Raw genomic sequence first — 72,089 nt, 5'->3', positions numbered from 1 at the left:
TTATACAATGATTCAAACAAGCAAATGAGGCACTCTTTCCAAGGATGGAGTGTCACATTGCATTGGAACTTCTTTTCCTCTCTTAAGCTTCTAGTTCTTTATTTTTCTATGATGTATTCTTTTACTGCTCTTGAGAAAATTCATACACCAAAAAAATTTAAAAAAATAACAAAAAAGATAAAGGAAAAAGAAAAAAGAAAAAGAAAATCCTAGTCATAAAATAATTGTACTTCAATTGAATCACTCATCCTCTGATTTCTTTGATGTCATACTTTTAGAGAGAATTATATCTCCTTTTGGTGATTCAGATCATTGATATGATGGGATTCATTTTGGATGGGCTTTGATGCAGGACCGTTGGAACATCCATCAACGTCCACCAGTGGACCACACTGTTGGTTTATGGAAGATCAGGCCAAGATCTGTCATCCAATCAAAAGCTATAGTTGTCTTTGTATATAAGCAGTTTGGTCTTTTTTGGGCTATATACAGACCATATTGTTTTTTAAACTGTACGTCCATTGGGAGGGCTCCATGCCAAAGTTACCTAAACTGCAACCCCCTATATTTTATGTTCTGAATCTGGCAATCAGAATTATGAGTCATTGTGATCTGGATCACAAATTCTACCGGTTCGAAATTATGATTCTATACTCCTAGTGTAGATTAACTTGTAATGTCAGGTTGTGAATCTATATTCATAACATTGTGATTAATACTTTGATTTATGCAACACGATACATAACACAAAATATTATGCATGCGGGACGTACAATAGTAATATTCATCGTTTCATATATGAATTACAGCAGCAAAGCATGTATAAAACTATACCGTATATACTTGTATATACTGGAGCGACCCATACCCCTAGCTTACCACACATTATAGGAAGTTGCATATTGAATGCTCATTCCTGTACCAGGCACTGCGGCAACCATGTTCCTCGTATCCTTGCTTCATATGCTTGATATATAAAGATTGCACATTCAATTCCTTGTTTTATTTTCTATTATTGCAGGTTGGAGATATTTTAGGAATGTGTTGTAATGGCCAGTAGGCTTTATTATTGATTTCTTTATCTGAAGTAGGACTTGTAAAAGGCTATATACAAATATAACTATGTGTATGAATAGATAGACAATGATTTTGATAGTTTGTTTAAATAAGTTTTTTTTTTCCTCAGCAAATCAATTTTATTAAAAGAAATTCCCAAAGGCTAATGGTTACAGCCAAAAAGTAACCATCCGTGACATTAATGCCAACCAATCACCGAGAAATATATCATTACTTAGACTTAAAATTCCTTGAAGACCAAAACTAATCAGCTGACAAGATGTCTAACTCGACCAATCACTTGGACCGCTGATTCAATTTTATTATTAAAAAAGATCTATCATTCCTTTCTTTTGAAATGGCTCAAATAATAGCTCATCATCATCATCAACAACAACAACATCTTAGCCTTTCTCCCAATAATTTGGGGTTGGCTCTTAAATAGTAGACTGGCAAAAGGTTTACGATTGGCTGCCCACCAGACATCAACCTTACTCTTGACCTGGCTCTTTGAACTGGCCATGGTAGAGGCTGATATTGACACCATATGCCAATATGGTCTCACCCAATATTGACCCCTAGCCCAACTATTGTATGCATGACCCAAAGGGTGAGCAAACAAAGTAAGGTCATGTCGGGGTGTCGCCCAGCCAACCACTCAGCACAAAGCACGCATACACATGAAAGGTCACGCTCGAGTAGTTGGCTGAGCAAAATAGGAGAACCTGAAGAACCTATATTCAGAAGGCTAATCGCTGATCCTACAGTTACAGTTTTCATTGTCCGTTTTACTATTTTGGCACTGTTGACCAAAAAAATCAATACAGTCAAGTCCTCCTGTCAAGTCCAGTCAAATTGTCTAGTTAATGTTGGTTTTTGATTAGTTAAAGTTGTTAGTAATTAGTCAATAGCTTACAAAAGGAAAGTTTTCATTAGACACTTGTCATAGACTTGTTTAGAAATTAAGTTTTCTACAACTTCAATTGCCAGCCATTCATGCCTTCAAATACCAGCCATGTAGTTCAGTTTCAGAGATAATTTTCAAAAAAGTAAACATGGTCATTTTTATTGTTTTAATGTCTCCAAGACTTGAAAGAAGGTGCAACGTCTTCTTCAAATCCAGGTTGTGTGTAATGTATCCACCTGTAGTTATCCCCTTTCCTTTTTTCTTTATCTTTATTTTCTTTTGGTTCACTTGCATACATCCTCATCCAATCACGGTTCCAATTCCTTTAGTTTTATAAACCTAATTTCTATTTCTTAGTCAAAACCCATTTAGTTCTTTAAACCGATAGTCTGTAACCCTAACTTGTGCTTCAAGTTACTCATATTCCCTATTCCCCTATAACCTTTACTCCCACACCCAGAAATTTGAAACTCCTCCAAACTTGAAGTTTGAGACTCGAAACTGAAATCTTAGCTTTGATTACCCTTTCGGCATCATATGCTAATAGGTGGCCGGGCCAATAGACTTGCGAAGGAGGAATGATCCCTTGCAATTGGCTCTTCTATTTCCCTCGTGGTGTTTTTCCTCTTTCACTCCCTAAATAACTTTTTTTTTTTCCATTATCCCACAAAAATATAAAAATTCCTGTCCTCCTATACATTTTAGAATATTCGATACTCCAAATGATGAGATGAGTTATGAAATCTAGTACTTTTCCAGTCACTAAATAGAACAACTAGCTTCCTTTAGCAAATTAAAGACCACTCATTTGTTGAAAGTGATATTAATATTCCAGTATGGCCCTTGATAGAGTGGAATGGTAGAATAGGGTTCGTGTAGCAGACCCCAATTAGTTGGGATACGGCTTAGATGATGATGATTGCTATTAAGATTTTAGTAAGCAAAAATTAATCCTAATTTTATTTATTCTTTGAAGTTCGAACAAATGGTGTATTTGGATTAGCATGCTATGAATTTGGACTCAGTTACCAATTGTGATATGATATGTTTGTCATTTATATGTAAACACACGTTAAGTGGTATAGGTTTGTAAGATTGATTGGATTCTTCCTAATGCAGATCCGAGGTTTGGGATTGCGTGCTTGGGAAAAGTAAATATGGTTTATGAGAATGACCGGGACTTGATGATTCAGTTTTATGGGTTTGTCGCAAAGTAAGTTCTCCCTCAAATTCCTTGCATTATCTTAGCATTTAGGCTAGACTTTGTTTTGATGTTGTCTGTGCACTCAAATAATCATCGGAGGAACACATTCACTTGATAGAGCTTATGCATTTATTTCAAGTGATAAGAGCTTGCTAAGGCCTACTTGTAAGCTCTTCTTGTCTGTGTGCTCATATAGTGTGTCTTCAATTGGCTCCAATTATACCAAATGAAAGTAAGGGTGGCAATGGGCCGGGCTACTTGACCCAACCTGGGTGACTCGGCCTTGAAGGGCTAGGGCTAGGGCCGCTAAACTTGGCCCGAGGGCTGGGTCAGGGCCAATGATGAATAGCCCGGCATGGCTTGGGCCCATTTCCCTAGTGTATACTACATAGTACACGGGTATTAATAATGTGGACTATTGAGTTCCATATAGTAAAAAGAAGAACTTCGATACTCTAGTAGAGTGTGATGGATGATACACAAGCACTTATAAACTGCCTAATTGTAAACCCCACTTTAAATGGGAACAATGTATTGATGCATTTATTTAAGTCCATGAATATGATGGACAATTGGGTGGGGCATACACTTGGTTGATGAATGATCTTTTTTGACATAGGTGTGCCGTAGAAAAACTTTGATTCTCTTGAAGAACATGACAGTTCATTAACACACACTTACCAATTGTACACAATTGTACACATAGCATACGTGTGATTTATCTTTAACTTATAGGGCCGGCCCTAGCCCAACCCTAGTTTAGCCTAGCTCTCTAGGGTGAGGGCTGGCTTAGGGCCAGGGCCAGGGTGGGCTAGGTCTAGGGCTCTAGGGGCGGGCTAGGGCCAACCTTGGCCTGGCCCTATCCTAGCCCATTGCCAGCCCTAAATGAAACCAATGCAACTTACCAGCATAATTGATATGTGGACTCCAAATATCTGGTAATGAGGAAATTATTGGCTCTAGGGTTGTGCAAAAATCTTTAAATGCGAGAGCACATCTGCAGGTGATTGAGACCAATGAACTAATGGCCCTTATGGATAGGGAATGGCTTGAAGATTTGGTAGATTGAAGATCTTGACCCTCTTTGATCTTTGCCTATTTCTTCTAAAGTGAATGGTCGTTGTTTGTTTTTATTAACCGTCTACTTGTAGGCCAAATCTCTCAGGTTATGATGGGCCGCGACTTCTATCCATGGTGGGGTCCATTAAATCAACGACCTGGATCACGTAATCATGCACCTCACATGTATGGATGGAATCACGCGTCGATATAATTCATTCCTCTACAATAGATGTAAAGTCCTCCACCTTGCTGGAAACATTGTCAGATGTCGCATGTGGTCGACATCACATCCCAGGAAGGTTGAGGTTCAGTGAGGTCATTCTAATGTCATGTTTGCACTTGGCCCATGCATGTTTCATGGTTTGCACATATGATGTAGCCAGTGTTCGAATTATCAGCATCGCACTGTGTGGCACCCATTGTTTTAAATATCGACGATATCGGCCGATATATCCCACGATATATCTTGTATCCCACCAGTGCGATATGAAACGCACAAGTAGTGCGATATATCCCACATGTTTGATCTAGTGAGCATTTTCAAACTTCGATTTCCTTATTTTCTATAATTCATGTTAAATTAGTGTCAAATTGTTACAAATTCATGATTTTTCATGTTCTCCATGAAAAATCATGGATTGGGAACTTCGATTTCGATATTTGGAGGAGATGGGCCGAGTTGTGAAAATTTGAAAAAGAATAAAAAAATTTCAATTTCTCACAAATCGTTTGCAATTTTTGTGTTTAAACATCACATTAAAAATGTTTGTAACCTAATCTAGTGATTCTTCTTTTGCTTTTGAATGTATTGCTTGTGTTTCCACACGTCTTCTTACATTTATAAATTATATGAATAGACATCGAATATACTTGCATCAATTCAGTCAGACAACGCATAAATTAGGACCCTATACAAAGAAAACCTATTATGTGTATTTGTTTTTTGTAATGTTTTGATTTATAAGTGTATATTGATGTATTTTTTAACAATCACCGAAGTTCCATCGAAAAAATTCAACCAATTTCCCAATGTTTCCCCATGTATCCCAAGAATGCGATACGTAACGCGATATCGATATTTCGAACACTAGTGGCACCCTTGGGATACAAAAATATCATGAAAAACATGGGGAAATATCTCATGTTTTGTATAACGTATCACAGCCTGTGGGAAAATTAAGGAAACTTTAGGAAAATGGTTTCATTCAAAATCTCACAAATGTTGACGATATGTTGGCAAAATATCACAAACATTGTGATATTAGTTGAATCATTGAATCATTGTTCGAAGTATCCCCAATATTATCCTTATCTCCAGCTCGGCGATGCCAATAACACTGGTAGCGATACCAATAATACCAGTAGTATCAAAAATTTCAGGTATCGGCAACACATCACCAAGTGTCGCCAATGTATCGATATTGCCAATATTTTTTATTATGTAAATTCTAGGTGTCGCTTGTATCCCCAATGTACCAATATTGCCATTGTATCACCGATATCTTTTATTGTGTAAATTCCAAGTGTTGCTTGTATCGCTAGTGTATCGGCGATATTTCGATAATATCATCAATGTATCGATATCACCAAAAAATTGTATACGGTGTTCAAATTGTCGACGATAATATTGATAATATCGTGATATTATCGTTATCTCAACATGGTCAATATTGAGACCACAGTCTTTTGTTTCATTTCTAGCTGTCGATAATTTCTTGGTGAAATATTGTATGTTGTCAATATTCTATAATTTTGTTCTTTGGGTTTGGCTGCCGCGGGGCAGCTTTCTTTTAGTTTTTGATTCTCTTTTGTTTTTATTTTTGTTTTCTGTGTTTTTTGTTTCTCTCTCTCTCTCTCTCTCTCTCTCTCTCTCTCTCTCTCCCTCTCTCTCTCTCTCTCTCTTTGTCCTTGTGTTGTTTGCTTTTTCAATAAAATTCTCATCTTTCAAAAAAAAAAAAAAAACTGAAATATCGATGGATGTTTGGATGAAGGTTGGATGGTTGGATGGATAGATGGGATGGTTGAACTCATTTCTTATGACAACACATGCTTTTAGGCTCCCATAAATGGAAACCTATTACGTATGCATTCTTTTGTAAATTTTTTTTATTCCTAGATATACAAATATGTGTATTTTAGCATTTCCTGGAGTTTCATTGAAAAACTCCAACAATTTCCCCATGTTTTCCTGCATTTCCACTTATCAGCAATATTATCGGCGATATCGATATTGTTTCCGTATCTCCGACCAGCGAAACTTGCAGTGATACCAATACTTCCAACACTGAATGAAATAATGCAATATATTGGCATGTATCGATGATATTATTGTCGATACATGGGACTTTTGTGAATAGTTTGAGATTTTGCGTTGCATATGCGATACTGATAATATTTGATAACATCGTTATATTGATCACTGGATGTAGTTGGACTGGCCCAAACAGATCGAGCCTGTCCGCACATTTACATTGAATGCAGATCATTGGCAAAATTTTAAACCATTCATTGTTTTGATACATGTGTAGCCCTCCTAATGAGTTGACCAACCTATTTTTCGGGCCAGGTTATCCACACAGCAGGTCCTGCCTGATGCACCACTTGGATGTCCCACACACTTGGAGTTCGGCATGTCTTGTCACATGAGGTCTAACTGGGTTTAGCAAAACACTATGTTAACATTTGTCAATTATCATAATTATCTAAGCCTTTTCCCAATTAATCGAGGATTGATTAACATTCATCAATCATCAAAACAAATTAGTAACAAAGATGTATTAAGATCTGCAAATGGTGGCGCTCAAAGAATATTTGAACATGCAAATACTGTCAGAAACTCTCCAAAGAATGAAAGAGGTGATGGAGAACATGTGAAAAACCACTAGCAGAGATGACTGATGGGATTTTCTCATGCACAGTTTCTCTAGCTGCAATGTATGTATATATGCATGCATGTATGTGTGCGTGTGTGCGCACACGTGCAAAATGAATTAAAACTAGTTTTTTGGGTGGATTCTAATTGGTGATTGATATTGCCAAACAATGACAGGGAAGAGGTCGCCTGTGATGAAGCTGAACTTGAGCCCGATGAATTTGCAGAAAAAATGCATGCTCAGCAGACACTGCAAGAGCAGGTAAGACTTTTACTTGTGCCTGGACTGCGATGTGCATTTGCTGCAACTCATCTGCTGTGCATGTAGCATGTATCATGTCAATCCGAACTGTTTGTGATGGAGAACAGCTGGGGAATTACACTGTTTGGACTATCCTAACCATCCAAATAGTGGCCATCAAGGGGATGGCTGAAAAGAAAATGGTCATTTGTCCAAATTCAGTGGGTGAATTGAGATGGTTGTCTTGTCAATGTGTTTTTTGTAGGAATTCATCCACTATGGGAGTTGCAATTTGGACGGTCTGTGTTGCCGTGCATTCATGCCATGTGTAGTGTCTAGTTTGTACTTATTCAGAGTATGAATGGAATCTATCTGGGTGTTTTGCAGCAACTCGAGATGCTGAAGTATATGCGTAAATTTCACCCCGATGACCAGTCCGCGATCCTCGAATCGGTAAGTGACGAAGCCTGTACACTCTTCAACGCATTCATATTAACATGTCTGATTAGTGATAATATTATTTAGAGGAGAGGAGGCATTATATAATGCTCGGCTTGAACTACCCAAATTTTCATTCAGGCCAAGACTTCCTATATGTGGGACCCATCTTCCAATGATCCAGGTCATATTTCAAAAACCCAAAAACTTGACTCATTCTCCGGCTCGGTGAGGACAACTTGAAGACTCGATCCTGTCTTCACTTGAATCCACTCAGTATGTAAAAATAGTCATTGATTTTTAAAGAATCTAAAGTAGCAAAAGTTGCACAATCAGTGGTATGGTTGTCATACTTATGGGTGTTTGCTACAGTGATGGAGGTGAGTTCAATATCTACCACTCTATGTGACGCAGGACAGCCCTAATTATGATGCATGCTCATGGAGATAATTAAACAGCGGAAATAAAAGGAATAAATGATCTAAAATTCTAACAGTAATCATCATAATTGAGAAAATCATAAAGGAAACATGCAATGGAGCGGGCCATCACTACAACCATGGAGTATGGAATTCAATTACTACTTAGGTTGGATCCGGCGAGGGATGAGACCTCCCGATCTTGCATGGTCACACCCAATCGATAAATGAAGATCACTAGTCCGAAAAACCAAGAAGTTTCTCGGATTAGGGATTTGAGAATTTGGGGATTTAGGGTTTAGATCGGTTCTCAAGATTTTGATCGAAGAGGAATTAGCCAAAACTGAAAAATAGAAGAAAGAAAGTTATTACCTTGAGGAAGTTGGAGGGGCACAAGAAGAAATTAGAAGAAGAAGATCAAGGGGAGAGAAGAAGCACCATTAGAGAGAAGAGAGGAAGGAGGCAACCAAAGGGTTTGCTTTTCATTAATCACTAGTTGAAATTCGTGTTTAGGGCTTTACCCCACTTAAATAAGCAAATAAAGACATAAAATTACTAAAATACCCCTAGGATAAGCAAATAAAGATGTAAGATTACTAAAAGATCCCTAACTAAGTCAAAAAACGTGCAAATAACATAAATATGGGAAAGTTTGGGCGCTCGGTCTTCTTTCTCCAATCTTCCTTCACATGTGTCTTCCCTAAGTGGGGTCTTCTATATGTCCAATCACATGTGAAAGGTCTTCAGCTCCTCAATATTCGCCTATCCACAAGGACGGCACTTGTGGTTGGCGCTTTCTTCGTTGGTACACCTTGAATGCACCTGTGTCCGCATCAATTCCCCTCGGGTGAGAAAAACTCGACCCCGACGAGTTGAAACTTTTGTAGCGCTCAAGTAGATCTGGATCAATACCCTGCAATGCGTCGCCCGACAGCCACGTAGATTCAGACGATGGTTTGTTTTTCCACCTGACAAGATACCTTTGGAAACCCCCATCTCTCGTGGATACTATCTCGTCATCCAAGATTTCCTCAATTGCTTCTTTATGGGTAATGGGTGGAGGAGGGGGTGGAAGGTGTTGGGTAGCAAACTCAGAAAAAGGCCATGAAAGGGACGATGTATCAACAATGGGAGTATAGGCACGGACTAGATCTTCCACATTAAAAGTTGGATTAATGCTCATTTCAGATGGAAGGTCAACCCGATACGCATTGGACCCAACCTTTTGTAATATCTTGAATGGTCCAGCACTACGCGCTTGTAATTTCTTTGCTGATCCTTGAGAGAATCGCTCTGGCCTTATTTGCACCATTACATAGTCTCCTTCTTGAAATTCTTGCACTCTACGATGAGAATCAGTTGAAACTTTATAATCATCATTGCTCTTATTTAACCGCTGTCTAATATGTGTATGCAAATCATGAATATGGCGTGCGAATGCATCGGCTGACTCAGAAGACCTTTAGGTAACAGACATAGGTAAGAGATCTATGAGCATTCTAGGTTTATAACCACTTACAATTTCAAAAGGACTCAACCCTGTAGATCTATTAACTGACTCATTATAAGCAAGTTCAGCAGTTGGTAAAATTAGCAGTTGGTAAAATTAGGTCCCAAGTCTTAACATGTTCACCCACTAGACAACGTAGAAGATTTCCAAGGCTACGGTTTACCACTTCAGTTTGACCATCTGTTTGTGGGTAGTAAGCAGTAGAAAATTGCAAACGAGTTCCCATAATGTGCCACAGTGTCTTCCAAAAATAGCTAGTAAATCGAACATCACGATCAGACACTATGGTTTTAGGTAACCCATGGAGACGCACCACACCATCAAAAAAGATACGAGCAACATGAGACGCATCTGACGTCTTCGAACATGGGAGGAAATGTGCCATTTTAGAAAAACGGTCCACAACGACAAAAACGGAATCGTGCTTTTTTATAGTCTTGGGAAGCCCGAGCACGAAGTCCATACTAATGTCCTGCCACGGAGCATGTGGCACTGGCAATGGCGTGTACAGCCCGGTATTTTGCTTTCTTTGCTTTGCTAGCTGACATTCGACACCGCCCTAAAACTTTGGCTACGTCTCGCGTGAGGCGCCAATATAAACGATCTTCCACGAGGGCAATGGTCTTATCACAACCAAACTGGCCAGCTATCCCTGCTGAATGAAGCTCCCAGATGAGGAATTCACGAAGGGACATACGGGGAATACAAAGTCTGTCTCCCTTGAAAAGAAAGCCATCTTTAAGAACATATTCACCCATAATATGCTGGTCACTAGAGAGCGACGCGTAAGTACCCCCAAAATCAGGACATATGGGGTATTCATCTTTCAGTTGCTCAAATCCGACTACCTCTACACTCAAGGAGTTGAGCAACGCCACTCTCCTACTAAGGGCATCCGCTGGTTTGTTTTCAACCCCGGCCTTGTGTTTCAAAACAAACGAATATTCCTGAAGAAATGCTACCCACTTGGCATGCCTTGGGTTGAGTTTCTTCTGAGAATGCAAATATCTCAAAGCCTCATGGTCAGAAAACAAAACGAATTCTTGCGGTAGGAGGTAGTGTCGCCAATGTCTCAGGGATTGCACTACCGCATAAAATTCTTTGTCGTAAGTGGAGTATTTTTGTTTGGCCTCATTCAGTTTTTCACTGAAATAGGCCACTGGGTGTCCTTCTTGACTCAACACTCCACCTATACCGACACCAGACGCATCGCACGCTACTACAAAGACTTTAGAAAAGTCAGGTAGATGCATGATAGGAGCTTCCACCAACTTGCCCTTAATTTCTTTAAAAGCCTTGACGGCGGCTTTAGACCACATGAACTCTCCCTTTTTCATGCACTCGGTAATGACAGCCATGATCGTGCTAAAACCCCTAATGAACCGACGATAAAAAGTTGCTAGGCCGTGAAAACTTCGCACCTCATGAATGTTCCTTGGTTCTGGCCACTCAACTATGGCCCTGACTTTTTCAGGGTCTGCCCGCATCCCTTCAAATGATACTATAAATCCTAAGAACACAACTTGGTTAGACATGAATGCACATTTCTTAAGATTAGCGTACAACTTTTCCTTCCTAAGGACACTACAGACCTTCTTTAAATGTTCAAGGTGTGATTCCTTAGTGGTACTATAAATAAGAATATCGTCAAAGTACACCACTAGGAATTTTTCCATGAACGGCCTCAAAGTTTGTGTCATCACCCGCATGAAAGTACTGGGTGCGTTAGTCAAGCCGAATGGCATGACCAACCACTCATATAGCCCATCTTTCGTCTTAAACGCCGTCTTCCACTCATCTCCTGGGCGTATACGAATTTGGTGATATCCACTCTTGAGGTCTATCTTAGAGAATATAGTAGACCTGGCCATCATGTCAAGCATATCATCAAGTCTAGGTATAGGGAACCTATACTTGACAGTAATTTTGTTTATAGCACGGCTGTCCACACACATGCGCCACGTGCCGTCTTTCTTTGGCGTCAACAATGCAGGCACGGCACATGGGCTCATACTCTCTTGGATGAAACCCTTTTGCAGAAGCTCATCAATTTGCTTCTTCAACTCTGCATGCGCTGCAGGGTTTATCCTGTAGTGAGGAAGGTTCGGTAGAGTAGACCCTGGGACAAGATCAATGGCATACTGTATGTCCATCATAGGTGGCAACTCATTCGGTAAGTCTTCAGGAATTACATCACTGTATTCCTTCAAGACCGAGGTCACCTTACGGGGCAACTCTGATGGAACCTCAGGTGTAATTTCTCTAGCCACAAGGGCATACACCATAGAATCCTCCTTAGCCTCTTTTTCAAACTCTCTTGCGCTGATTATATGTAAAGACTTAGGTTTGGATTTCCCCATTTCTCTAGGCTCACTTGCCTTCTCATCCTTTTTCTTCCCTAGTGTATTCTCAGGTGGCATGGGATTAAGTTTGATCTTTTTACCATTATACATAAAAGTACACGCATTCGAACGGCCAAAGATCGTGACATCATTATTGAATAGCCACGGTCTACCTAGGATAACATGTCCCACATCCATAGGTAAAACATCACACCACAGGGACTCTTTTTATGACCCAAACTCGATGGGGACTAGACATTGCTGGGTGACAGGTAGGGATGTCTTGTCAACCCAAGAAACTTTATACGGGTCTGGATGAGGTGTGGATTTCAGTTTTAAGCGATCTAAGGTGCTAGTGGAAATCACATTCTGACAACTTCCACTGTCCACTATCACCTTACAATTCTTTTCACCACACTTGGCAATAGTGTAGAAGATAGTGCTTCGACGCCAGTCAGCACTACTTCTAGACTGAGCTAACACACGCCTGACTACTGCAAGCGTTGCTTCTCCATCCACTTCTTCATCAGTAAGTCCTCCTTCAGGGTGATACTCTTCAACTTCATAATCACCCTGGTCATCTCCACCCTCGTGGGACTCGCATATAACTAAGGCTCTCCCACGGCTCTTCGTAGGATACTGATTAGACATGTGGCCAAGGTTGCCACACTCATAGCACCTCACTTGGCTCATGTTACTAGGACCGGCACCAAGAACCCCTTTGCCCTTGTCCTCCCTAGGCCTAGGCGGAATGGTCGCCTCTGCCCTAGGTTGATTACCAATATTAGGTCTAGTTCCTTGGGAACTAGATCTAGCATTGGAGTCTCGGGACTCGAAACGACGAAAGACAGGAGCCTTCAGATACTGCTCTAACTCCTGCACGACTTGATATGCTTCATCTAAGTCCGTTAAGGGCCGAGTAATAAGCTCGCGCTGAAGATCCGCACAAAGGCCCGTCTTAAAACGCGAGAGCGTTACTAGAGGGTCTTCTCGGATATCACATCGCATCACATATTCTTCAAATTTAGCGATGTAGTCAGCGGCAGGCATTGACCCTTGGCGTAAGGATTACCATTGGTCAAGGAGCTTCTGACGGTATGAGAGAGGAAGGTACTTCTCCTTCAACTTTTCTTTCATCTCATACCAATGTGTGATAGGGGCTCTACCAACTCTCTCTATCCTACGCTCGGTGTTGGTCCAGAAGAGCTTGGCTTGACCCACAAGCTTCATCTTAGCAAACCGCATTTGACGGTTTTCTGACATGCCATACCACTCAAAGTAGTGGTCCATGTCAGCAACTCAGTTAAGGAATGCCTTCGGATCCAAGCGTCCATCAAAACTCGGGGCCTCAACTAACACACTCTTCATCGCATGCTCATCTGGATCATAACGGTTTTGATGACCACATGTGGCTCGTGCCTCTCGCACCACACCACGACCGTTACCACGATCTCTATCCTCACTACCACCACGTGTGGCAGCACGTTCTTCAATGATTCCTTCCACTTGGGAGTGCGCATCTTCCCCTATAGCAGGGTTTTCCTTTTGGGACGCCTCTAGTTACTCCACCTTAGTCATGGTAGTGGTAATTTGGTTCTCAAGGCGGGCAAACTCACGCCTTTGACCCGCTTCTAGGGCGGTTATCTTTTGTATTAATTGAGCAAGTTGCTCAGATAACTGCTCGTTATTCATGGTAGGTTGAAGTCTGAAACCTCTACCTCTTCTCGTGGGCATACAATGAAGACTTGAACCAAACTCTACCTAACTAGACTACTAGGTGTTATGACTTTCAAGATGAATGCGATGAATGCAAAACTACTATGAACTGACACAATTACGTTGAAACAGGAAACAACTCAAATCTGAAAATTTTCCAGATTAGGAACTTTCTAAAATTGGAAAGTTTCTAAAATTGAAAACTTTCTAAACTTGAAACTTTCCTAAGTTAAACCTAAAAATCAAAACCCTAATTTGATAACTCGATCTAGACAAAAACCATGCAAGCCTTGGCTCTAATACCAAATTTGACGCAGGACAGCCCTAATTATGATGCATGCTCATGGAGATAATTAAACAGCGGAAATAAAAGGAATAAATGATCTAAAATTCTAACAGTAATCATCATAACTGAGAAAATCATAAAGGAAACATGCAATGGAGCGGGCCATCACTACAACCATGGAGTATGGAATTCAATTACTACTTAGGTTGGATCCGGCGAGGGATGAGACCTCCCGATCTTGCATGGTCACACCCAATCGATCAATGAAGATCACTAGTCCGAAAAACTAAGAAGTTTCTCGGATTAGGGATTTGAGAATTTGGGGATTTAGGGTTTAGATCGGTTCTCAAGATTTTGATCGAAGAGGAATTAGCCAAAACTGAAAAATAGAAGAAAGAAAGTTATTACCTTGAGGAAGTTGGAGGGGCACAAGAAGAAATTAGAAGAAGAAGATCAAGGGGAGAGAAGAAGCACCATTAGAGAGAAGAGAGGAAGGAGGCAACCAAAGGGTTTGCTTTTCATTAATCACTAGTTGAAATTCGTGTTTAGGGCTTTACCTCACTTAAATAAGCAAATAAAGACATAAAATTACTAAAATACCCCTAGGATAAGCAAATAAAGATATAAGATTACTAAAAGACCCCTAACTAAGTCAAAAAACGTGCAAATAACATAAATATGGGAAAGTTTGGGCGCTCGGTCTTCTTTCTCCAATCTTCCTTCACATGTGTCTTCCCTAAGTGGGGTCTTCTATATGTCCAATCACATGTGAAAGGTCTTCAGCTCCTCAATATTCGCCTATCCACAAGGACGGCACTTGTGGTTGGCGCTTTCTTCGTTGGTACACCTTAAATGCACCTGTGTCCGCATCACTATGTTATAATAAAATTAAGATTTTGGACTGAGTGTTGCGCCGGGGCTTGAGTTATCTCGAATCCAATTGAGTCAACTGAGTCAGCATGTCTACTCAACGAGTCTTGTCGCCTGATGATCCAAGACTGAGTCACATGGACGAGAGAGTTTCCTAGTTACTCAGCTTGAAATCTTGTCTGGTTGACTCAGCCAAGCTTTCAGTCGAGTAATTGAGTTCTAAAATTATCTTGGTTGTGGAGCCTGCCGGACGTCACTATGGATGTACAGTTGACCAAAAGTATCCTCCATCTTTCAATCCCAGCCATCCCTTTTTATGGACTTTTCACCATTTCACATTGGCTATATTTCTTTTTAACTATCCACATGGACGCCGGTTATTGGATGGCTAGGGTTGTTCAAAGGGGGAGTTTTGTGCAGCATCACTATAGACCCCGCACTTGACGGTGTTTAGGCTAAACAAACCATCTATCATAAAGGTCTTGCATTGTTTGAGATGAAAGTAGAGAATTTCTCTAAATATTCATCTCCAAACCAAAGCCGAAGCCCGCGCATAACCTAAGCCCGGATTCAACCCAAAACCCACTCAAATCCAAGCAAAAGAACCATGAAGGATTTCAGGAGGTGTGGGACCCAGCCTAGCCTAGGTTTGGGGTCCATACCTTTTTATTTTGTGTGATTTTCTTGGACATGGATTTTTTTTTTTTTTTTAAACTCTTTTTTTCAGCCATTTTCTACTTTCAAACCAAAATTCTTGGTCTTCCAGTGTCCAATTTTTTCAATCCATATGTCCATCTTGTAGCGGATCAAATCACCTTTTCAATGAGCCTAATGTCAGCTCAATCCGATATGCACGCGTGAAGTTATATGATCAAAATACCAGACAACATGCGAGACCAGTTGACAGTTGCTGAACAGGAATTTGACCAACTTGTGGTCCCCACATCTCCTTAACCCCTAGGATTTCCCCTCCAAAACAGAACCATTAGTTAGACCATCAAGTTCCCCTTCCAACAGGCTATAGGTCACCCAAATATGACACCTGAGCGCACTAGTTGTGATAAAAAAAAACTGAGAGGTGCGCATGTTGGACTCTGTGCAGGAAACAATTCTGAAAATGACATTCATGTCCCTGCACGGAAATTCAGAACTCTAGATCCAAATTCCTTTTACTCGTTGACCCCACTTTTGCTAAAATACCCTTAGAAGCTTTAGTTTTCCCTCAGGCTACCGTCTTTTTACATTACTGCTCCCCTAACTAAGTTAAATGCCAAAACTACCCCTTCTCCAAGCCATAAGATGTTTCAAAGTGTTTGAATCCTATCCACTCAATCCCAAAGTCTCTAGAAATCTCCTAGAACCTTCTCTAAATTCAATTACCCCACAAATCTCCATAAATTACCCTCAAACCACCCAATCAACAACCCATAGCTTGCCACTTGTCATTCATGACCCTTTAGAATGCCCCCAACCTCTTCTCAAATTACAACTCTACCACCCATCCTTATAAATACGGGAATCTTGCTACAAGAAAGGAACCTTGCTTTTCAAGCATTACGAGTCCTATAACTTCCTCTAGGATCCAAACTCCCATACTACGAAATTTTTTGCAATATCCAATGGAGAAGGAGAGTTGGAGTCGAGGGCGAGTACCCTTCTCTGCCAAGGCCAAAGAGTACGGCTCTCTCCTTTCAGAGCGTTGAGCTAATGCTCCATAAACCTTTGGTTTGGAGAAGACTTATCTTGTTCTTTTTCCTTCATCATCTCTCCAAAAAGAAGCAAACGAGGCAAGACCGTCTTCATTGCAGGACCTTGAACAACCTTTGAGGAGCACTAAGCCAATTTCGAGCCCAACTTGAAGATGAGACCAATCTATCAAATTCACAAGGAGAAGAAGACCAAGACACAGATCCTTCTCCACATCCCTCCCACTCTCTTCCTCAATTCTCCTTCTAGCCCTCCAACTTTCTATTTCCTTCTTTTTTGTTCATTTTTTGGGAACTAACCAAGCTATTTGTTGAAATTCCAATTGAGGGAATCTCATTCTCCTTGAGTAGAGACTGCTATATTGCGGGTGGTGTAGGGTGCCTAACGCCTTATCTATTCCACAGCCATGGTCCTTACCCAAGCACTTGGTGGATAGGCTATATTGAGTCAAGTCCCCAAAATTCAAGAGAATCGCTTCCTTGGCTGTTGGGCCAAAAACAAAGGTTCCAGCCTACTTGAGCTGTATGTGGAAAAGGCTAGTGGCGACTCCAAAATTGACTTTAAAAGCTCTACAATCCCCATGGGCCTTTGTCGCTGTGTTGACAATCACCCATCCACATTGTCGCCCATTGACTGACCAACATGGATCACCGAAAGGTGGGCCTACCAGTATGGAGTGCTAGCATGAGTGAAGGCATATTAATTGAATGTTTCCTAATTTAAAATTGTAAATTATGGGCATGGTTTTAACACTTGGACACGTCTGAGTCAACTCTGACTTATTGGACCTGATCTGGTTTGGCACCATGAGTCACCCCAACGATTTACTCCCAACTTGAGTTGGGATGATTAATCCCCAACTCAGGTGAATCGCAACTCGAAACCAGACGAATCAGCCCAAGTCACCAGTTCTTAAAACCATGATTAGGGATATTGAAAGTATACTAATGTGCTGTAGTTTTGCAGAGCATTGGTGGCACCCAATAATGCTATAGATTCATCATCATCATCCAAGCCTTATCCCAACTAATTGGGGTCGCTACATGAATCCTATTCCATTATTCCACTCTATCAAGGGCCATAACTTCAGTTAGACCAAGGGAATGCCCTAGCATGAGTTTGGAATGTCATATTGTCTAGATTCATGATGGAAATTATGGCATAAGTTTGACTCCGGCTACCAACCTGCCACAACCCTCCCTTTATCTGGGCTTGGGACCGGCAATGAGAGCAGAAAACTCCCACAGGTGCAACGTATGTTCCTTCCCGTTTCATCGTGTTGGCCGGGGACGAAGCCAATATCGTTCGTTGCTATAGAGATATACAATGGTAGAGGTCATCCGAGAGTGGGTGGCTCTACAACTGGAGGATTCATGAGATATCTTCTGATGCGGTCGAAGGTGGCCTGACAATTGTCGTTTCATTCCTTAGGCGAATTCTTTCGAAGGAATAGACTATTACATAGGTTGATTACAATCAAGCAATATCTAATAGTCTATTACATAGGTTGTTTACAATCAATGAGCTAACCAATAATGCTATAGATTATATATTAAATATGGGAAATGTAGCAGCATTTGCATACTGTCGCATAGACAATCCAATGATGGATCTGAATTGTCCATCTGATCTGTCATCATCATCATCTAAAGCCTTATCCCAACTAATTGGGTTTGGCAACATGAATCATTTTCCGCCATTCCACTCTATCAAGGGCCATAACTACAGGAGTTTCAACTCCCGGTCAAGGGTTTGAGTACCCATAGGTGGTGAAATTCCATTAGCGTGAGTGTGTAAAAAATTTTTTTAAAAAAAGGGGCCATAACTTCAGTAAGACTCCTTTCTTCATGGACCACCATACCGAAATCACATTTATGGACAATTCTAACCATTTGATTGTTGGCCTTGTCCAGTGCAACCATCGGTTTTTCAGGCCACTGATTGGCTGGTTAGGATTGTCTTATTTAAAGTGATTCTGTAGAACCATGGGCAATCCAAGTTGGGACCATTGGATGTACAGTTCAGATTAATGATTTAACCTTCCCGTTTCTTTTTTGATGAATAGCATTATTGTATTGAGGTGCGTTTGGTTGCACCAAATATCATGATATTTTATGATTAATCAGTCTAATTTGCTGCAGAATTTCATGAAATTTGGTGCAGCCAAACACACCCTAAAAGAGAAGGGAAACAATTCTTTTTGTGTCAAAGAACTGATATTTGCAATTTTTACCTTCTCTTGATACAGCTTCACCTGCAGATGGAGAATGCCAATTTTGATAATAATGCTGCAGTCTTCACATCTGAGCAAATCCAGGAGATTGTTAGGAGGAGAATAACCCCACCTTTTCCCAACCCCACAAGCTAATGCTCTACACATGCCAATGTGTCGCTCCTGCAGAACATCTGAGTGGTGTAAAAGGTGGGCCTCACGATGACGATAGCTCGGTGCATAAATCAGGCTACCCCACACCAGGTGGGCCACACATGTATGTCGAATAAGACATTAGCAGTTTTTATTTGAACTGTTCATCTTATTCATACACTTTCATTTGCCTAATGAATGGACCTGCTCGAATTTTCATGGCTGGTGATCGATGTCCTGCAGCTAATGTGCGTGCATTATATTATGTTGGTCTGTATGTTGTTTTGAAGTGTTGATTCTAAGACGATGGAAAATGGAATTAATGTAATTGTGGGAATTGTTTGATACTCTGGCAGAGAATAATGGTTGATAAGCAGGCATTTTGAAATTGCAACCCTTCCATAGATCAATTAAACCGTGTAACATGTATGATAGACAGGTCCACACTGCCCAAAATCTCAATGAGGTATTGTATGATTATGCTACATGAGGTATGTGCACACTAAAGGTTTTCAATTGTTAAGTGGGGCCCATAGTTTGGTAATCCAGACCATTGGTCTGTTGCGTCCTACTGGATGGATCATACCCTAAAAATCATCTGGCCAGAAGATTCGTCCATGGTTGTGTGCAACCGATCAATGGTCCGGTCTGATCATCCTTGTTTTCTAATGGTCATGCGTGAAGAATACTCTTGTAATACTGTAGTTTCTAAAATCGAGTCTATTGGTTCATCTGATGGGCCCCACCATAGATTAACCATTCCCTGGAAATCTTATCAATAGCATGGTCCCTTCGATTAGGGACATGCAAATAGACGATTAAGATAGGATGGTATACATAAAATGGAGAGTGGCCAATGTTGGACGGCTGGGATCTTCAAATCTGTGAGAATTTGAGCGTGGTTGATTCACCATGGGGCCTATCAGATCAACGATCTGGATCACGAAACCGTATGGCCATGGATCCTATATATTTTCTGGAAGCTAGATGGGTCATAAATAAAACTTTTTTTTTTTTTATAACCTTTTGGAAATTATGGCTCGTGTTCAAGAATCAATTACCTCGTCCATCAGAGCTGAGTTGGATAATCGGGTTGATCTATCATCAGGTGGGCCCCATGTATATAGGAATGGGATTGTACAGAGGCATTAACCAAAGGCCTATGTTCATCGCCACTTATGGCCCACCTGTTGATAAGATCAACCTGATTTTGATAAGACAAGGGATCTAGATGATAGGACCTGCCTGATGAGCGGATTGGATCTTTCACACGTGTGCTAAGTTTCCTCATGTGAGAAGCGAGTGCCCAACTCAGCGTGCGGTGGTGGGGGATGGAGGAGGCCGGGTCTATGTAAATATGAAAGCTAATGAATTATATAAGCCCAATAACCACCCCAACATTCTAACCATCCAAGCGCTGGACATGCAATGAAAGTATGGACCCCATATACAGTCGTGAGTCCATCAGTTTGGATGGCTGTGATTTTCCAAGCAAAAGAGTTTTAAGGGGTCCATGTGAACTTTGGACAGCTTAGATGGGCCTACAAGTGGGCCATGAACCATGTCATACCGGAATATCTATGCTATACCTTGAATAAGTTGGAAATTACTCTTATTTCTTTTAGTTCTGAGATCTGGACCGTCCATCCAGATTGGCAACAACACAAAACAACAAGAAGAAAAAAAAAACACGAAAAAATGCACTGATCAGATGGCAGTAGTCCATCAAAGTGGGCCCTAGTTGGCGTTTTCAGTTTGTTCAAGTGGGCCCCACAACCAATGATCCAAACTAATGATAGAAGGGATTTCTGTGGATGGCCCAACAGCAACAGTCAGTCACCCAGATTGGATGATTGGAGGAATTTTGCATTGTAACCGTCTACTTGCTGACCGCTAAGTGAAGGGTTAGGATTCTTCCAATGTGGTTAACTTTCCACATTGTGGCCCATAATATCAACCGTTTGAATCACTGAACCATGGGTCCCACTTTTCCCACTGGAACCGTCCTGTACAACCTCACGAAGCACTGGGCTAACTAAGGTAGAATCCCATATGGCCCGTTTGTCACAGAGTCTTAAAGCAGGACCAGATCTGGCCCATTGATCAACTGGCAATAAATCTAAGAGGCCGGTGCCAGTAACAATACGAAAGGCCTGGACTAGGACTTGGGCTGGGCCCAATAAAAATTTAGAAATGCTCGGTTCCTAGGTCAGCAGTCTGTAGTTAGGGCTGTACATCGAGCCGAGGTGAGCCAAGATTGGCTTGACTCGTCCGTGCTCTCCTCGAGTTTGAGCTCGAGCTTAGCCTCGAGCTTACCACTAGAGCTTGCCTTGTTTGCCAAACCTCTCAAGTTGAGCTCGAGGCGAGCTAGTAGATTGAGTCAAGGTGAGCTTACCTCGAATTGAGTCGAGCCTGCTTCCAACCCAACACCCAACCTGCACCGACTCAACCCGGCAACCTGACCCAACCCACACCTGATTCAACCTAGCCACTCAACCCAATTGACCCAACCTGCACCCGTCCTAACTCCCAAATCAAATATTCAATTAATTAATATATATATATATATATATAAAAGATAAAGCTATAGAAGTACCTTGTTGTTGATGGAGAGAGAGAGAGAGAGAGAGAGAGAGAGAGACTGTGGAGCTCGGGCACGGCAATTTGGGTAAGAAAGAAAAAGGGTAAGAAAGGGACGGACATGTGAAATATATATATATATATATATTCGAGCTCGAGTTGAGCCATGTTCAAGTCGAGCCGAGTCAAAATCCATTATGATCGAACTCGGCTTGTTTTCAAAGCGAGTTAGGTTACATGAAACTTGACTTATCTCGAGTTGTCGTTTAAGCCGAGCTAAATCGAGCTGAGTCGAGCGAGCTTTTCAAGCTAGCTTTGCTCATGTGCAGCCTTATCTGTAGTTGAGGCTCACCTCACGTAAATGCCCAAAATGGGTCAGGCCCATTTATTAATCTGGCCCAACATTCATGCTCAGGTCCAACCCATAAAAGCACGTACGGATTAAGTAGAACATTTCTCCCACCTCAGCCCACATCTAACCGTATACGAATCAGATCAGAAAATGGTGGGCCCAACCCAATATATCTAGGCAAGGCCCATTTCCAGACCCCAACCATGGCAACATATGGCAGATGGCCGTGCCAATTCGTCAGAGTAGCTATCTGACATGTACGGTTGACAATGGGTCAGGTTGGCCCATGGGTCAACTGGCCTGACTCGCTTCTGATGCAGATCCAGGCAAGCCAAACAGGTAGCGGGTCTGGCGTGGGTCAGAAAATGCGGGCCCCTTAAGAAGTGGGTCGAGCTGGGGATGATCCCAAGCCAACTCATCATTAGTAATGGGTTGGGCCCGTGACCCGATCCAACCCTAAACAAAGTAATCAATGTGAGTATTGTCGTCAGATTTTGGCTAACAGATGCAATCAATCGTGGATGTACACCATTGATGGACCTGCAAAGAACTAGGATTGTGGACAATGGGGGTGCCGGTAATATCTGTGGACCCTCCGATGCCTAAGTTAGACCGGTAGAATTGGATCAAAGGCTAGAGTTTGGGTTTTGAGCTTATTTCCCTTCATTTAGGATAGCTGTACTTACATAGTTCTTGGGCAGTTCTGAAGTCGTTGTGTCTTAATGAGATACATTGGAGAGAGTCCCTCTTTAAATGAGAAACTACTTCAAAAAATGTTGTAAAGCCTGCCTCGGTTGGCATAATCTTATGCTGATATTAGGTTATGCCCTCATTTTCCGGATATGAGGTGTAATCCTCTCCAAGTTACTTATTCCACCTTGTCGGTGGTCGATTGGGTCAGCTTGGAATGCCATGGAGCTCAAATCTCGGGCTCCTTACCTTACAGGTTATTTGCATGTGTTGTAGATGTTCCTTGTGAGATGAACATTTCCCCATTGAGTTCTGTCCTCGGACAACTTAGCTTAGGGGTTCATCTCTGTGTTAGGCGAACTGCTCATTCTACTTCCGAATCCCATTCTCTGACAGCTCGGCTCGGAGACCCATCGATGGTCCTTCTACCTAAACCTTGGAATACCCCAGTTCAAAAGCACTTCTCCTATAATTAGTTAGTCATTCTTCCTACGTGAGGGACTGGTTCGGTTTTCCCCACAACAACAAGCATATATACATACACACAATGCATATATGTTTTTTTGTGCCCATTTGACTGGTGAATCAAATTGACTTGTCTCGTACCGAGTTGACTCGCAGCTCGCCCGAGACTTGTCTACTTGTCCGGAGACTCATCGTGTCAACCCAGATTAGGTTACACTGAGTCCAAATCGACTCAAACAACTCAGATGGGACCTTTCCAAGTGTGGTTGTGCTCGGTCAGGCTTGCTCTTAATGAATTTTAAGTGGGTATGGTCAGGCCACAGGATAATGGACCAGGTTTGGGCTGCATCCTAATCGATTCATGGACCACACGGCAGGCGGTCGGGCGGGGCGCACAGCTGTAACTCGACGTGGGGAATGGGCATACCTTTCATTGGCCAAACCATGACTTTTGGATGACTTTAGGTCCATTGATGGAGGCCTAGTGGGAGACCATGATTAAATAAATCATTGTCCAAAAGTGACATCCATCACCAAACCATATGGGCTTTCTTGGGCTGACCCAAAAGCTGACTATGTGGGCCCACCATACTCACATGACTAATGTCCCACTCCCCCAGCTTTTTCCCCCAAAAGCAGCCACCCCACGGCCGGAGACAAATAGATGCCAACGTAGGATGTGGGGCCCACCTACCGCACGGCGGCCCCCCATTCAAGAGCTGCCCGCGGGCAGCTTTGCACGTGTGGCTGCTCATTGACCATTGGATGTTATCATTTCCATGCATGGTTGGATGTTTCTTTTTGGGCAGGTATCTTTTGTTTAATCCAATGGTAGGAGGGTATTGGGTGACAGATTTGGTACTCCGCCGGACTACCATAATATGTGGGACGCGGATTTCCTGCGAAAGCCTTCCGTAGGAAGTGCCTGCGCTGGGATGTAAGTGGGGCCCACCTTGATGTACGTATTGTGTATCCATACTGTCCATCTATTTTTTTTCAGATCATTTTAGGTCATGAGCCCAGAAATGAAGCAGATTCAAATCTCAGGTGGACCATACTAGAAGAAAGGGTGCGATTTAACGCAGCACCGTTAAAAACTCCCTAGGGCCCACTGTATTGTTTCTATAATGTTTATTTTCCATCCAACCTATTGATAAGATCACAAAAACATGGATGAAAGGGAATAATAAATATCAGCTTGTTCCAAAACTTCTGTGGCCCACAAGAAGTTTTTAACAGTTAATCACTACTGTTTCCTAAGTTACGGTCCACATGAGTCTTGGATATGCTTCATTTTCTAGTTCATGTCCTAAAATGACCTAGCAAAACGGATGGACGGCGTGGATACACGATAAATACATGAAGATAGGCCCACACCTAATCCGCTCCGGCCCCACACCCAATGACAGGAATGGTCCTGTAACAAATGGACGGCATGGAACCGTCTAGATGGTGGGCCCTACTGGATTATCCAATCAGAACAGTTTTCGTATCATGGGTGATCCACAACGTGGTGCATTGAACGAAGGGCTCGGATTTCTGATGGTGGGCCCATTTGGGGTTAACAGATGAAGATGTACGATTTAGTCACGGAGGCTGCCAAGTACAAATACATTTTCTCTAAAGGACTGGAATGAAAAAGGCCATTGGTTTTTTTGTTGCTTAAAAGTTAAAAGTGTGGTGTAAGACGGTCTTTTTCAGTGGGGAAATATAGATGTGGACACGTGCCTGCTCCATTGAGGGATGGAGAACCCTTTAGATTTCTATCCTAGTTTACCACATTTTAGGAATGATGGGACTCTATTCAAGCTTATAAATTGATAGTTGAATGGCAATCTAGACCGTCCAAGTCGCTAACTGAACCGTGACCATCTGATTTTTTATTATTTATTTTTTTCTTTCTCCCTTCAGATTTGGACCAATCACTGATTCTTTACTCAGCCATCTATGGTTAGGGTTTTCCTGATCAGTGTGGTTTTAAGAATCTGTTCCATCCACAACTTGTTCAACAATTAAATACATTTTCTTATATTTTCAATCAAATAAATTTAATAATTGCAAAATCTTAAAAGAAAAAGTTGAGATGGCCGAGTTGGTCTAAGGCGCCAGATTAAGGTTCTGGTCCGAAAGGGCGTGGGTTCAAATCCCACTCTCAACATTATTTTTAATTTTTATTTTATTGTTTTTGGTTGCACAAAATATCCAGAAATATCATAATATTTTGCATCTTAATCTGTAAGTTTTGATTTTATTAAAGATACACTTGATTGCAACAAATATCAATATATTTCAGACTGATTAATCATGAAGTTTCATGATAATTGGTGTAGCCAAACGCACCCTAAATAATGGCCCAGGAGCCCTAATTCACAAGAACATCCGTCCCAGCTCACTTCACAAGTCTACAAGAATTTAGAAATCGCCTACTTATTTCTTTATTCTTTTTTCTTCAATAACTTTATTTTCTAATAGATGATATTTGATGCTATTGACGGTACCTTTGGCTGTACCACATATTACCATATCCACATGACTACATGTCTTTAAATTCCTGGACCGCCCATTCTAAAAAAGTGGTGAGCCGAGCCTTGTAGAGAGAGCCCAATGTGTATGGCATCCAGCCCGTTCAACATCTGCATCTAAAAATGATAATTGTAGGAACCAAAAATCAAGCAGATCCAAACATCAGGTGGGCCAGACGATTAAAAACAATATACACAACTCAAGAACCTTGAATATTTTAAAACTCACCTAGTAGTACGTGGTATGTTTATGACATTCAACCCGTCCAACAGGTACACCCCATGGTGATGACTATACAAATAATCAAGCCTATATAATCATCAGGTGGGCTGCACATGAATTTGGAGGTTTTTGGGTGGTGTGTGTATATTCCATATTAGTGCCCACCTGATGTTTGGATCGGCCTGATTTTTTATTTGTTTTGTCGTGATGGTGCAATGCATCTGCTGGAGAGGTTGGATGTCATATTCACACACACCATGTGGGCCCCACAATGCCTCAAGTCTAATGATGCAGGTTAGGTACTACACTCCTGGTTCGTGGTTAGGAATGGATAGGGGCTCGAGAGTCCACCATAATGTATGGATTTTATCCACACCATCCATTCATTTTGCAATATCATTTTAGGGTACAGGCTAATAATTGAGGCAATTCCAAAGCTCAAGTGGACCACATAGTGGGGATTAAACACTTACGGCTGAAAACTTTTTTTAGGAGCCACACAAGTTTTGGATCAAGCTGTTATTTGTTATTTCCCTTCATACACGTGTATATGACCTCATGAACAGGTTGGATGGAAATTAACCATCACGGTGAGCAGCAGGAAGGTTTCAACATTAGGTGTCATTATCACCATTCCTTCCTATGGTGTGATCCACTTGACCCTCGGATCTTCCTCAATTTTGGACTTGCAGCCTAAAATGAGATCCCAAAATGGATGGACAGTGTGGATATACACACACACACACACACACACACACACACACACAATGTGGCTCCCTTCTTTCATAAAAGAAATGTTCTATGGATGGTGCCCTGATTTATTTATTTATTTATTTATTTTCTCACACATCTACACAGCATGGGCACTCGATTTCATGATCTCAAAACAGAGTCTATTTACATATGAGCCATGGAGCCCTACCCATGATCTCACCCACCCCAAATATGTCCTAGTTTGGTTTGAAGTACATTGAAACACCTACAATCTAAATGTGTTATTAAATTAGCAGGTGGGTAGTATTTATTTTCAATAATTTATAATAACCATATTTACTTATTTTTATTTATCTTTACTTTTGTCTATCTACCTGTACTTTAAAAAAAAAAACCCACTTTTACTAATATATAAAAAGCAATTTTAACATTTCAACGAGAGATGCGTGTCATCATTCAATTAGTCTCCCTGTACTGATTTTATCTCTAGAGTACTCATGAGCCCTATAAATGAGCCAACAGAAGGTATTTTGAACTATTCTTGCATACAAACCTTCCAAACCACTTAAATGTGAATTAAGTGTTAAATAAATATAGTTGAAAGAATAGATAAGGCAGTTACTATCCTTTTAATTTCTACTCTGTTTCGATTTTTTTTCATTACATTTTTTGTATACTACTAAAATATTGCTTTTTCTTTATGCTTAGTAATTTTAAAAAAGAGTATGTTTGGTTGCACTAAATATTATGAGATTTTATATAAAATTAAATTGATTATTCATGAAATATCATGATATTTAGTGTAGCCAAATGCATCTTAGTGATATTAGATTTACCTAAAAGCATTTAAATGGCTGAATTATATTTATATTTTGTGTTGTAGGGAATATGTTGATAAGAACATTTTGAGAGTCAACTAAGATATTAGAGGAAATTGAAAAGTGGTAAATTATAATACATATTTATTATTTAAATTTTATTTAAAATATGTTTATATAAATTTAGATACGTTTTACAAATTATTCATTCAACAACATAATATTAAAATAGAAGGATACATTTAGAAATGTTGAAAAGAGTGGTAATAAAATAGATAAAGAAGCTGAGGATGAGTGGAACACTCGTTGAGTCTTAACCACCCAACATGTAGACCTCTTTGCTTCCATATACATGATGCACTTGTTCAGTTTTTCTATTAAAGATTTGATATTCACAAAATTTCCCTTCTCTTATTTACAGATTGTTAAAGATTTCAAGGAAAATCAAGTATTTAGAAGTAAATATATTTTGCACATGCGAGAGATTTATATGAAAGTTGAGACGGTCGAGTTGGCCTAATGCGCCAAATTAAGGTTCTGGTTTGAAAGGGCGTGGGTTCAAATCTCACTCTCAACAAAAAAGAAAAATGATAAATTGTTTTTCTCTTCTGAAAAGATTAATTTATTTTGTAAATTTTGGTTACATCAAATATTGATTTTTCTTTCTTATTAGAAAGATTTTATTTTTTTGTCAATTTTGGTTACATTAACTATTGAAATTTTTCATAATATTTTTTGTCTCTTACGAGCATAAAGATTTTAATTAAGGGCATGTTTGTTTACACCAAATATTGAGAAATTTCATAATATTTTGTATCTTAATTGGTGAGATCTGATTTTATTAATTACATGCTTGATTGCACCAATTTTTATTTTTTTTTTAAATCATAATATTTTGCACCAAATTAGACCAAGTGATTCAGGATAATCGGTGCAGCCAAACGCACCCTAGGAGACCTAATTAACAAGCACATATCCACTAATTAAAATTCCTTGATATTTGATTATATTGAGGTTGCGTTTGGTTATACAGCACATATATCTTCAATACCTGGACTAAATGTCTTAAAATTAGACCATTCAAAAAGATCAAGAAAAAAGGAAAAAGTGTCAAGTTGAGACTTCATAACTATGGCATACATATGCATCTGAAACCCATGACAGTAGAAAACAAAAATCAAGCTGATCCAAACATCAGGTGGGCCAGACGATAAAAATCAATATGCACAACCCAAGAACCCTTGAACATTTTAGAGTCCACATGATATGATGCTATGTTACCATGATGACCACACAAACCAATAATTAGGTCTATGTAATCATCAGGTGGGCCATACATGAATTTGGAGATTTTTGGGTGGCATGTATATTGTTTATGTGGTATTGCACACATGATGTTTGTAACAACCTGATTTTTTACTTGTTGAGTCACAGCGGTGTAATGCATAACGGTATAATGCATCTCTCGAAAGGGTAACAGTTATAGACGTCACCAAGTAAAGGTAAAACAGACTCTTCGCAGTTAACAATTAAATCTGCTAACTATCTGTCAGCGGAGGCAGCTCTGGTACTTATATAAATTAAGCAGGATTTGGTAAATAATTTTAGATAAGTAGGTTTTTGGTCCATAGAGAAAAAGACAGGTGTCCATAAATAAAAATAAAAATCCCTTTCATCAATTACGTTCCATGTAATTGCACGAGGATAGATGGTTCACATTAGCATATCTGTATGTGAACGTTGCTAGTTGTATGGACATCTATTTTTAACTATCCACTGCGGTGGCAGTGATGGATATAGGATAGTTAAAATCACACTTATCTAACCATGGATTTAGCTGATGAGGGTAAGCAATTGACATTTATTTACTTTAATCAATCTTTTTAAGGCCACCTAATGGACATACAAGATTGACTTACCAGTGCTTAGCTTGATGTTCGTCCAAGCTAATACCACGATTCCAAGGCCGATGGATATTGTATTGACATGGCAAAGTTCTATGGACCCCACCATGACGCACATGTTATATCTGCACCCTCCATTCGTTTTCCATATCACTTTAGGGCATAAGCTAAAAAATGAAGTAGATCCAAAGCTAAAGTGGACCACACCATGGGAAGTAGTGGGACAATGAGGCCCACCACTGGGGCTTTCCTATGGCCTACGATGATGTTTATTTTCCATCCAATCCTATTCATAAGGTCATAAAAACCTGGATGAATATCAGCTTGATCCAAAACTTCTATGGCCTCGGGAAATCTTCATTATTTCTTATGGTGTGGTCTACTTGAACGTTGGATCTACCTCATTTTTGGGCGCATGCCCTAAAATTATTTAGCAAAATGGATGGACAATATTGATATAACACATACATAATAGTGAGGGTGCATGCCTTAAAAATGACTTAGCAAAATGGATGGACAATATTGATATAACACATACATAATAGTGAGGGCACATGCTTTAAAATGATTTATCAAAATGGCTGGACAATATTGATATAACACATACAGCATAGCAAGGCTCACAGAGCCACACAGTCTAGTTACTTGTATAGTTAACTAACTAGCCCTCAATTAGGGCAGTTGTTGAGAGTCAAATATTGCATATCAGACCCCAGTTATTGCCTGGATTTACGAATATGGTACTATTTAACGGCCCGATTTAATTGTGTTTGTAATGCAGGGTGTATTTAAGAGCTTGGAATAAAATAAGATACTAAAAGTTAAGATTTAATGCTTAGAATTCACCAAAGCATGGGACGGACCCCAGGAGACCAAGATCGACGGATTTGCACGCCAGAGATTCGAGAAAACCGATAAACTGAAGCTCAAGTGGCCTAAAAATTGTCTAGAATGCAAGATCACAAGATTTCCACCATCCGTTCAACCCGAAACTTCATGCATGGCCTGAGGACCATAAATTAACCGTATACGTCGAATTTTAGCTCTTGAATCTCTATTGAAGTGGCCCAACTGACAGATCAGCCACTAAAACAGTGATATGGGGCCCACCTGATATATGCATATTCTTCAGTTTTGGTCTCAACCACTTAATCTACAAAAGGAAAGGAATGAGCGGAGTGGATTGATCACACGCATTACAGTGAACCCCACGTCTGACATGCGTGTACACAGCACGTCCACATGCGAGCCGCACCGGACCGAGAATCTCATTCAAAGTCGGCTTACTCGACTCTTTCTGCACCAGCAACAGCGGACGCACCAGCATCCGCCGGTCTCTCTCAGTGGGGCCTACTAATCATTCAAATCACCGATCTGAACCGTCCACTTGCCCTAAGGGGTATCCACGACTATATCCATGGTGTCTTTTTCCCACCATGCAAGAGATCGTGTGAACGTTTCAGTCGAATGAAAGATTGACAATGAAATGGACAAAACGGTGGACAACACCTAATCCAAGCCCAACAAACCATTTCCAAATAGTTTTTCACGAGTATTCTAAGGGACGGACTGGATCCCTGCGATTACGTCGATCACGACATTAACGACCAAAAAAAAAAAACGAAAAGGCTAACGTGGCTCTGTTTCGCACAGGGACTTGCGGAGGAATGTTGTGGACCACCATCATGCATCCTCAGTCTCATCCAGACCGTCTATCAGAAGCCCAAGCTCCCTCTCACCCAATCCCAGGTGATAGAATGGCAGAAGTTAATGAAGATTGGTTTTAAACCGTCCAAACAAGACAACCGACGGTGAAGTAAAAAGTTCTGTGTGCCTCATCAACAGAAAGCCAAAAATACACCTTCCGACCGAAATTTCGAGGAGAACAAGGTGGACGGCATGGATTTTCCAAATGTTAGCTGAAGTGGGCCCCACCAATACATCAGCGTAATTTGAGTTACGCAGATTCTGTTGTTCGCACGCCCTTACGTAGCTCCCACCGACCCCAGCTGCGTAAAGGAGGTTCTCCACCGACTTCAGCCCCTTACGCACGTTTCCACAGCCCAGCACTGACTCTCCTATTCCTATAAAAGAAAGAGAGGAAGAAAGGAAATGAGATACACAGCTTGGACGTGGAGCAGAGAGATAGATAGATAGTAGAGTTGTTTTTTTCCTTTCTTTTTCTTTTTATTTTGTTTTGTTTAAGGAATCGAGCCCATTTATGTTGGGCTGAACCTCTTAGCTAGGGCTAAAAGGTGAAACTTGTAGCGTGATGAGAGAATTTATGCGTGTGCCTTTTGTTTAGATTGAATGGATTTTAATTTAATTTTATTATGGGAATATTTTTAGTTTTTAATGGTCTGTTATAATTGAAATTACAATGGATCTGCGATGGCTTTAAGTATTTCTTTTTTCTTATTTTGATTATGACGTTAGGAAGCCATGTTGTTCACCATCGTCTCCTGGGTATGGTTGGATGTCAATACCCTTTCTAACCTTCATATCATGTTGTTTGGTTGGTAATTAGTTTAATTCTGTTGTTGACTTTGTCTTCTTGGCATGGTTTGGTGATATAATCCATTCTAATTCATATAACTTTCATCTTTTTAAAAACTATATCAACGGAAGTTCAGTCTAATTTTCATGGTTACACCCTTCAACTGGATGAAGATGGACTCTAAGTCCAGTTGAGTTTCTCCCTGATCTCTACAAGTGGATCCTTTGAATCTCTAGTTTCCTTCCTCTGAATTTCTTAAATTTTAGATCAGTATTTCACTATTATTCTTCAAAATCATTCGATTTAGATTTCATTTTAATCTAGTTCTAGTTCTAGTGACTTTCAGATTACGTACAGGTTTCAGTCTCTTGGGATTCGACCTCGGTCTTACCGAGTTTATTACTACATCACAACCCTATACTTGGGAAGTGAACAGCAGTGCCTTTATGGCATGATGAATAGTTTTGGTAGGAGAAAAGCTCCACTGCTGACACACTCCGATCGGGCCTTCTCTGATCCATCTTGGACAAGAAAGTGTCCGTGATCTGCTCTACATCACAAGCTTTGCTTGAACACCCGAGTCCATAAATCCGCAAATAAAGCTAATCCTATGGATTTTTACCAAGTCCAAGGGACACTAATCAAATGTGGAAATTTCCTTCAGCCATGGGTGGGCTACCGATTGGATGGTTAGGATCACCCAATCTGAAGTAATTTGTGCCGTTGGTGCTGATGGTCATGATCATGATCATGATCATCATGTGATTTTTTAATCTTTCATGGGAAGCCTTCTACATGCTCGTAAAAATATTTAAGTGACCAAACTAGCATGACGGCATGTTTTGACGAGTGGATTCCATGGGATTGGATTGCATTAGGGTGGATGGCAGCCATTTCAAGGTAACGATGGCTGCGCCAGTGGATTACTATATTTAGGAAATTTACCACCGAGTCCATTTGGCATGCCTGGCCAATCCCGGGATTATGCCCGGCCAATCCCTTCCAATCTGTCCAACCAAACACGTCCAAGGTAAAATAGACGTTATTAGGAGGGATTGGGTAGATTTCAAGGTATTGATGGTGGTGTCAGTGGACTGCTAGCAATTCAATAGGATTGCTATATCCGCATAAGTTCAACGAGTTTGTTTGGCACGCCCGACTAATCTCAGGATTTTACCTTCCAATCCCTTCCAATACAATCCAATCCCTTCCAATCCGCATGTCCAAACAAGACCAAAGCTTTGGCCCTAGCCTTAGGAGACCATTTGTCAGTAAAAAAAAAAAAAAGATTTAAATGATTAAAAAGCCCTATCAAAGTGCTTTTATTCTTTTGGATTATTTTTATCTCTCATGAGTCCCATCTCATAGACTGCTCTCATCATTGAAATGCAACTTATATCTAACAAGTGTCACATGCACACATACCAATGTGCTTGGCTACGCGTGATCCAATCATTTTACCTTGTTCTTTGTAGTTTTACAAAGAACTACGAAGAACATATCTACAAATCTCATTTTTGGATTTTCAAAGATTTTATAATTTTGAGATTTTTTTGGTAATATTATTGAAAAAGTCTTAATACTTTTTAAAAATAAAAAATAAAACTTTCATTAATATCAAGACAATTTAATGAGAAACTTATGAAATTTTCAAAATTTTCAATATTTTGAAAGTCTCCTGATAATTGATAATGACTTAATTGTTTATTTCTCATAAAAATATTGCGAGATTTTCAAAACATCAGTTATATCTTTCTCAAAACAGTATGGCTCTTATTCGGAGCACCTTTGTATATATTTAGTATATTTATGTTATTCATCTTTTTTGCCAAATCATTTTATAGCCTAGTCATATTTTTTTCATTATCCAATTTGTTGATAGGTTATATAAGCCTATCTAAAGGGTAAAAATAAATAAATATTAATTGATCCAAATCTTTCATGGCTAAATAATGGTATGACTAGCTGAGAATTGGACCTCCATGGAACAATGGTTGAACGGTGTAGATATAACATAAATACATCAAGGTTAGCCCCACAATAAAGGCCACACTATCTTAGAGGTTGGGGCGCGTCTAATTGAGTTTCCTTATAAAGATAGCCTTGGTAGATATTTTTTAGAGTATTTTAGAAATGATTGCCACATGGCATAATCCTAACCATTGATGTAAGGTAGCCCGAAGGCTCCTCATTTGTAACCAGTACTCAAATGTTAAATTAAATAAAAGGCTCTAAGATATCTTGGCCCATTGGATGAACAGGTGGGCCATATAAAGGCTCTAAGATATCTTGGCCCACCATGGATAAGACATGGCTCAGAAACTACGCTGATCAGGTAATCCTTGCCGTCCAATATTTGGCCATTAAAAGATGGTATCAAAGGCTCGATTTTCAACAGCCAAAGCCCAAACAATTAGGACCGTCCAATCAGCACGATTATCGGGCCATACCCATTCTACAGCTAGGCCAATGATGTGTACCGTCCAAATCGACATGCATGCACCCTGCGGGCATACTAAAAACATTGCATGCTCATGATGAGATGTATGGCCATACATCCCTCTTATGCATAATTCTTAGTTTGAATATTAGAATACAAGGTCGAGATCTCTCACACGTGTTAATCCTGCCCGCCTTCTGTGGCTGCCCGGATAAAAGCGCTCCTCTTTTGTACAATGGACCGACAACATAGGCCTACCATAAAGCACATCGCCTCTAAAAGTACCTGCCCCAGTTGCCCGACGCACGTGCGAATGTAATAATTACCCACCCACTCTCCCAATACAAAACATGGGCAGTTTCGATACTCGGGATGCGTACGATGCTTGATACGCAGGCACTCAGAAATGATACACATGGCATATGTTAACCCAAATAAACCTGCTAAATTGTGAAACCCCACGTCCTTTATATACAGTATAAAAATCAGATAGGCTGTACAATCCTAACCTTTGATTCGTGAACACATGTTTTTTGAAATAGGTCCGTTTGATATTTTTCATTTCTAACCGTCCAATAAATGTCCATAAATCCAATATTCTGATTATCGATTAAGTGTAATTTTTTGTTCACAACACATCCAAACTGGTTCCCATAATTTGGACAGTTTAGTTTAAACTATTTATATGCCACGTAAGAAATTTCTGAGTAATATCTAACTGCCTGCGTACCGTCCAACACTCTCTACCAGCGTATAAAAATATTTTTCATGAAACGAACCTTCCCAATAACGCGATCCGTTCTCCTCGTCCCTTCCGCCAAAACGGGAGTTCAAACACCCTATTGACAGAAATGCCCTTCCCGATGACCGAAATTACTGACGATGATAAGGTGGTGCCGCAGGAGCGGGAATACGGTATATCTATCTCTCGACCGTTTACGTGGCAGAATCATATGTTGATCAGGACCGTCCATGTGGTGGGTGCTAATATGGATGGAAATTTTTTAAAGATTAGTAAAGATCGGATGATCCTAGATAGCTGATCAATGGACATCAAATCAACGGCCATGGATGATAGTCAACATCAAGTGCTGGGCTTGCCTTACATGTTTAGGTCTCTATTCATGGCTCAGCGGCAGACTCGCAAGAGTTTCAACACTCTGAAATGTTTGGTTTCAGAGAAATATGGGCCGTCTACGCTATGGCCCACTAGTTGGTCGGTCAGGATTGACACATCACCCTGGCAGGTGTACTGTTTAGAGATGGGCCATCTACCAGACGCAGGACCGGAGGGATCTTCCAAACTGGAAGATTTTTGGTACATCAGCCAGCCATGGTGGGATACATGAGACCCAACGGTCTTGATCCCAAACCATGGGCCCACATGAAGCTCTTGATTCCCAAATTCTTGGCACGTGCACTAGATCCGAACCCTTCATCTGATCGCCGTATTGTGGATGGGGGTACCCAAAAATTCCATATGGCAGACGATATTAACAGCTGATGGAAGATCTTTGATCACCAAAGGACAGTTTCGAAGAAATCCAACCGTCCACAGTCAGTGGAAAATTTCTTCCAATCAGCCAATTGAAGAAGATAGACCCTAGGGTGGATTTCTCTTTGAGGGGGTTTGCAATCCACTGTGAGAGTTTGGATTACACCTAAAATCATTTCAATACTTTTTTTTTTTTTTTTTGAGTTGGTTTGTTAGTACACACTCATGTCAGTACACACACTCCATGTTAGCCACCCTCGCTGGGGATCGATACCAAGACCTCAAGTGTTGAAACTATGTATCATGTTTGTCAGGTGTAACATGTGTGTCACTGCACACTATCATTTTATTGGGCATATGGTCCACTAATGATGATCAACACTGTCCAAACATTGTCTATATAAATCAACATCGTCCAAACATTGTCCATATTAATTAATGATTAAAAATCTTTGGTTAGTCATTCAAACATGATCCTGTGCTTATGGTCCATCCAAGACTTGGAATTTCATCATTTTCAAGCAAAGCATGTATTTCAGTGGGCTTATCACAACAATAATGTCAAAAGTGATATATCTCACTAATTAGAGATATTAAAGTTGCTTTAGTAATTAAATTCAAACCCCATGAATATACCATGGGTAGGTATTTTTGAATTAAAGTTGATTCACACTCCATAGTGCCAAACAAAGGAAGGATTGCAAATCCAGGGGATTTCACATCCCGGGGGTTCTGGATCCAGGGGATTCCAAATTCACGCTCCCAAACAGGGCCTTAAAAGATGAACGATGCAGATTTCCCAATTCGTACATATGCGCCACAAATATGAGGATAGACTGTCGGGATTGAATTAGAAAAGAAGTGACCAGCACGCGGTACTTTCTCCCAAAAGAGAGATTTTTATGGTGGAATTCTTAGAAATAATCGTCTTACCAAGAACATGTTCTTTATAGGTTGAAATGACTAAAATGTCCTTATCCATCTTTTCTCTTAAAGAACGGTGGAGCTGAGGATTGTAGGGTCCACCTGTTGTTTGTATGACATCCAACCCTTCCAACAGGTATACCTCATTATGATGATTAGATGAATAAAAGAACAAGGTGATCCAATCATTGGTGGGCCACAACCATATTAAAAAAAAATTTACACTATCAAGAAAACTATAGATTCACGTGCAGCCCACTTGATGTTGGATCCACATAATTTTTAGCTTATCAAATCATGATGATTAGGTGTACCTATTGAACGGGTTGGATGTCACACATAAAGCAAGTGGGCCCACTATGTACTATTCCACTAAATTTTAGGAAAATAAAATTAAAAAATTAAAAAAGAGAAGGAAATTTTACTGCAAGCTCCCCAAGAAATTGTCACCAAATCATTACGCAGGCAGTGCTTTTTTAAAAAGTTAAATTACATTACTACACTCTTCTTTCTCTTGATATTGAAGTGCAAAATTGAAAGTTATGGGCCCACTTGGTATGTATCTCACGTCCAACTCATCCAATGGATGCACACCAAACAAAATAGATGGCAGATTCAATTGCAGGGTGAACTAATCCGTTAAAAATAATGTAAACCATTCAAAATATCCCGATTCAAGTATAGCCCATCTGACATTCCGATTGACCTGTTATTTTGTAAGTGATGTCACCATGGTCTGATGCATATGTTTACTGGATTAGATGTTATAGAAATATCACGTGGGCCCCACAGGTCTTGAGTTTCATTTTTTTAAAGAAAAATAAATAAGGGCATTTTTGTAATTTCATTACTCGAAAATCGCTCCAAGAAAAGGTGAATTCGTTTCATATCTTCTGAAAAACATGTTATCATGCTTGCCGAACGTTGAGGTAAAAATGAAAAAGAGAAAATCCCACTTGGAACGGAAATGATCCAGTGCTCTGGGAGCATACTTACAAGTTATAGTCCTCCTTTTTGCATTTCGAAGTGAGGACGGTTCACTCAACGATCCAGATTGTCCAATAGGTCCACCAAACATATTGTTGGTTACCGTGATAAGATGACACTGATTGGATGATCCAATCCTTCCATTAGTCGACCTTGTTTCTTCTTTAGAATCATAACCGTTCATAATGAACTCCAGAAAATAGATGGCTAAGATTGGCCACATTTTTTTAAAAATTGTTGTGACCGTCAAATAGTTGATCGGATGGCTGGAGTCATCTAATCGTTGTTTTTTTTTTTAGCCACGGTGGACTGGAAACTGTAGATCGATTGATCAGGACCGTCCAAGTGTCTCTATGCAACTAGGAGCACTGTAACTTGTAGTGCTCTAGGAGGACTGGATCATTTTTCTAAAAAGAGAACACAAAAGGATCAAATGGGCATTTTCGTCAGTTCATGGAAGTCAAGATGCTCAAGTCATTTTCCTCATGATCATGGGCATTTTGGTAATAAACCATCTGGTGGACTTGTATATATGGGCACTGATTCTGCCACCCCCACATCTTCTCTCACCACCTTTCTCAGCTCTTCTCTTCCATCACTCACAATGGAAGAAGATGATCAAAGAGAGTTACAGTTACTCCCTACTCCCTCACCAGGTTTCTCCTGCCCACCTTCGGATTCTTCCAGTAAGAACCGGACTGCCATGAATCCTTCCGATCCACCTTCGCTTGAGTTACAACTGTCGATCAGCCTCCGGCCGGCTCGACCATCTCCCAGTTCTGTCGATGCCCACGAGTCAAAAACCATTGACGCCTTGAAGCGGCATGCCACAGAGCAAATCCGACTGGCCGCTGTTGAGAAAGCTTACGCAGAGCGAGTCCGGGAGCTGACAAGAAGGGAGATGGAAATGGCTGAGTCGGAGTTTGCACGTGCAAGGCATGTGTGGGAGCGGGCGCGGGAAGAGGTGGAGAAGGCGGAGAGGTTGAAGGAGAAGGCAGTGCGGCGGATTGATCCCACCTGCATGGAGATCACGTGCCAGGGTTGCCGGCAACGGTTCCGTCCGTAGTCTTAATGCTCAGAATCCCCACCTTAGCCCATTCGCCGCCCGAGTCAAGACCCGGGTCTACTCGCCACGTTCCAAATGGATTGACTTGGTTTGCCAACTCCCAAGTTTAGTCAACTCGGCCGAGTTTCCAACTGAGTCACTGAGTTAGAGCCTCCTTCTCTTCAAGAAAGAAAAATTGGGAAACAATAAGGGCGCGTTTGGATGCACCATTGAATTGGATTGCAATTATTAGTCTAAGAAAGAGGAAATGACCAAATTGTGATTTCCTTTCTATTGGCAAGCTGGGCTCCAAATTGTGATTACGCCCCTTTCAGGTCTGACTTGGAAGACTGTAACTGCAATTTGAGGAGGACCACCTCACTCTGCCATTAGTTTCTGAATTTCCATAATCCAATTCACTTGTGCATCCAAACGCAACCCAAGATGCAAGAACATGTCATTATTCTACTGCCCCAAAAAAATTCAAGAGCTCCGCTACAAGGAATGATTTGAGTATTGCAAGCTTTTTCTCTTTCTTCTTCTTTTTCTTTTTCTTTTTTTTTTTTTTTTCCGAAATTGAGTTGAATTTTCAGCTGAAAATTGAAGAAATAAAGCCCCGTTGATTGTTTCTCTAACATGGTTGAGTCCAAAACTCAAAATTTTAAATTTCTAATGATAATTCATTATTGATGATGGAAGTTCTGGTGTAAACCGCAATCAGGAAAGAATCATTTCAATGTACTTGTCTGATATTGATATTGATCCTTGAAGTCCTGATGTATTCCTTGAAACATAGATCTTCATGGCTTGAAAACTGGGATGCAAGAGGAGAAACTTCCGCGTTCTCTTCATCTGTGAATATTCGTGGTATTCCTGCAAAAGCAGAACCGAAAATGTGTTCTACAGATTAAATCAACGGAAACCATCAAAACGTGGAGGAATTCAAAAGGGAAAAATTAGTCAAGAGGTTTGCTCTAATACATCTTGCAAGATGATAAGTTGGGACTTTATTCATTGCAATTGGGTTTTTTCTCAGTGACCCAAACTGTTTATGTGATGAGGCATCCCTTGGATGTGGGATGCCTGAAAAGTCTATAAGATTGAATATTTCAAAATTTTGATTACAAAAAGTTACGGCAACCATCCATTTTCAAAGTGAAAGAGCCAAATTTCAAATGGTTGAAATAATCCATTTTAAAAGTTTTATTTGTTGTCTACCTGCATCGTATAAGCAGTTTGGATCATTATAAGATCCAGATTCAAAGGATGAAGTCCCGACTGCAATATGTCGGAATATATTTGAGCAAACCTCCAATAGTCTAATTAAGGACACCTCAATCACCATTCGGGAAACCCGTGTTTCAAATTTTAACAAAGGAACAGATGAATAAGAGCTGAGAAGATAAGGATAATGATGTCACCGATTCTTGTTTCCATCAATGATATGATCTTGGTATTTTGATTTAGGGTTTTTAAATCCTTTTTCTGTTTGTCGGGGATGGAGACTGTTTTAAAGTTCTTAATTTATGCCGTTATAGAAATATAAAGAGGCGATAAGATGGGGTTTGGGGTTTTTTTTTTTTTTCATATTTCGGTACTTCTAAGTCTCCTGCAAGTGTGAAAAGTGATCCAGTTTTCCTTTCTGCCTTTACAGCACTAGCCCACTTTTTCTCTTTTTACAGATTCCATGTTTTTCTATATTATCAATTAATGAGGTTGGCTAGCATTGCTCTGTATTGGCTGCTTGCCTCTTTGTGCATTACATCATCACTTGGTGATCCAGACCGTTCATCTAGTAAGTACTGCTCTGGATAGGCCACACAATTCTAAAACTTGGTGACTCGACTCAAGACTCAGTCGAGTCAACTCAACTCAATGAGATTTCGAGCTGAGTAACTACGAAACTCGCTGATGAATGAGACTCGGGTAGACGAGGGTCAACTCTCTCCCCTACACAGATATATAACTGTTATATTAGCATAATATTCCGGATGGATTTTCAAGACTTCGATTGGAGTCGAGAGACTTGGCTCTCCCATAACTAGTTGAGTCAAAGCAGCAGGTAATCATAACTCGGCCGAGTGAACAGCTGTTATTTCTTAGATATTCTGGGATCCTAGACTCGGCTTCGTACAATCAAGACTGTCAGACTTTTCAAACCTCAAAGTGGATAGATGTGGCAAATGTGCAGGACAGACACCACTGAGTCGTCAGCGTCAAAAGATAAGAAGTTGAGATAGCTGTATCCAATCAATTTCAACCTCTTAGCTTTTGCCCATCAGGGAACAGCCCCCACTACCACATCCGAAGTCGGCACTAAAGGAAGAATACAGCTGAATGTATAGGACGTGAGTACATCGAGCTCCTTTGGAAAACCAGCAAAAGTTACATCGACGACCAAAGTCCAGCCACGAAGGCCTGATTTAAAGAAAGAATCCAATCATAGAACCCAATCACAAGAGACGATTGATGGCAGAAACTTTCAAGATTCGTAACATGATCTGTCGGTTACTAACAAAACGTTACTCATGTGTGGACAACTTATCAAAAAGCCAATAATGCATCGAGGTAACTCCTTGAGTGAATCAAGGCACATCCCACTAGTTCTGTCATGGCCCTATTTTTCAAAATTGATAACATCATTCCATGAAGTGATTGGCAGGCTAAGAGAGGATCAATGAGTTGGAGCAGTGGGTCCTACCAAAAAGGTACTTGGAAAGCCATACAACTTGGATAAGGGGATGTTAGCAAACCCAACATGTCCCTATAGATATAGTGATATCAAAAGCATGAACCATTGCAAAAATTAAAAGCTCATAAATGCGAATAAATTTTTACCACAGAATTCCTCAAGAACTCTGATTTTACCAAACAATGCCTTCACTTTATTGAAATACAAAGGCGTGTTTTTTGGCGACTGAAGAGACTAAAATGCCCTACTCTATTATATTTTTCTCAAAAGGCGGTAGGGTTGAGCATTGTGTGGCCCATGTGGTGGGTTTATGTTATGACATCCAACCCGTCCAACAAGTGCATCCCACCATGATGACCGCATAAACTAATAATCAGGCTAATCTAATCATCTCAGGGGCCACAAGTGAATATGGAGGTTTTTGAGTTTTGTACTCTTTTTTTTTTTGGTGTGGACCACCAGATGGTTGGATCCGCCAGATTTTTGGTTCAGCATGATCGTCATGGTGGGATGCAACTGTTAGATGAGTTGGATGTCATACACACGCATCACATGAGCCCACAATGCCTAGACTCTACAGTGCTTCTAAAAAGTCAAGTCATTATTTGGCAAAATCAGAAGTCTCCTGAAAAATTTTCAGTAAAGATCCCAGATGCAAAAGATATAATAAACTGATCTTAAATAACTCAAAATACATTAGAACCATATAAATAGCATACAAGTACTGCTAATCAACAAGAATAATGATGAATTAAGGTTTCTGCCTAATGAGGAATACTAATATGCAGGTTGCTGCATAAAAGTTATAGGCCCTGAGCATAGCAAGTATGTCTGATAATCTGGACTGTTACTCTGATGGGGCACCATGTTGGATAGGCAGCCATATCCCCATAAAGCAAGGGGATTGACAGTGATAGCCATCCAATTAGTTCCCAGCAAAAGGAACCATTAGAGCAACAGGCCACATTGAACCATCAAAACTTATAACTGGATGGTCAGAGTAGTCCAACTACTGAAATTTTGGGCCTATGGCCCATCCACACGGTTCCCCACTATGTCAACAGTCCCAATCAACAGAGACGTTTGCCAAGTGTACTGTGAGAAGGTTATTGCATAGGACTTCTCTGCAGCAACTGGATGAGCAGAGTAGTACATCCACTACTCTGATCGTCAGAATAGACCAATTGCTGAGATTGACCTATAGCCCTTGTCCTGCCAGATCAACAGTCATGTTTGCTACGTGTACCATGAAGAGGTTACAGCATAGGATTTCTACACAGAGACCTGGACATCAGCATTCCTCTCCTAGTTAGTCACTATGTCAACAGGCACCCGACACATCACTGCATTTTTCTTTTTAGAAAATGGAGTGTCCTTGATAAATAAGTAAGCAGGCAAATGGGGACCATGAAGGGAGGAAATGGGTGGGAAGGGAGTTAATCCTAATATAATGGTGATGCAAGGTAATCATTCAACCTATAGCTGAGATGCATACCCTACAATGACTAAAATAAAGATTGCATTCACTGGTGAAATTTCAAGGGTAATTTAGTTCTGTAATATATCACATGAGCGGCAGCACCTGCGTGTCATTGCCATGCCCACAACTAGACCCATTGCAGATTTAACCCAATTATCTTTGTGGGATACTGCACACACCAAGAGAATGAGTTCATCCATAAAGAATTACAAGGGCAGCACCAGAATTTACCCACATCAAGAACATGCAAAGACACCTTAATCGGATCTACTCACCCACACTAAAGTTGGAATTTGCCCCCCCAGATCTGCATTTTGTAGAAAATGATAGTATTGTGCACATCCTTATCACTTTGCTCTCGTAATCACACAGATCATCCCACATGCATCAATTCTTGATCTGTCGTTTTATACTTGGATACTTCTGGCAGAGCATCTCGAATCACCAGACCTCACTATTCGAATGATGTCACGGTGCACAATCCACCGCAAATTGCTCACCCACGGATAGCATCTGCTCCCTCGTCCTCAATCATCTCAATGCATGAGGTGACATGCCGAGGTTTCCAACAACCGCGCATTGATTTGGCATGTGGGTGTGTCACAGCTTTTGCATGGCACATCATGTGAACCATTCATCGTATTTGGGGATATATCAGGGGGAATCAGAATGTGGGTTATCCACAATAGAAAATTAGGACGCATTTCATCTAATATAGAGAATAGATTCCTCAATGCAGATGCTTTGGACAACTTCGACTGGAAAGAATTTCTTCTTTATCCAGCCTTTGGATATGCACGCATCACGCAGGAGGTTCTATGGATAGGTTGAGAGAAGGTATCAGAAAAGTAAATACAGTATTAGAATCAGTCTGAATTCCACGACCAAAAATTAATAATATGGCAAGTAAACCTTGTCAGCTTGAAAATGTACTTTTTGGGATCTTGGGCCATGTCTTCTATGATCAGAGCACCAATCAATAGGCAAATCTTCTAAAGTACCATGCTTTTCAATCCTCCATTTGTAGGCCACTGCTTGGATGGTTAGTATTTGTCCAAGCAAAAATTGTGGGTCAAACAAACATAACCGTTTGATTGGAGAACTTTTTCCTTTGCATGTTGACCATTTTCACTTCTACATCAAACCATCCATTGATGTTCCACGTATTGAACAATAGGATCTAGTTGTTAGTACAATTTTCTCGATATGGGAGCATTTTTCACCTACACATCTAACCATCCACTGATGAACCATGGATTGAACATTAGGATCTAGTTGGTAAAATCTTCCATATACTGCCCATCCATAGTTGGGACCACAGGATCAAGTTCACTTTATGCATGTGCTTCATGATTGATCAGGTTCAAGCGCCTAATAATACCAATAACAAAATTTATAGTATGATACCAAGGAACAATAAATTGCAAACCAGTAAGCCGCCTCCCAAATGCTCCTCTCTATCTATCTATTCCACATGAAATTGTAAGTATTCTTGCTCCTACATTAATTACCCGATATTATTAAGTAGTATCAATGTTTCATATTAATTATAGATGCAAGTGTTCCCCAAATCCTAACATCCATGCCTACAACTCCCAAACATGTAACCCTCATTTCATATTCCTCCACTATCAATTAATAGCTCAAGGGCCAAAAGACCCTAAATCTATCTTCTTCTTTTCTGTCCTTTGATCTAGACTGTATACTATTTACACAGCTTTGCTAGCTCCAAATCCACCACTCTCTACACGCAGCAGACGACCAACCTGGTAAGTGTGTGGGACATCTAAGCAGTGCATAAGGCAGCCCCCACCATCAAAATAACTATACAGAAAACTCGGGCTGACCTGCTCACCAGGCGGCCACGCATGTACGTTCACTAGTTCTTCCTAAACCACCCATTCCTTTTGCATAGGTGTAGCCCACATTATGGATCGTCCCTTTTTTTTAACATTTCATATTCATGGGTAGGTCACCTTATCCACTACTTAGATGTCATGCACACTTGCCAGGTTGGCACATGTGTGTAAAGGTGTGTTTGGTGACCTTGCATGTGAGGCTGAAGAAACTCCTATTTGCATGATATCACTATATTCAAATTTATGTAGATATGGCTTTATAAATTCTCTGTTTTCATTAACTAATATTTATATAAAAGGTGTAACTAATGCCCCCATCAACATCCCCAAAGCCTTTAAATGACACATGGGATGCCCAATCATGGATATGAACAATTCATTCATTCATTATTGGGCAGAGAAAATTGGACAGTCAAGATTGAGCAGAGAAACAAAATAAGTCCAATCACCATCTTCAAATATCTATTTAATAGATCCCACTTTGTGTTGTTTATGATTCCAAAGTAGCAGTTTGGTTTGATGATTCTAACCATGTGATCTATGGCCCATAAACAATGGACAGGTGGTGACAAATTCGCCCCATTCAAAGGGTTAGGGCAATCCAATTGGCATGATTCTTGCACCGTGCCTTGCTCCCGATGGTACTATTGAATGAACCATCGGGATTGATGATTGCACATCCCACATGTCCTTTAAAAGGTTCAGGGATGTTGCTAACGCCCCCATGAAGGTGGGGACATTAGCAAAACTCTTGCACAAAAATATAGATTTATCATAAAAACACAGGTGTGTTTGCATGTCAGGCTTCCTATGGTCCCTGTGCCCCATTGTTGCTTTGTCCAGCACCCGCACATATGCCAATGTCAAAGTTACATAGATGTTTTTGCATGTCAGGCTTCCTATGGTCCCTGTGCCCCTTTGTTGCTTTGTCCAGCACCAGCACATATGCCTATGTCAAAGTTACACAAGCTGTGTGCAAAACAAATGCACTCTACCATTTCCTGCTAAGAAGGTTAAGTCCTTTAACAGCTGTTCAAATAACCAGATTCAAGGAATAAGCTGTGGAGAAATAAGCATAACTTGACCTCACTTCTAGTTGCCTGGAGCACAGGTGGCTCCAGTACATCAGTACATGGTATGAGGACGGGCACACGGTACGCTAGGGATAGGGTCATGCCAGTCACTCCAATAAATACTACCAAGTATGTGCAAAATAGTTATATAAATGCTTCTCAAAGAAAAAATAGTCACATCAACAAATTGATATTGTAATTTTTATATGAAATAACAAATGCCATTATGATACATCATGCGTTGTTAGTATAATATCACATGCCTGCTACTGCATAAATCAACAATGAGAGCATAGAACCATAATTTTCATTTCGAGTTCATAAATATAGAAACACAGATTGCAAATGAATCAGAAACCAGACCATGAGATAGAAAATATAGCATGGTTATCTAGGTAATGTTACTTCTCACCTACCATATAGTTCCAATATGCCTACTCAAAAAATAGGAATAATAGACTTTCTCAATGCAAAGATTGGAATTTTCAGATAACATTTCAAGCTAACGAGACGAATGTTACCCATTTGAGGTAAGTCTCCATCTCATATGAAGAAAATTTGTCATTTGCATTGTCAAATAAAGATTAGGAAAGGCATTACTGTTTAGGTGCAATAAACATTGAAGAGGCACAAATGCACAATCAACTTAACACAAAGGAGATACTAGAAAGAAGAATTACAGGGTCATGATGCATTAGGATGTGCATAGTGTCTTGATTCCCCCCAAATCTCAATCCATACAAGTGTGGTCCATGGTTCAGTGATCCAGATCAATGATCTGATGGGCCCGAATCGGGTTGTCCCAAAAGATTTCCAAAATGGAAGGTCCCAGCCCCATCTAATGTTTAGCCTTTTCTCCTGACCGTTACCATCAGATCGATGGTCTAGATGATCTCACAATAGACCTTAGATGTATGGATAGTATAGAGAATGCTAGTGTATTGTGTATGTGATTAGTAGCCCCTTTTAGTGTAAGTGTATGTGCACATTTCCCTCTTCTCCTACGGTGTACTATATGCTTTATTATAATAATATATTATGTATTAGGGCAAGCAAGCCTAACACAACATCTCTCCCAAGCTCTCCTTCTTCTTCTTCTTCTCTCTTATTATTCTCATCTAGTATTATCATCAAATAATTCTCTACTTGGTATCAAAGTATAGATCCAAGCATTCTGCTGAGAGGCGACACGTCACCTTGCTGACATCAGCGTTATACGGACACATGGACTCCGTTTGAGTTAAAAGTTCAGGGGTTTGATAGATCTTGATTTTAGAAGATTTGTAATGATTTTTTCAGAATTTATTAGACCTCCTTTCATGGTATTTTGGGCGAAATAGAGAACTTCAAATATCAGGCCCATCTTCCGTTTTTCTTCGATCTATCTCAAATTGGTAAGCTTTTCTTTAGTTTCTTTGCTCAAGATAAACCGAAATCTTCCTCTCAAGCTACCCATGGAGGATTTTTTACTTAAGATCAATGTTTGAGAGGTTTTTAACCTCAAACGGATGTGCGGCGGGGCCGTTTTTCACTCGATTAGGCCTTTTTTTACTACGTTTCATGGTATTTTGGATGGTTGATATTTGTTTGAGGTTTATCTCTTATTATCTTGAAGGATTGAGTGAGATAGAGTTGTTTGCATCAATCCTTCTTGGCATTGGGCCTCTCTTGGCATAAGTTTATCTCTCTTGGACTCTCCTATGGTTGACAAAGGGTCCTCATCTCTTGGCATAGGGTCTCTTGAATCCAACCCCTTGCCGATTACCTCCACTAAGTTAAATGGTAACAACTATCTTCAATGGGCACAATCTATAAAAGTATTTTTAGGAGCCCGTGACAAGTTGTCGTATATTTCGGATGATCCCCCAAACTCTACAGATGTTACCTACAAGTCTTCAACAAAGGAGAATTATCAAGTTATTGCATGGTTGTTGAATAGTATGGATTCCTCGATTAGCCACTCAGTGATGTTTTTATCCTCGGCTAAAGGCATTTGGGATACGCTTCATAATATGTTCTCGGAATCTCAGAATTTTTCACGAGTATTCCAACTTATTCAAGAAATTGGTCGGTTCCAACAAAACTCCAGATCCTTAAAAGATTACTATTCGACGCTTCGAGGTATATGGGATGAGTTGGATATGTATCAGCATCTTCCTTCCAAATGTAAAGAGAATCATGAACATGCTTATAAGCAGCAGGATAATACTCGTATCATGCAGTTCCTAGCTAAGTTGAATTCTGATTATCTTCATGGTCGAGATCAGGTTGTTATGCAGGATCCTCTTCCCCCATTGACGAAAGTCTATGCCATGTGTCAGCGTGCTACTGTCTTTACTCTTCCTTCTCATTCATTTGTGCCACCCGGGCGTTTGGCACATGTTACTGGCGATCAGTCCTCTCTTGGTCTTCGGGTACCATCCTTGAGTTCAGGGCGTATTTCTGGTTTTGGTGGTCGTGGTAGAGGCCGCGAGAGAGATCGTAATCGTGGCGGCCGTAGTCTTCGTGGTCGTGGACGAGGACGTGATGGTTCTCGCATTTGTTCATATTGTAGTAGAACTAATCACACTGTTGATTATTACTAGTAGATACATGGTCGTCTTACGCATGCCGCTACTTCTGTTGCATCCACAGTTGCTTCTGAGACAGTCTTCTACCCCGACGGCAAAACAGTCTACTTCAGGAGAGTCTCTTATCATTTCTTGAGCTACATATGATGCTCTTATGCGACTTCACATTCGTGATATTCATGAGCCTTCTCACGCAGCTTCGGCCCGGTCAGGTACTGCCCTTCTTGCGTCATCCTCTCCTACCTCCTGGGTCATCGACTCTAGAGTTTCCTCCCATATGACTGGTAAGTTTCAATTCTTTTCTTCTTATTCTCCTTCTCCTCACGCTCAGTATGTCACAGTCGTAGATGGAACCCAATCTCCCATCTCTGGAATTGGTTTCATCCCTCTTTCTTCTTCCTTGTCTTTGTCCTCAGTCTTGCATGTGCCCCGTTTTCCATTAAACTTATTGTCAGTTAGCTCTCTTACTAAATCATTCAATTGTTGCATTACTTTCTCCCCTTCTTATTGTTTGTTTCAGGACCTACAGATAAAGAGAGTGATTGGTGGGAGGCATGAGTGAGGAGGCGTTTATCTTCTCGATGATACACCCATTGCCGCTTCTAGTACCCTTTCTCTAGATCAAGAGTCCATGACTCGGTGGCATTGCCGCTTAGGCCACCCATCCATAGCTAGATTGAGACTTTTGTTTCCCTCCTTATCTATCACTAAACCATTATGCAGTGATATTTGTGAATTGTCTAAACATCACCGTGCTACATTTCCTTCTAACTCTTCTGGGAGAAAATCTCAACCTTTTCTTGTGGTTCACTCGGATGTCTGGGGACCAGCTCCGGTTACCTCTACTTTTGGATTTAGATATTTTTTTACCTTTATTGATGATTATTCACGCATGACTTGGATTTATCTTTTACAATCTAAAAGTGAAGTGTTTGATGCGTTTAAAATGTTTTATCATGAAGTGTGCACTCAATTTCACTGTTCCATCAAATCCCTCCATTCTGATAATGGGGAGAATACATGTCTACTGCCTTTCTATCCTTCTTGCAGGAACGTGGCATTTTGTCTAGAATGTCATGTGCTCGCACACCTCAACAAAATGGTATTGCAGAACGCAAGAATCGTCATCTTCTTGAAGTTGCTCGCACTCTTTTACTTGGTATGCATCTACCTAAAGATTTTTGGGGTGATGATCTTCTAACTGCTATTTTTCTTATTAATCGAATACCCTCACGTATCCTGTCTTACAAATCTTCATTTACTATATTGTATCCTCATGATAATTCATTTTCTCTACCACCTAAAGTTTTTGGTTGTACATACTTTGTTTAAATTTTAGATGAGAGTAATGATAAACTTAGCCCCAGGGCAATTAAATGTGTCTTTCTAGGGTATCCTCGAAGTCAGAAAGGGTATAAATGCTTTGACTCATTGACTTGCAAGAAATATGTATCTGCCGATGTAACCTTCTTTGAGGATATTTCTTTTTTCTCCGCTCCAGGCCAATCCCTCTGTAATCCTCTTGCGAGTCAGGGGGAGTGACTCTTATCCTCTTTCCACTAGTGATTATGGAAAAACTCTTCTCCCTCTATTCAGCATCCTGTTGGTGATATGGGTGAGCCTAAGCCTCTGCAGGTGTATCATCATCGAGATAAATCTTCACACGCTCAGTCATCCACCCTTCCGCTTACTTTGGATGTTAGCTCAGGTGACTCTCCTACCTCGAGTTTAGATCTTCCCATTGCCTTGTGCAAAGGGTCACGATCTTGTACTCAACACCGCATTAGTAATTTCGTTTCATATGATCATCTTTCACCGTCTTTTCAGTCGTTTACAACTTCCCTTTCATCACAGACTATTCCTAAATCTCTCTCACATGCTCTTCAAAGTCGTGATTGGACGAAGGTGATGATAGAAGAAATGTCTGCTCTTGAGAAGAATCATACTTGGGACCTTATGCCACTTCCTTTAGGCTACAAACCTGTTGGCCGTCGATGGGTTTATACGATCGAGTTTCTTCCAGACAGCTCAATTGATTGCTATAAAGCCTGTCTTGTTGCTAAGGGTTACACACAAACTCATAGTGTGGATTACTTCGAGACATTCTCTCCGGTAGCTAAGCTTAATTTGATTCGCGTTGTGCTCTCCTTGGCCGTTAATTTATCATGGTCATTGTTTCAGCTTGATGTTAAGAATGCATTTCTCGATGGGGATCTTGTAGAGGAAGTTTACATGCATCAACCTCTTAGCTTTGTTACTTCTCACAACCTTGCACTTGTATGCCGGTTGAAGAAGGCTCTTTATAGACTCAAACAATCCCCACGTGCATGGTTCGAAAAATTTAGTCAGGCTCTCTTGGAGTTTAGCTTTGTTTGTAGTCATGCCGATCATTCTCTCTTTATATATCGTCGATTGACGGGCATCATGGTTCTCATTGTCTATGTGGATGATATTGTTCTGTCTGGTAGTGATTCTGCTGGAATGAGGGAGGTCAAAGATTTTTTGAAGACCAAGTTTGAGATCAAGGATTTTGGTCCTCTTCGCTACTTCTTTGGAATTGAAGTTGCTCACTCATCATCCAGATTGGTCTTGTCACAACGAAAATATGCGCTCGATCTTCTCATGGAGACCGGCATGTTAGGGTGCAAGCCTACTCCCACTCTCATTAATACTTCACAGAAGTTTCGACCAGATGATGGTGCTCTCCTTACTGATCCCGAGATGTATCGATGACTTATAGGCCGGCTTATTTACCTGACTATTATTCGCCTAGATCTCTCATTTGCAGTGGGGGTTGTTAGCCAATTCATGCAAGCTCCCCATACTTCTCATCTCACGGCTGTCTACCGCATACTTCGGTATTTAAAATCAGCCCTGGGTCTTGGCCTCCGTTTTCAGTTGCATGGTCATCTTCATCTTTCAGGCTATTCTGATGCTAATTATGCAGATAGTACTTTTGATCGCCGCTCTACATCCGGCTTCTGTACCTTCCTAGGTGGCAATCTTATAACCTGGAAGAGCAAAAAGCAATCAGTTGTTGCCCGGTCCTCAGCTGAAGCAGAATATCGTGCTATGGCTCATGCGACGTATGAACTCGTGTGGCTTCGCCACTTTCTTGAAGAACTTGGCTATCCTCCTTCGGATCCTGTTCCTCTTCACTGTGACAACCAAGCGGCCATCCATATTGTTCATAACCCAGTTTTCCACGAGCGAACCAAGCTTATTGAGGTCGACTGTCACTTTATTCGGGAGAAAGTAGCTTCTAAGGAAATTGTCACTCTTTTTGTTCGATCTGGGGATCAACTTGCTGATGTTCTTACAAAGTTCTTGAGTCGAGATGCTTTTCATCGTGTTCGTGACAAGTTGGGCATGATCAACATCTATGCTCCAACTTGAGGGGGAGTATAGAGAATGCTAGTGTATTGTGTATGTGATTAGTGGCTCCTTTTAGTGTAAGTGCATGTGCACATTTCTCTCTTCTCTTGCGGTGTACTATATGCTTTATTATAATAAAATATTATGTGTTAGGGCAAGCAAGCCTAACACAACATCTCTCCCAAGCTCTCCTTCTTCTTCTTCTCTCTCATTATTCTCCTCTATTATTATCATCAAATCATTTTCTACTAATAGGACAGGTTAGTATGCTATGAACAGTCTGATGTTCATAGCTATGAACGCCAGTATGTTTTTTTCCAAAAAAAAAAAAACAAACAAAAAAGGAACATTGATGTTCCTCTACTAGGCAAGCATCAAAAAGCTCCATCCAAGTATGCTACCTTTGTTTCCCTCTTTAAAACTAGAGAAATTATACGATCCTCCACATGTAGATAGGGGTGGCATCAAGCTGGGCCTAGGCTAGGTAAGGGTCAACTTGAGCCAAAGCTGGGCTGCCTGTTTAGTAATTGGGGCCTTCAAACCAAGCCTGCCCATTAACATCAGAAACGGGAATGTTCACAGCTTAGGTTAGGCCTTAAACAGATTATTATTTTTTTTGCAATACCTAGGCCTAAACACAGTCCATTTTTAGTTGGGCTTCATATCCAGGCGCATACCTGACCTACAGGCCCAAGCCTGACCTGTACCAGTCCAGGACCAAAATCTTGACTGACCAGTCTAGCCCATTGCGACCTTACCCAAAGATACACACAATATACTCAACATTTTCAGGTTGTACTGTCTATGGTTTAGTGATCCATACCATTGATCTGTTGGGAAACAACATATATAGATCTAGCCCCAATATCTCCCTAAATTGAAAAGACTAGCCACCAATCATGGGCCTTCTTTTCAATTGAATGTGGACCACAGTTTTTTTAATCTGTTTTTTTTTTTTTAAAATGCAAACCACAAATTGAAAGGTCAAGATTGCCCTACTGTGGATATTCTCACGGCATGCCTCACTGGCAGTAGGGCCCAACAGACCAACGTCTGGATTGTTGAACCATGAGCCCTGCTCTTACAAACTGACAACCCAAGTATACTTGCGTGTCCGCAGACTGAGGATTATATTATCCCTCTTCAAACTGATGGTGTTTTTTCACAACCGATGCCGACAGAACAAAATTGAATACCTACAAGCAAACCATTGCACGAGAGATCGCATTTAATATCTACAAGCAAACCATGGCACAAGAGAGATCACATGTACCACTTCCTCTATTTCCAAAGAAAATGAGTACATGAGATAAAGAATCCTACTAACCATGAAAGCATTCCCTTGCTTGCCCAGCCATAAGCACAATATCGCCACTCCGGAGGAACATTGCCACCGGTGTGTCTTCTCTAGACTTCCCTCCTAGGAGAAAAATAGCCTTGCAGCCTAGACTGTAAGAGAAGAAAAACGATAAAATATTTCCAAGAACACCTGCTTGAAAATATAGCAAACAAAAGCGCTTTAAACAGCAATACCTGATGCTTACTATAGGTTTGCTCCAATCTGCTTCCATATCATCAAGGTGACCGCCGAGCATATCGCCTGATGTAGGTAAAGAAAAGAAACACTGGTAACTAACCTTAATGATTTATTAGCTTTTATTTCTTCACTACATAACAACATATGGATGAATTACCAGTCTTGATGCATCAGGACATCAATAAGGTACTGATCAGCCCAATCCATATATGAGACCCATGGTTGGTGATTTACAATGGTTGTCTTATGGACCCCTATGGGGAATGCCACAAGAAACTTCCAGAGGGGAAGTTCATAGGTATGTCCTGGTCTCTGGCCTTTTTTTCGAAGGTAAACAGGAAATTTTATTAAAAAGAAAGAGAAGCAAAGATACAAAAAGGATGACAACAGTGAGAGATCATCCAATCAATACAACAAGGATAATTCCCCCCAGCTACCCTGAAAAGCCTCTGCCAGGCTCCCCATAAGGTACTAGCGGCCCTTGCCCACTCCACAATCAACCACTTACCTTACGGAAAACCCAATCTGGATTTGATACCATGTCACTAAAATCCCTACTTGCCCATATAATAGCAAGAAAGCTTGCCTTCAAATCTTTCAATGACTTTGTCCTACAAGTGTTCTACGGTTCTACCCACTTCCCCATGTACAACGGAAGCCCTAAATAGGAAGAAGGAAGTGAACCAGCACAGCAACCAAAGATACTAGAATACTTGCCCACTTCATAGAAAGGCCAATACCCAATAACTCGCACTTGCTAATATTCACCTTCAAGGCCGATACTGCCTCAAAACATATGTTATGATCTTCCTTAAGTTGTCCACTTTCCTTTCAACCACTTCACAAAATAGAATAATGTTATCTGCATATTGGAGTGGGAAACTTGGAAGTCTAATTTGTCCACCCTAAAACCTTCAATAAGATCCATTGACGAGCCTCTATCTAGCATCTTGCTTAGAGCCTCTACCACCACCACAAACAAATGGGGAGATAACAGGTCCCCTTGCCGCAAGCCTCTAGATGCCATGAAATAACCTTTCGGAGACCCATTCACCAAAACTGAAGAATTAGCTGATTTAAGACAAGCTTTAATCCAACCTATCCATCTCTGCCCGCATCCCACTTACCTCAACATGTAAGTTAGGAAACCCCAGTCACCTTCTCTATGTCTAGCTTGCATACTACTCAATTCTTCCCTTCCCTATGACAAGAATTGATGCACTTGTGCGCAATTACTACACCGTCCACTATTTGTCTTCCGGTCATGAATGTTCCTTGGGTTTTAGAAATCACACTTGCTAGCACCACCTGAAATCTGGAAGCCAGGATCTTTTCTAGAATTTTATAAGGAGACCCTAATAAACTGATTGGCCCAAAATCCTTCAAGCTCTTGGCTCCTTTTTCAGAATGAGCGCAATGAAAGTAGCACCTAACTTTGTCATTAGATAACCATTATTGTAAAATTCATTAATATAGTCCATCAAATCCTTCTTTACTGTCTCCCAAAACTTCTGAAAAAAAAAATGCAAATAGGAAACCTGTCCAGATCGGGTGCCTTCTCGCTACCTAAATCCTCAACCGCCACCTTGATCTCATCTTCAGAAAACTGTTTGTCCAAAGAGTCTGCTCCTCCCTTGAAGTCTGATCGAAAAGAAGATAATCTAGCCTCGCAGTTTCGCATCCTTTCCCAGCAAGAATGGCCTTATAAAATTAATAATTGAACCATGCACCTTTGCCTTGTCCTCTACCTTTTCCCCTTCCACCACTACACTTGTGATCTTATTACTCTAGCCCGAGTGCTACAATTGCATGAAAGAATTTTGTATTTTTATCCCCTTTTTTAGCCAAATCGCTCTTGAGCACCACTTCCATTTAATTTCCTCTTTCCTTAGCCAAGGATTACACTTTAAGCTATAAGACTCCCTCCAAACTATTTCCTCATCAGATAATTCCATACTCTCCTCCTTAACATCTATTGCCTGAATATAAAGTAATAATGATTCAAACTCCGCTTCCCGGTTCCGAAGAACCTCTTTCTTCCATCCATTAATCTTTCGTTTTAAAAGCTTGAGTTTCTGAAATAAAACGGAACTTGCAAAACCTTCTACCACAAAAGACGACCACCATTCTTTCTCCCACTTCGAAAAGCCCCCTACCTCTAACCATGCCAATTCTAACCTAAAGGAAATGGGCCCCGGTTTTCTTCATCCACCTCTAAAGTGATTGGATAATGATCGGATACTGGCTTTAGGAGACCTCTTTGGTACGCGAGTGAATATTTGTCAGCTCATTCCAAAGAGATAAGAAACCGATCCAACTTGGATTTTATCACCTTTGCTTGCCCATTTGTCCATGTGTATTTCACCTCCCCCATATGTAGATCCATCATTTTGTTCCTTAAGATCCAACTAGAAAACTCTTTTATGCTTCAAGTAATCCAACCAGCACTTGATTTTTAAAAAGAAAATCCGACCACATTAAATTTCCACCTATACACCAAAGTAGCTTCCATCTGTTATGATACTCATCCAACTCCGCCAAACAACGATTTGGCCTATTTGGTCCATGAACCGTCGAGAAAACCCAACGAAACCCTGATGTGATTTCTTTTAACAACAAAGAAACCAAAAAAATAAAAATAAATCCCCTCCCACAGTCCTCCTTAGCCGATATCTTGGAGTCCAAAATTACCAGTATTCTCCTAGACGAACCTATTTGCGTCTAGTGCCACCCAATCCTTTGATCTGCCTCCCCAAATGAAGTCCACGAATCTGGGGTCCATTGATTCCATTTGGTCTCTTGAAGTGCTACCATTTGTGCTTTAAACTGCTTACAAAAGTCCCTAATCTGAAGCCTTTTTTCCAGACACCCCAATCCTTGAATGTTCCAACTGATTATCTTCATTGAGTAATTGTTCTTGCCCTTTTGCCCTTCACTTCTTGGAGAAGCCTTCACATCATATTTGATAGAAGCTAACCTCTCCAATTCCCTCCTACCGTTAACAACTTTCCAAGTATGCCCTCTTTCTGCCTCATGAAGATTTTGCCACCCCCTTTCCTCGACAAATTGAAATAAAGCTATGAAATTGTCGTCACGATTCCCAAAAGAGACTCCAACCAAATGGCCCATATGGCCCATACCATCCTTTATCCATTTCATCCCCCAAGCCATTGAGATTTTACCAGACTTCCCTTTGATTGTGTGTGTGTGTGACAATTATCAGAGACCGACCTTTCTTTAATTCAATGTGCAACCCCTTCTTCAAATACAACAAATAGCGGAACCTCCGCAACTGCAGTATTGGCAAGGATAGGTTGAGATGCTACAAAAGCTTCCAAATTATCTGTTATCCCCCTAGTGTTGCGATCGATGAGGACCTGCATCATCCCTTCCATAGAACACCATGCCCTTTCCTCGTCATAGAGCACTATCACTTGTTGCTCCAAATCAGAAAAATCAGCAACCTGAGAATCTTCCCTTGTCTGAAAATTCCCAAGCGGCGAAATCTACAAGAAAGAAGAACCACAATCCGTCATATTCCCCAAGCCCATAACTTATGCACACCTTTAGCCTCTTACCACCCCCTGAATTTCAAAATCTAGGAGCATTTCTCTCACAGAGGGACAGAAATCGTTTCACACGTGCTGCGACTTTCTCATTCTTCCACCCGTGCTGAAATAAAGAGAATTTCTGCATATGCCTCCTCCAACTCAAAGGACACCGAACCTCTGATTATATCGTCTTCCAATGCACATGCAATCTCTTTATTGGGTGCGCTGACATTGACTGCCAGTCCTCTACACGTCTTGAATTTGCACCACATCTTCCCATTAAGATGTCATGTTTAGGACACATCTCGAAAATGCTGGCTCCTCTGCCTACTATCTGCCACAACAATGTGTTGCCTGCCACCGTCTTTCCATTAATGCTACAACTACCCGAGAAGCCACGCATCAGCCCCTCTTCGAAAGCTCTCTCACTAACCTCTTGTCCTTGAATCAACTGCTTACATGGCACCATCTCTCGTTCTGGAGCTATGCTAGAACACCCAATCGATAGTCCTTCATCCGAAACATCTTCCGCCATTACTCTCCTACCCACCTTCATCCCTGCGATGACAACAGCGTCAAGATTGCTCCCCAATGCCCCTTTCTCCACAAAGTTAGTTACTTCTCGCACCACCCTTAACGCGACCCTGGCCTCTCCAACTGAGATGAAAATCTTCTCCAACACTGAAACCATCTTTTTCTTCCTTATGAGTATTCTAGTATACGGCAACATCTCCCAACCTTCAGTCTACAGATAAATCACAGTCACTTCCCCAATACATGACCCCACTTCCACAAACATTTAATGAATCCAAAATTATAGGGGCAATTCCCAAAACTGATACCATTCCTCTTGCAAGCCGAAGATTGACCAATCTTCCCATCCGGAGATCTCCCACAACATATTGTCCCTGAGCACACTACATGCGAGATTAAATCTTTTGATATCCACCTAAGGCTGCAGAGAGATCCACATTGTCGAGTCGCTTAGATGCTTAACCACCCTATCCTCTTTTTCCAAACTCCAGTTCTACGAGATCCGCGCGTCGATCTCCAAAAAGCACCTGGCCTGAACGGCACCACAAAGCTCCACAAAAAAGAACTCCATGGCTTCTCAAGCACCACCAGATGAACCTTCACCTCCATCTCGGGTGGTGCTGCGAAGGTTCCAACCTTTCATTGACCAGACCTGAACTCCCATGATAAGGGACTTCAGCAAGCACCTCCCTATATGATTTTGCTCCCTCTAGCTTTTTCTCCAACCTCCTTTCTAACAAAACTCTCTTTGCACCCAATTCTTCTCCCCCTTCCCTCCTCCTCCTTTTCCTTTTTCTGACATCTTCTCCCTATTTTGTTAGCCACCTCAGGGTCGTACCTGGCCTTGCTGACCAGAAGCTTCCTACCGCCATGCCGAGCCCCATTCAACACTTCTATTGTTGTCTTCAAATCTTCCATCTCATGCATCCGGGCAAAGGCGAACCTTGAAATTACTACGGATCCATTAACCTTAAGGATAATGACTTCTATGGTTCTACCACCTCTACACTTCCCAAACACCCTCCAAAAATGCACCTTAGACCACTCTTCCAGAAAGTTTTCAGCATACACCATCGGCAACTCCTATAAGTTTTGACTCTCGGCTCCCCTCGTTTATCTCCCTTCGACTTCTTTCATTAGCATACGGCATACCGGAATCCACTCCCCTTCTTCCCAATCTCCAATGTCATCACCTTCTTCCGATGACATCTCCCCATTACAATAGCTTCAAATCTTTCATTAAAGCTCCATCAGCTTGGGCCATGAGAAAAATAGTTAGCAGTTTCTGTGATTTCTACTCTAAAAACTCTTTTAAAAAAATAATCCAAAACTCAAAAATGATACTTGTGTGGATACGGAACAACTCTTTTTTTCCAATGTACCACAAAAGGATTCCCTTCCATGATTTTTGGATATTGTACTATGAGTATAAATTCCAAAATTGTGTGGCAATGAGCCAAACATGGCCCAATTGTTTTTGGGCTGTTTTTTTTTATTTTTTTTTATTTTTTATTTTTTATAAGGTTTAGGATCTTCCAATCTAGAATATCTTGGAGCATCTCAATCCACAGTGGAGCCATCGGATCTAGAATATCTTGGGATATCCTAATCCAACGTTGAGCCAGGGGCCTCACATATATAGAATGGGAGCGTCATGACTGCATTCACATCCTAATGCATCGGGTCCGATTTTTTTTTTACAAGATATCAGGAGACAATAATTCTTCTTGAGTAAATTTCAGCTACTGGATTTATTCATCATCTAAGCCTCATCCCAACTAATTGGGGTCGGCTACATGAAACCTTTTCTACCATTCCACTCTATCAAGGGCCATAACTTCAGTTACACAAGAGCTCATCAAATCTTTTCTTACTACCTCCGGCTTACGGACCTGAACCGAAATAATTCACAATTGCTGCTTCTGGCTGGAATTCTTCCCCCGCTGGCATGGCAGATGCTGCCATTTTCTTAGCAAGATGGCAAAGTGTGTCCGGGATCTTATTATGTGGTAGAGAAACATCATAATTGCGCTACACCAAGAACACACATAAATTTAGAAATGTAAAAGAAAATGCTAGATGGTAAGAAATACTACAAGATTGAGTAAATAGAATGGTCGATGCAAGAAGCCAAAGGACATATCAAAGAAGAGTGAGTGAGTGAGTGAGTGAGTGTGTGTGCGTGTGTGTGTGTGTGTGTGTGTGTGTGTGTGTGTGTGTGTGTGTGTGTGAGAGAGAGAGAGAGAGAGAGAGAGAGAGAGAGAGAGAGAGAGGTGAGAAGGTAATCCCATTAAACCAAATTCAGACTGGTTATGAAGTTGCAATTTCCTGCATGCAAATGATTGATTTCAGTGATTGCTAGATGGTAAGAAATACTACAAGATTGAGTAAATAGAATGGTCGATGCAAGAAGCCAAAGGACATATCAAAGAAGAGTGAGTGAGTGAGTGAGTGAGTGTGTGTGCGTGTGCGCGCGTGCACATGTGTGTGTGTGTGTGTGTGTGTGTGTGTGTGTGTGAGAGAGAGAGAGAGAGAGAGAGAGAGAGAGAGAGAGAGAGAGAGAGAGAGAGAGAGAGCGTGTGTGAGAGAGAGAGAGAGAGAGAGAGAGAGAGAGAGAGAGAGAGAGGTGAGAAGGTAATCCCATTAAACCAAATTCAGACTGGTTATGAAGTTGCAATTTCCTGCATGCAAATGATTGATTTCAGTGATTGGTAGATTTTGAGAAAATGGTCGATAGTTTTTGAGCATGTTCCTAATATCTAAAACTTATCGTCCAAAACCAATTGGCTCATAATCATGGTGTTGGGATTTGCTGGTGTACAGTCAGATATATGCAGAGCAGAAAATAATCTCTAAGGCAATAATTCGTGCTTAAGATCACGTTAGTTCAGAAACAATTACACAAATTCCATATCCCACATGAAAGTCCAAACATTCAATTAAGGGGAATCTATGCGGGTCCAGGCCTACACATGATAGGGCTGGATCAATAAAAATTATGAACCAAACGATACTCAAAGATAAGAAATAATCATCCACACATGCATAGTAATCAGTCCCTAATCCAAGGGATTCAGAAATTCCAATTCGGGGAACCCTAGGGTAAGAAAAGGGGCATAAAATTGGAGATTTGAGTAATTTAGGGTTAGGTTTAGGGATTTTGGGTGAAAGCGGAGTGAAAGAGAGGAGAGAGACGAACCAGAGAAGTACCGCACACGTGGACAACAACAATGGCCCAGACGCACGTGCGTGTGATCACGGCCGCACGTGTGTGGGGCCCACTATTCAGAAAAAGGCCACCTTGGCCCTGGTCGGCCAGGGATGGACTCCAAAACCCCCAAATCTCAGCTCGATCCGATGTACGGTTTGTGCGTGGTGCTCCGCCGAAGTTTCAGCCCTCCTGTAGGGCCAGATTCTGAAATTCTGCTGTGGGGAGGAGAATTGTTGCAATAGATGATTGATTCGAAGTGTAGATGATGGGGTGAGATGAGAAGAAGAGATGGTGGAAGATAGGTAATAGAGATGGCGATGATGGAGGGCGAATCGGGATAAATGTAGCTTTGCATCACGGTAGTTAGCCCTTCGAGGAAGGGAGGGCTTCGCACCCAATTATGCTTCACAACTCAGAGAATAGGAAAACACATAATTTTTATTAGTCTTCAATTAATGAAAAAATCTAGAAGGGGTGCCTATTTATAAGAAAACCCTATACCCCAAAACTCGCGCCATGTGCACAACTTATTACTTTGCGATGAAGTAAACAAAAATAAAAACCAATCAAAGAAATCTAAAGCGTTCATTCTAAATAACATTAATAAGCAAAACCCAAAATATGAAATCAATCCAACTAGTAGTCCCCGATCATGAGATCCCATGATGGGCTTTACTTGATTATCGAGCTTGCTCCAATGAACCAAAACTCCGTCTTCTAATTAGGATGCCCTCCCTGGATGTCGTCATCGATCCAGATCGACGGTGGGGCCCTCCCAATTGGCTCATAATCATGGTGTTGGGATTTGCTGGTGTACAGTCAGATATATGCAGAGCAGAAAATAATCTCTAAGGCAATAATTCGTGCATTTCCTTTTCCAATTTCTTCCATCTTCTAGTGTTCAATCGGAAGCATTTTTTATTTTTTTTTCTGAATGTATTTTTCACAGGAGGATTGAATCTTCACTAGCCATGGCTGTATCAAGCACAGACAATGCTCCTTAAGCTTCACAGGCGTCAAGAAATTCCGTAAAACATGAAGATTACAAGAATTTCTCGTCGCTTTGAGTAAAAATCTCCTTACCCTTGGGAGTTGGGTTATATTTTTGGAGCACCATGTCAGCTCCAGCAGCAAAGGTCCCAATACAATGTCCTTATTTTAGAAAAACCTTGGTAGTTGGCAGAAATTTTCTGAAAATTGAAATGGAATCTTAAATCACAACAGAAAAAAGGGCCTTAGTCCTCTCAAATGGTAGTACCAGAAGAATCCCACTTGTGGAAGCAAGAAACCCACTCCGAAAAGTGATTGCATCATGTGGGCCAGTATTTGAGGAGCCAATGGGGATTATTGTCCTCTTGGAGTACCATTTGAGAGGATTACTAAACCAGAACTGAATGGCCAACCTCAATAACAATAGGAGTCGAAGACATCACAAGTTAGATCTCACATTTTAAGATTTTTCAGAACATTTTGAATGCTAAAGAAGAAGACATAAGATTTGATTTAACCATAGTTCTTAAAGTCGGTAACTCGACTAGAAAATCAGCTGAGTCAACTCGACTAGGCAAGATTTTGAGCCGGATCATCATGAAACTCATTCATGAGCCTGACTTAGCATGACTCATCAAGTTAACTTGCTGACTCGATTAGCTCGACTCGAATCAACATGACTCAAAGCTAGGGGTGTCACCGGTCCAGGTTAGGGTTGGGACAAGCTCTGTCCATGCCCGGCCCGCATTGTTGAATGCAAGTCCAAACCTAGCTCGGGTCCATGACAGGCCAAAATAGTCTAGCCCGAGCCCAGCCCAGAATGTATATACAGGGCCCGGCCCAGGCCCTAGCCCGACCCAAAAAAAAAAGGTACGAAAGCTTGGGCACACAGAGATATGCTTTAAAAAAATGAAGAAGGGTTTTTTGAACTAGAGAAAGAGAGTGTTTGGATGCATTTCGAGATGTAGAGAGGTGGGCTACTAGGGAGGAAGAAAGAGAGGCTTTGGGTATGTAGAGAAGATGGGCTTATGGATGAAGAGCGGTGATTTTGGGATGTGAAGAAGGATAAATAGAATTGGGCGACGACCCCTTACAATTCTTTCTCGTCGGCAACGATTTTTTGTTTTTTATTTGGTTTGAGCAGGGTTTTTAACACAAAAGGTAAGAACATGGTTTTGAACACAATCCATTATTTTTACGTTCTATCAATATATAACTATTTAAAATATTCATAAATAATATTAATTTAATTATTAAATATCAACTCGAGTCAAGTAAAGACTTGTTTAAGTCTTCTAGTCAATCGACCTGGCTCGACATTGAGTCAAGTTTTCATGTTTTTAAACTATATTAAACATCTATCTCCCCATCCAGATCCACCATAAATGAGCGATTACTGAACATAACCATAATGTGTGGCCAAGCTCATTGACCATGAAAAATGATTCATAAAATTTCAGAAAACTAATAAAGAAAAGAAGTTTGCAAATGACAAACATCAAGAATCATAAATATCAATAATGGCATCTTCGCTCTCATCATCTTTGCTGTCTTCCTTGGTGTAAACCTAGACCATGCCGAAGTTACATGATTTGAAATACTTGGGTGTGACGTGCAAGGCTCTCAAGGAAATTATTCTCTTCCAATTTTTCACTCCAACAAAAGCAAATGGGTACTTACTGTACAATGCTTGGCCTGAGAGTTTCTACAGGATGTTTAGGTTTTCAGCTTTGCACAAGTGGGATTCGTGGTTCAGCGATGAAAATGTCGATACGGATAGGTGCCATCTTAGTTGGCATATGCGCCAAAAATCCCTATATTGGAAGAACTTCCGTTGATGTAGCAATGTGTAAGAAGTGAAAGATTGGATCAATAGAGAACAAAGGAGTTCTTGAAACTTCTTAGTTATAGGTTTTAGGATTTTGGAAAACCCAGACCTAAAAAATCCCTCTGACAGGTGCTTATTGCAAGTGCGAGAGAGGTCACTTTGGTTTATAAGGATCCAAAGAAAAGGAAAAGAAAGAAGAATCCAATTTTACAAATCATGGTTCAGCCCAAAACAATGATTCTTGTTTTCTTATGGCATCAAATTACACATATATGTTTATATTTTTATTTGTCTAAATGGGATTATTCAGGTACATCGCTTGTTGCATGCCTTTATTTATTGAACTAAGGAATCAAACATTTTCACAATCACCAACTACAATCATAGATACGAAAAGTTAGAGACAGGCCTGTATTTGAATTCCAAACTAAGTACTTGTAAAGCAATGAAGTCAGTATAAGAAGTTTCACAAAAAAAAAAAAATTTGATTTCACTTCCTAAACCATGCAACTTTCCAGAATCTCAAAAAATTGTAGAAACATATTATCTGAGAGATGCAAGTATGCAGCTTGCTGTTTGTTTGGTTGGTGGGCAGCTTTTCAGTGGTTCTATGGAGCCCCTCCTCTTGTGGCAGCTTTTGTTTGGTTGTTGGGCCAGAAAAAAGTTCTTACTATTGATAACCTTTAGAGGAGATCGCTAGTCCTCCCTAATAATTGTGTCATGTGGCCAACACAAAGTCCATCAATCACCTCTTCCTCCATTGCCCATTCGCTAGAAAGGTTTGGGATCACTTCTTGAATGAGCTTCACACGGACTGGGTCATGCCGGAGTCCATGGAGGAAGTATTGTGGGCTTGGCATTGGGGCAGAGTTGGAAAATCCGGTAAAATAAAGTGGTGGCTGACTTTAATGGTAGTGTTTTGGGCTATTTGGGGAGTCAGAAATGGATGTTGTTTTCGGAACAAAGGGTGGACGTAGATGTCACCATTAGGAAAATTCAATGGTTTATTTCTAGTTGGAATGTTCGTGTCATAGCCTCCTAGGCTATCTTGTTTCTGTTTTTCTGTTTCAGCTGCTTGTATTTTATCCTCACTTTTGCGAGTTTTTAATAAAAATTTGTTACCTCTCAAAAAGAAAAAGAAAAAGTATGCAGCTTGCTCAAAGGTCACAGTACATGCAGCAAACATGTGTGGTATTTGAGACTGTCGATCAGGTGGACCACCTTGCAGATCGGCATATCCCAAAAGCAAGGAAATTGGATTGTGGTATTCATCCAATCACTGGCCTCCAAAAGGAATATTTAGGCTCAACTCAAAAACAAAGGTCCACATTCAACCAACAAAACTCACGATAATGGATAGTCAAGCTTTCCAATCACTATTACTTTTGGCCGATAGCCCATCCATGTGGTGTCCCACTACATCAACAGTCCCAATCACCATCCACGTTTGCCACGTCTATCATGGTGATGAAGCTGATTAGAACTTCTATGTCACAAGCTGCATACTAGCATGTCTCAAAAAATAATGTGAACTCCTTAGGAGTACACAAGAATGAAATGATAGTCAAAATAAATAAATAAAATGTCTACAATTTGAGAGTGATATGTGTATCTACCTTGGACCAGTCGAATTGTAATCCAAGGGTACTCCAACGCAGCTTCCGCAAAAGAACGGATGCTGCGATTGAATTGCAAGAATCCCCTTTAGGTATGCTGACATTCTCCTCACAAAACTTCCATCTACAAGCATCTAAGTTGCCTTCACTTGAATGTACTCCAAGTTCTGTATCTGCGATTCTACTCCCCACTTCGACCAAAACTTTCTTGTTTTGAACTGCATCAAATAGGTCATGGATAGGTCCATAGATTGCATTATGATTTGTTCTGTTGGAAGGTTGAGGAAAGCTTGTCAAGCTCTCCCTAACCCAGTGGCACTGTTCCTCAATACTCAATGCTCCTGGAATAAAATAAAACCCTGCATTGGAGTAAATCAAACAAGTTTCAAGACAGTTGCACGATGCATCCTGAATACTAGCATGAACTATGAAGGAGATAGAGATAATGAGAAAACCATACAGAACATGTAATGTGTGTTTTCATGAGTGTGTCTGTAACACATTCAGAGTTTTTGAAATTTGGATACGGGAACCCATGTGAGGAAATGGAATTGTTTTCCATTGACAAAACAATTGGGCATTTTGGATTCATGGACTCTACACAGTAATCATTATTCTTATCCATCGTAAAATTCCTCTTGCACAAGAAACAAGGTGACGATTGTCTAATGAATTTGAGGATTCCACTTACTATCCAAACAGACACCACATTTTGGGAATCCTATTTTCTACGGTGACCATGGAAATTATTATTAGGTAATCTTTATGTTATCTAAGTATCCAAACATGCCCTAAAAGAATAATACAAAGATATGATTGCATGAGAAAAAAAATTTAACCATCAACATTTTCTCAATGAATGTTGCAGTAAGAAGAAATAAGAGTATTGAAGTTATTCAAATTTTAAGCTACATTTTATACATGGAGGAATCACATGATCCTGCACATCAGAAAACATGTCATCTCCCGACAACTGGGACTCCATTCATTGAGGAATCAAAGGTTGTGAATGGGCTGCAACAATTTTGCCTCTAAGATAAAAAGCCACAACGTTGCACAATGACACTAGTCACACTACCACTACAATGTTAAAGGCAAGCCCAAATCCATTGAATCAAATGTGTCAATAAATGAATGCAAGTGTGCAACACTTGCCAATGGTATCCTCTCAAATATATTCTCACACTTCCACAATACTCTCAGTGTAAAAGTATGAACGCTCTCTAGAATGAGATGGCTTCTAGAGTATGTGAGCAAGTATAGAATTCTCTCCAGAAACCTTTTGGACATAAAGTGACAAGTCACTGCATATTTTTATCCTAACCTTCATGCGTCCTCTTTTCTCTGCTGCTTTTTATTTGAATTCAAAGCCAAGACATATGCCACTGAAGAGTCAAGTATCACATGCCATCCATATGTATGGCGTTCATGTGTGAGATGCACATCTGTCCAAATGTATGCCACATGACATAGAGTGGCTCATAAGCAAAGGAGTATGCTACATGGCACAAAGTGGCTCATAACCAAAGGTATTAAAAAAAATGCATTTATGGTGATTTGAACTAGCCATACTACGAAACCGTGGGAGAGGGTGAATGAGCAAAGACTAATGCATGAGACAAACATATCATGAAGCTATTTTCCTGCTTAGACAATTGATGGAAAAATATAGGGACTGGAGGATGGATCTATACATGGTCATTATTAACTTAGAGAGAACTTGCTATAGGGTCCGCAGAGAGTTAATATGGTGGATGTTGGGAAAGAAAAGAGTTTCAAGATGATTTGTTGACATGATTAAGAATATGTATGAGTGAGTGTTACCAAATATGAAAGGACCACTAGTGGAGAGACAAGTGAGTCCCTAATTATTGTAGGCTTACATCAAGGGTCAGCATTAAGGCCATACCTTTTTGCACGGGTTATGGATGGGGAATTTGCAGGAAGAGATCTCATGGTGTATGTTCTTTGTAGATGACACAATTTTGATTGACAGGAATATGTAGGGCATAAACACAAAGCTAGATTTGTGGAAGGGATACTTCAAAATCTAAAGGATTTAAAATTAGGCGCACTAAAAAAAAGTATATGTAGTATAATTTAACAACAATGGGAGTAGAAACAAGGAACTAAGATTTTTACAAAAGATTCCCGAGCTAACCACGATACCTTGGGTCGATAATTGATGATAGTGGAAAGATTGAGAAGGATGTTCCCCATAGAATTCAAGCTAGGTAGAAGAAATAGAGTTGTGCCTCTAGAGTTTATGTGATCGCCACTCAAACTAAAAGGAAAATAGCTATAAGACCAGCCATGCTTTATGGGACCAATTAAGGAACAACGTGTTCATAGGATGAGTGTAGCTAAAATGAGGACGTTGCGATGAATGAGTGACAAGACAAGGAAAGATGGAATTAGATATGAACACAATCGAGGGAACTTAGGAGTAGCACTAATTGGTGATAAGATGAGGGAGAGTAGACTTTGATGGTTTGGTGATGTGCAACGAAGACAAAGTGTTGCGCCAGTCAGGAGTGAGTTGGTAAAAGTTGAAGGCTCTTTTGGGGGGGGGGGGGGGATGTGGGTGGAGATAGCAAGAAAAGACTTGATGGCCTATGGTCTAACTGAAGTTATAGCCCTTAACAGAGTGGAACAACAAAACAGGATTCATGTAGTCAACCCTAATTAATTGGGATAAGGCTTGGATGATGATGATTTATGGTGATTTGAACTATGGTTTTATGGATGAAAATCAAGCAACTTGATCACAAAACCAACTAATGCATTTGTGATAAAATTGAAATAATTTTGTTAAGGGTGTGTTTGAACACAACCTAGAAGGTAAATAATATTTTGAAAATTATTTCATTCGAAAAAAATTAAAAAATATAAAAAAACTTTTTCAAAATTTGACATACGGAACATGGGGCACACCACAAATGGTCGCAAGGGGACCAACAACAATGTATGACCGAGTGTGCCAAATATATAATATTGTGAAAGTCTAATGTCCATTACCAACTATTTGTCAAGGCCCAAGTGCTTCCCAAAGCGTAGACCGTGTGGCGCTCATCTTACTATCTCATCATGAGTGAGTCAGCCAACCACCCAAGTGCCAACCTAGCCATTTAAAGAGAAGAGAGCACAAGAAAGCTCGGGAGGCAAGAGACTTGTATTGCACTAAGTACTCAAGAGAGTTTAAAATTTTCTTGGATGCCTTGCGACGGAAGACCCTTCGTCATGCAGAGCTAGGAAGCTTATAGTCTCTCTACATGAATGGCTACAGTGGTTAAGAACTCTCTAGAAAGTTTCTAAAACACTTTATACTACCCTCTCTCCCAGGCTAACACCCAAGAACTCTAGAAAACTCTAGAGATCTCAATACAACTCTACACGCTTCTTCTGCCATTCTCTACAATGCTTTACCGTCTACACACTTCTACTCTATTCTAGAATTCTCTACATTTCATGTACAAAACCTCTAGTATGCAAGATGACAATATATTTAGCTAAGTCCGCGACTTAGCCACACAAGAATGGCCGGTCCATGATACCGTCCATTTGCTTAAAACATATTCAAGAGGCACGGGCTCCGCCAATCATTGGAAATTCTGAGCTGCTGGCCATCCACGATCGAACCAGCTCAATGAACGGCTCTGATCACCGGTGGAGGCCCCATATAAGGTGGACGAATACACGCGGACTACGATTTAACGTAGTCAAGCAGACTACTAAAACAAGGGCATTTGCCGTACCTGGACGATCTTCGAAGCAGAAAACGGGGCGATCGAGACCGCAACGGAGTTCGGAGATTCCTGGCGGGTTTTTCCGTTCCTGTTTGAAGGATTCGAGAACGGATTTGAAATCGTAAACCTCCGTTAAATCTACTTCGGAAGGTTGCTTTCTCCTGCGAAGCCGTTATGACGGAGTCCGTTAGGGGTTGTTTGGGGAAAGGAGAAAAGGGCGGGGGCAGTTTGGGGAATTTGAAATGTTACCTGGACTTGGGAGCGGTGGTCTTGTAGAGCTTGTATTTCTTCTCGGCTTTCCTGAAAGCGGTCCGATCTGAATCGGACGGTTGCGGGGTGGATCCGTACATTACGGTGCACCACGGCGCCTCCGTAAGGTCGGAAGAGGGAAGCGGCGTTGAAGACGGAGGTTAACGGCGCGTAATGGTGCATTTCAACTTGAACCGTTATTGTTCGTTTGCACGTGTAAGATTCGTGTGCGTAACACAGCCGATTATAAAAGAGCTAGGCCGGGGGACGACTCGACTCGTTCGGACCCGACTCGATCCGAACCGGGTAGGCTCCACCCAATCCGTACTCAAACCGAGCCGAGTGCAAGTTACCCAGTGATTTGACCCGAAACTCGATCTAATCATCCTCGACCCAATTCAAAACCAGCTCAACCACCCAGTAACTCGACTCAAAACTCGATCTAATCAGGCTCTAGCCGATTCAAAACCAACTCAACTTCAAATTCAAGTGTTTTTGTGTGTGTAGAGAGAGAGAGAGTAAATAATCCTAATTTTTAAGTCTTTCTAACTCTATCACCCCACTTGACTTCATCCCGGCCCAATCCTGAACTTTCTCTTCTTCCTTCATTCTTTTCTTCTGATGTAGAGATGAACATGATAAGATCGATCACCGTCTTCCTCAAGGGATAACTATTTCAATTTTACAAAGCTTCTTAGAACTCCTCACATACATGCTTGAAATCCATGATGAAATATATAACCTATAAGTAATTCTATAAATCAAAATTTCATTAATAGATAATTGTATGCTATGAATATCCTTATTACATCATTAATATAAACAAAAATTCTAAAATTCATAATTACAAAAACATAGTAAATTTATAACTGTAATAAAATTCATAATTTTACTAAAACTTTTCTAAAGCCTGATTTATAAAAATAAAAATTTAAAATAAACTTTTGCTAGAATTATCATAACATAATTATAAATTATTTATAAAAAGGAATAAAGTATAAAACTCTAAAACTCTAAAAATCGAAAATTACTAAAAAATTCGGAATTTAAAAAAATGGTAAATTTTTTTAAAAATTATTTTCTAAAAATTTGTTTTTGAGCTAAAAACATGTGTTTTATGATGAAACGGATAGATGTGGGTCGATTCACCTCAAATGACCTATTTCAATAAAGATTGATAGGTTGTGTGTCTCGTAACGATACTCGGATCAAAGTTGTAGTCAATTAATGGTCCACCTTCTTTTGGCCCAGCCATGCTAGAATCCCCCCCAACTCAAACGAACTCGGTACTTTTTACTGAGTTGGACTTCGTTCGGATTAGTTTTAGCTATATCTGGATTCAAATTGGTTTAAGCATGCTGGATTCGATACCGAGTTGAGTTGAGTTCAAGGCAGGACTATTTCAAAAACACGTCAAGTTGGGTCAGCACAAACTCTGTGTTTTTAAACTCAATGCCAAGCTCTACCAATTATATCCGATCTTGCTGAGAGACACGAGTGAGAGATGGGAAGAGTGGCCTCGCCTCGCTCACGAAAGTGTAGCATGCGTGTTAAGGGACCGGACCATTCACCATGTGTGGTGGGACCGGAATCCCCTACAATGCCTGTGGTAGGAAGTGCGTGCATCATCCAAGATCTGCGAGCCCACCGTGATATGTATATCACATCCGCATGGTCCATCAATTTCACAACCTCAACAAAAATCGGCACCATGCACACTCAGATAGGCCACACAATAGAAAATACATTGACTCCTACATGAAACCTCTGAACTCATTTGGTGTGGCTTGAGTTTATGAATTAATTATCTTTCTCAGGGTGTGGGCATGGCTCATACCGATGGATACCAATGAATGAGTTGGATGGAACGCAAACAACGTAACAACATAGGTTCGAGGAAGATTTTTATGGTGGAGCAGTTAATTCTGAACACGGATTTCCTGCAAAAGCTTGTTGTTGGTGTTCCTGTGCTGGAAACTTAAGTCAAGATCTAATAAATTCACTGCGTTCATCCGTTTTTTGAGATCATTTTAGGACATGGTGCCAAAATTAAGTAGATCCAATACTCAAGTGGGCCTAAAACATGAGGATTTAACATTTCATAGTTGAATATATTCGTGGGGCCACAAAAGCATTGAATCATGCTAATATTTGTGTTTTTACTTTATCTCGTTGGAAATGAGTTAACGGTAGGTATGAATGACATGTAAACATCACTGTCAACCCATGGAGATTTCAACATTCAGATTTTTCATGTCCACCCTTTTTTATAAAAGGCGTGTTTGATTTTCAGTGGCTATATAAATACCCATGAAATGAGTAATTATTACCATTTTAACCGTTTGGAAATTATTTGAAATTTCACTGTACTTTTTACAATGGAAACTAATTTAAAAGAGTTATTTTAAATTTTTAGACCTCAAGGTGATGTATATGATAAATCTACCCCGTATAGTCGTTTTAACACAATACTTTAAGGCACGAGCCGAAAAATGAGGTAGGTTGAACACTCAAATGGCTCACACCAAAAGAAATAATGGACTTGAGAGGTTTTTAATTGTAAGTGTTTGATTCCTTTTTTCCCGTGACGTGGTCTACTTGAGCTTTCGATATGCCTTTATTTTTGACTCATGGCATAAATTTATTAGGCATAATAGATTAACAATGTAGATAAGCAATACACATCACGATGGAACCCACAAATATGTTGTGGCATTCTCAATTTTTGTGCTAAAAATGCATGTCATCTCGTTAAACATAGAAAAAAGTTAGGTAAATACATGGGGAAATGATTATTACCTATTTTCCGGGTATTTCTCATTAAATTTAAAAATCAAACAAGCCCTTAGTACGGCGTACTTAAGTCTAGGATCCTAATAATTTTTTGTCTCAATTCTTAAAATGAGCTTGTAAAACAGAAGGACAAGGTAGATTTCTCACAAACATCATAGGTGGGCCCCACCTAAGAACTTGCCTTTCACAGGAAATTGGCGTCCCTTAAACGTGATCACCTTAATTTTGTTTGGATATGTAGACTCCTCGTCGAAGATGTAATTAAAGTACTATTTAGTTAGGCTTTAACATAGACATCTTTAGAAGATTTATAGTCCATTTTCCAACACAGGTT

General features: G+C 40.5%; 3 protein-coding genes and 1 non-coding gene across 7 annotated transcripts in view; 3 read left to right on the top strand and 1 right to left on the bottom strand.

Moving 5' to 3' along the window:
* The window catches only part of LOC131246785 (uncharacterized), a 22,451-nt gene extending 3,106 nt beyond the window's left edge, over positions 1–19,345 (top strand). The window contains exons 4-7 of the mRNA XM_058247195.1: positions 3,083–3,176; positions 7,279–7,363; positions 7,730–7,795; positions 18,879–19,345. Of these exons, the coding sequence (XP_058103178.1) occupies positions 3,083–3,176; positions 7,279–7,363; positions 7,730–7,795; positions 18,879–18,998 (365 nt within the window). The 3' untranslated portion in view covers positions 18,999–19,345. The remainder of the gene's footprint in view (positions 1–3,082; positions 3,177–7,278; positions 7,364–7,729; positions 7,796–18,878) is intronic.
* Positions 19,346–25,159: 5,814 nt separating this feature from the next.
* On the top strand, positions 25,160–25,240 carry TRNAL-AAG (transfer RNA leucine (anticodon AAG)). The gene has a single exon. It is a non-coding gene; the product is annotated as a tRNA-Leu (tRNA).
* A 12,942-nt stretch (positions 25,241–38,182) lies between these two features.
* Positions 38,183–39,087, top strand: LOC131246784 (protein indeterminate-domain 16). Its single transcript, XM_058247194.1, has one exon. It carries the CDS (start codon positions 38,211–38,213, stop codon positions 38,670–38,672), a length of 462 nt encoding a protein of 153 aa, XP_058103177.1. The 5' UTR covers positions 38,183–38,210; the 3' UTR covers positions 38,673–39,087.
* A 164-nt stretch (positions 39,088–39,251) lies between these two features.
* On the bottom strand, positions 39,252–69,187 carry LOC131246783 (alpha-ketoglutarate-dependent dioxygenase alkB). Of its 4 annotated transcripts, none has more exons than XM_058247191.1 (7): positions 68,963–69,185; positions 68,723–68,874; positions 64,968–65,308; positions 59,215–59,353; positions 53,234–53,300; positions 53,028–53,149; positions 39,252–39,524 (listed from the first exon to the last, which is right to left on the bottom strand). In XM_058247191.1, exons 1-7 carry the CDS (start codon positions 69,061–69,063, stop codon positions 39,385–39,387), a joined length of 1,062 nt encoding a protein of 353 aa, XP_058103174.1. In that variant the 5' UTR covers positions 69,064–69,185; the 3' UTR covers positions 39,252–39,384. The 4 variants fall into 4 exon arrangements, with proteins under 4 accessions (XP_058103174.1, XP_058103173.1, XP_058103176.1 ...); XM_058247190.1 differs by having other exon boundaries at positions 64,968–65,326; positions 68,963–69,182; XM_058247192.1 differs by lacking the exon at positions 39,252–39,524 and adding an exon at positions 44,266–44,321 and having other exon boundaries at positions 64,968–65,326; positions 68,963–69,186.
* Positions 69,188–72,089: the final 2,902 nt, after the last annotated feature.

Source organism: Magnolia sinica, chromosome 5 (genome assembly GCF_029962835.1).
Source record: "Magnolia sinica isolate HGM2019 chromosome 5, MsV1, whole genome shotgun sequence".
Taxonomy (NCBI): domain Eukaryota; kingdom Viridiplantae; phylum Streptophyta; class Magnoliopsida; order Magnoliales; family Magnoliaceae; genus Magnolia; species Magnolia sinica.
Note: the sequence above shows the minus strand (reverse complement) of the source record. Positions and strands in the feature narration are given on the sequence as shown.

Excerpts from the sequence above, each read along its gene's own strand:
- LOC131246784 (XM_058247194.1), top strand. The coding sequence starts at position 38,211 with ATGGAAGAAGATGATCAAAGAGAGTTACAGTTACTCCCTACTCCCTCA.
- LOC131246783 (XM_058247190.1), bottom strand. The coding sequence starts at position 69,063 with ATGTACGGATCCACCCCGCAACCGTCCGATTCAGATCGGACCGCTTTC. Across the intron at positions 68,875-68,962 it reads ACCACCGCTCCCAAGTCCAG|GAGAAAGCAACCTTCCGAAG; the intron begins GTAACATTTCAA and ends ACGGCTTCGCAG. Across the intron at positions 53,301-59,214 it reads TGTGAATTATTTCGGTTCAG|GCGATATGCTCGGCGGTCAC; the intron begins GTCCGTAAGCCG and ends TACCTACATCAG.